Source organism: Clupea harengus, chromosome 13 (assembly GCF_900700415.2).
Source record: "Clupea harengus chromosome 13, Ch_v2.0.2, whole genome shotgun sequence".
NCBI lineage: Eukaryota > Metazoa > Chordata > Actinopteri > Clupeiformes > Clupeidae > Clupea > Clupea harengus.
In genome coordinates, this window is record NC_045164.1 from 18,195,872 (window position 1) to 18,264,810 (window position 68,939).

Below are 68,939 nucleotides of genomic sequence, written 5' to 3' on the forward strand. Positions count from 1 at the left end.
TTTATTCAGGATAAAAAAAGATTATATTACTTTGTCTATGGGATATTTACACAGTCTTTACACTGGTGGATCAACATGCCCAAAGCATGAATATAGTCTACTCTATCTATTTTCAAGAAAAATAAACAAATGTTTGGTAACACTTTATTTGGATAGTCCGCCTACAGAGACTTTAAAGATGGCCTATTGAAATTCAAGTTCAGTCTCTCTAATTCTTTACTAAACATCACCTTAACCAAACTCAACCCCTAACCCTAACCATAAATTGCAGTTAACCGAGTTGCGACAGATAGATAGGGGACCATCCAAATAAAGTGTGACCGAAAGTTTCCCTAAGGAGCTGGTTAAAGCAGCTACAATTACAAGTGTATGTTCCATGTGCGTGTGTGCATATACTTAGAACTGTGTGTGCATTTACATGCTTGAACGCAAACCTGGTCATTAGTGATGAGACACTGGATTAGGTGACAGCACACCGAGGCCTCAGTGAGTTTGCATTAGGGATGTTGGTTCCACTAACAGCACCAACAGTCCAAGAGGAGAAGCTCCAAGTAACCCCCTTTCATGACTTACACACAGACTAATAATGATAAACTTTTACTACGAATGATGAGCCTGAACTTGCAATGGCTGGATAACTTTGGTTGCAACTTTGGAGCAAGGGCTTTGCTCAGCTTTAAATTCTGCTGCACAGGCACCCGAGTCATCTAATTAACGCACACACACACATACCCACACACACACATGCACACACACACACTCACACACACACACACACACACACACACACACACACACACACACACACCACACACACACACACACACACACACACACACACACACAGTAGGAAACTTGTGTCTGATAACCTTTGCTCTGGTTACTGCTTGCATACATGCCTGGTAGCACATGCGATGGGGCCCCTATACGTATAACTTTACACTCTCATCACACCTCATATCCCTGCAGATGCACGCACACACGCACACGCACACACACACACGCACACACAGACACACACACACACACACACACACACACACACACACACACACACAGACACACACACACACTGGCACACTTACCATACATGCACATAGACTCTTAGAGACACTCTACCCATATTCCTCAGCATGTGCACACACAAACAGACACACACACACACACACACACACACACACACACAACACACACACACACACACACACACACAGACAGACACACACACACACACACACACACACACACACACACACACACACACACACACACACACACACACACACACACAGACACACACACACACACCACCACACACACACACACACACCTAGCACACTCACACACATACATGCACATACTCTCAAGACACTCCTCCATGTTCCTGGCACACACACAACCCACACATACACACACACACAAACAACAAACACTCAAATGTCCAAACCAAAGAAAAACCTTAAGAGAGAGACAACACAGTGAGGCTGTCTTGGTAATGTGTGTCCTCTACAGACTGTGATTATTGCGACACACAAGAACACGTCACCCTGAGACAATCAGGTCTGGCACCTGTGTTTACACAGCATAGTCAGGAACCTATTTCAGTGGCAACACAGGGGATGAATTCAGACGTCCTATCTGAAGGCTTGGAGAAAAAAAACCTGCCTGCCCGCATTACATAACCGTCAATCACAAACCTAATCTTACTGTTGCATATTAACTGCTCAATAGAGATAAAAGATAAGAGATAAAAACTGACACAGAACAAGATAGACGTGTTTGTTGGAGGAAAGCCTGATGCTGTATGAATCTAGAGAGTGTAGCCATATAGCTATAGATCCTGGTCTGCATTCAGAATCATCTGTCCCCTGGGAGGCTTCTAAATTAGTATCTGCACACACACACACACACACACACACACACACACACACCACACACACACACACACACACACACTATACCTCATGCACACACACACTCACACACACACACACACACACACACACACACACACACACACACACTAAACCTCCTGCACACACACACACACACACACACACACAGACTAGAACACGCTGTGTCTAAATCTTTTCATGCAGCTTGGCCCTCACGTGGTGCCCCCCCCCCCCCGTTTCTTATTTCCTTTCCATAACTTACATCCTGCAAATTCTATAGGTGGGACCGCCGCAGCCTGTGGGATACTAAGTGCCTACAAGGGAAAGTCTGCAGTCTGAATAATACAGCTAATCATGGCAGCATGATTATCAGGCAACCTCAGCCAAGCGCAAATCAGAAATCTGTCCTGTATTCATGCTTCCTAGCATGGCTCTGAAGAATAGCACATTCTCCTGGAGGAGATTAGGGGTTACATCTATTCATTTGACAGGTGCTTTTATCTAAAGCAACTTACAACTGTACAGGTAATGTATACACTTTAGAAGTGGGTGTGCTCCCTATGCATTGAACTCATGACCTTTTGACTGTTAGCACTTTGCAGGACCACCTGTCCAGCTAAAGGAACATAGAGTTTTATTTCATTGTAGGGTTAAAAAAAAAAGAAAACCAGCAGCATATTAATATCTCTATACCATGCCAGTGGGCGTATGTTCATAATTTGCATGCAGCCGCAGGGATTGTGTATCATTATGATGTGGAAAAGAATGCGCTTCACGCGTGAGAGGTTACATAATGCTACCACACAGACACACACACACACACACACACACACACACACACACACACACACACACACACACACACACACACACACACACACACAACACACACACACACACAGGAATGCTGCCAGTTAACTTACCAACGCCCACACCTCTTCAGACGAATCAGTGCCTGTAGAAGTTCTTGGTAAAGATGGCCAATTGCCAGGCCACAAGCATCTCTATAGGGGTGGGGGTGAGGGTTTGTGATGGGGGAACAACACCCTCCTCACTAGGACCACGGGGAGCTGGTTAGGGTTAGGGACTAGAAAATACACTTTTAAAGTACTTGTGTGTGTGTGTATGCGTGTGTGTATCCTGCCCACACCTGTACATTAAGGAAGCCTAAAGCACCACTCCCAACTGCTACTTCTGGCTTATTTGTGTTGTACAAAGTCACAACCAGCACAGGTGAAGCATGATCTTCCTCAAGTCCAGTGACTATACGCAAGTACAGACAGTCACAAACTACAAAGACATTTGCATGAGTCTCTGTCGACTACTATGAACTTATCACTATGAACTATAATACTAATAATAATAATTCATTTAATTTATAGTGCACTCTATATTCGTCTGAATCTCAGAGTGCTACAGTAAAAAACATAGCTAAAAAAACATAGTTAAAACATCGTTAAAACAGCCTATAATAAAACATAGTTAAACGCATAATTAAGAACATCGTTAAAAAAACAACATAAAAACAACATAAAAAAACTGTATAAACTCTTCACTGTATTACGTGAAGGAATGTAGGAATACCCATAAGCTAACAGGCAACATGGGCATGGCAGTCTGCCAGTGGCGTCAGATCTTGCTGTTGAAAGGCAAAGGCAAAGACCACTTATGGAAAACAACTTCACTGATACTAACAGGTTCTGCTTGTAGTTCAAGTCCATTTGAACTTGATGGGCTTGATTGATGTATATTCTGAAGAGCACTGTATCATGACTTAAATTACATCCAGCCTGTTTTTGAACTGTTGATACTACCAGGTAGACTGAGCAGCCCCAAGAGAAGGCTGCAGGACTCGTTTCTGCATGAGACATTACCTACCACAGAAATCCTCATGGCTACCATAAAAACTAAAAGCCTTTTTATAAAAGTGCTATAAGGCATTCAAAATGATCAAACTGCATTTTTCCCCAAACAGACTGCCAAATCTCACAGGGACTCACACTGCCTGGCATCACAGGCCGCGACAGACTTGCAAACGCTACTTTGCAGAAAGTGCCCACAGGCACAGTGTCAGCAATGTTTAATTAATGAATATGTAATAAAAATCGTGTTGTGTACTTCAGACATGTGATTATAAGATGTGTTTAAGGTTATGGTTACAGACACTGGTACATGTGATTATAAGATTTGTTTAAGGTTATGGCGACAGACACTGGTACGTGTGATTATAAGATGTGTTTAGGGTTATGGTTACAGACACTGGTACATGTGATTATAAGACGTGTTTCAGGTTATGGTTACAGACATCGGTTGTCGGTTTAGGGTTAGTGTAATAACACAAGAGATGCACATGGTGCCATTGATTATTTTCTGAAGTACGTTGTAGCAGGGACATGTCACATAAAATGGGGTTGATAGGCCCACTGCATTTTAAGGAAGGTCAAGTCCCTTCCCAGTGCAAATGAGATATATTTTTAAAAACCTGAAACGCTAGCTCTGTTTGGCAGTCACAGATGTCGCAGGGCTAGGGAGCCTGGCAGCCACCAATGGCTCATATTTTTTAGGAGTCTGAGCCTGATAAAGGCCATCATTTTATGTCAGACGTTAAATTCTCCAATCCGACAATCTTCCATGTTTAGACTAAGTTTATTGGGGGAACTGAATGGTGTGAATTTGTTCAGCTTTTTGGCAAATCCCCCCGTTTGATCCAAAAGGATTAGCTAAATAATCTAAGCTAAAATAACTCCAATTAGTTTGTGTCACAGTATAACAAATACTACATGCTCCCCACACACACACACCACACACACACACACACACACACACACACACACACACACACACACAACACACCACACACACACACACACACACACACACACACACACACACACACAAATAAATAAAACACACACACACAGACACACACAGACACACAGACACACAGACACACACCCACACACACACCCACACCCACACCCACACACACACACACACACACACACACACAGTGTTGGGGAAGCTACTTTGAAAGCATAGCTTTGCAAGCTACCGATTACTTCACACTGGAAGAAGTTGAACTACAACAAAGCTACCCAAGTTTGTTAAAAATGGAATAATTGACAATGTTCGTATTCATAATTAAGACATTTTAACAATACAAAAAGTCACACGCCAACAAAAAATGCCATTCAGTACCCCACTATTCATGGGAAAGTCAGCTTGCATAGCCCACAAGTAGAAACGTAGGTTTTGGAGCTAGTCATTTGGGGTGAAGTGGTCATTCTTCCTCAGGCTGAGATGCGGGAGGTTTATCCATGATGACGCTGTCCCTTTGCGTGCACTGAGCAACGGCCGCCCTTCTGCACAAGCACTACACAAAGGTCAAGTGTGTGTGCGTGGCTGCCTTGCGAATATTTTCAATTTGCAATTGCTTCTCTACTGTAACTGAACCCCCTTTGGCATAAGGATGCTACCATAGACATAAGGGACGGGCTGTGCAGTTGTGCTGTTATGTAATCATTCAAATCGAGGGACGCAGAGAGGTCCAGTTACGCAACTGAGCAGATCACATACGGCTCAATTCCCAGATCAGAGGCCCACAGGTGGTCCAAACTCAGTCTGCATACAGCAGCTGTTCGTGTAACAGTCATGGCACAGCACCGAGGTGTGAATGAATGCTATGGGAAGTAGATTAGGGCCTAGGATTACAGGTAGAATTTGGACCAAAGGAGCCACCGTCATCTCCCAAACGGTACTGCCCTGTTGGGGAAAGGTTCAGTGATGCTTTGACTGTAATGATTCTGAGTAAACATAGGGGGTTTTAATGAGGTGATGGGGTACCCTCAGGCGCAGAGAATGGTGTGTTCAATGACACAAAATGAACCAAGAATGCAACTATGGAACTGTGGAGCACATAAGGTGTGGGAAAAGGATGCTCGGAGTACAAATGTATTCGTATAAACTTCATATCAAAATCATATACAGATACACTACTAGCCTACTACCGGTATAGAAAACACTAAGGCCAAGGGTAAGATTATCATAAGGCATCCATACTGATTCAAAAGTACCTGCCTTTCATTTGAGGTCAGTCAGGTGAAAAACGTCTTTGAAAAAAACAACCTGGCAGACATATTTCGTCGGGATAAGAGTTCTTGGGAGGAGCGAAAATGAAAATGTATTACCAAATAAAATAGCACACTTTGCAGCACAGCCTAACTTTTCAATTTCAGGGGGGAACTTTGAACACGGGTCTATGTAACTCAATTTCCTTGTTCCAATAGCGGTGCTAAAATGGCCGTTATATTTTCTTCGCCCCGCCACCCCCACCCCCCCTCCCTGAAGACCTCACACATTGCGCAGCACATTTCCAGGCCAATGGGGCTTGATCGATCGCACGAGCACTCTGGATCGCTCGACAGCGGCCGCTTGGACTATAAGAGCGTCAATTAAAAGAATGGCTGACGTCTCGTCTACGTGCAGAATGGGCGGAACGAGCCGACTCGGGCGAAAGTCACATCCCCCGCAGGAGGCTCATTCTCGCCCATCACGGCCGACCTCGTGAGATTAAGAGGATTAGTGTAATTATCCTCATCATTTCCCCAGCCAGTGCTGGCGGTGGAAGTCACAGTGAGAGCGGGGCTCGAGCAGGGCGTCGGAGAGACCCAGGGAGTATAAGTGTGTGTGGGTGTGTGTGTGAGTGTGGTCTGTATATGTGTGTGCATAAATATGGCCATATGTGAATGTGTCTGTCTGACTCTTATCTGGGTGCGCAATTATGTGTTTTTTTGGAGCGTTTGTGTTTGTTTGTGTGAGTGCGTGTATGCATGTGTGTGTGTGTGTGTGTTTGTGTGTGTGTGTGTATGCATGTGTGTGTTTGTGTGTGTGTGTGTGTGTCTGTCTGTGGGTTTGTGTGTGTGTGTATGTGTGTGTGTGTGTGTGTGTGTGTGTGTGTGTGTCTGTCTGTGAGTTTTTTTGTGTGTGTGATCCGATGGGTGGAGTGGGTGGGTTTTGCAGCCTCGGCCGCGTCGGACTGGTCCGCTGACGGATGGTTTACTCAGCCCGGCCGAGTCCGATCGATGCTCCCATAGCCCGGTGTGTGTGTGTGTGTGTGTGTGTGTGTGTGTGTGTGTGTGTGTGTGTGTGTGTGTGTGTGTGTGTATGCATGTGTGTGTTCGATGCTCCCATAGCCCGGTGCACTCCGGGTCAAGGCAAGGCACTAGAGTGGTGCTGAACTGTGCTGACTCTCAGAATGTTCTGGAAGACTGCACGAGCGCCCCTGCCACGCCCAAACCCTGCTGTCTCCGCTAACCACTCGTAAATTCACCTGCAGACAGTTCAGCAGCTATCACCCAGTCTAGGCGCTCTTATGACCTTTCACGTGCAAGGAAAGCTCATCCTTGAACATCTATATCCGCTAAATGGTTTGCACAGGTATACTATAGATAGACATTATTAAGCACACTGGGGTTAAATGAATGGGACACATAAAGGAAGCATAGGAGATGTTATAAGTGCTGTGGCCTTGTCGTTTATAGAGAGATGGAGGGAGACTGTGAGTGGGTTGCTTGAAAGCAACATGGCATTAAGACTGAGAGCGTCAGACATGCGAGTAAGTGAGTCACTGTGCAGTAATGGCTGTGATGACAGTGCATCGGTGAAACGACACGATGGATGAGTCGCCGTCGTCCTCCAGATCGGCTCTGGCAGTCTGAACTCTCAGGTGAAGGATCTTCAGCAGTTTAGCATTACAAATGGAGAGAGATGCTCTCTGTTTAGACACAGAATCACACACACACACACACACACACACACAATCATTCTCTCTCTCTCTCCCATTTATTCACACACACACACACACACACACACACACACACACAAACGTGCACACACACACTCTCTTTCTCTATCGGTCATACGCATACACAAACACCATACTTGCACACACACTACACACATTTGATGGATGAGATGGAGACACCTGAATGGCCTGTCCACTACAAAGAGAATCGAGAAACTAATCCTGCTGTTGAAGCTCCCGGAAAATACTGTTTCAGCTCAGTAAACTGACAGAGGGGGGGCAATACAAATGGCTGTCGGAGAGATGAAATGCGGCCTGGCATCCGTTGTACTGCTGAGACCACAAAGCCTGTCTATTTTATAGTGGATTTAGCACCACTGAATATCTCATCATACATCCAACCCCACAGAGGGCTAAAGGAGTCCCAAAGCAACTGACAACCGGAATGCTGGACAGTATTCTCATGAAGTGGTTACCAAGGAGATTATGTTTTCGGTTCAGTCTGTCTGTCTGTCAGCAGGATTACACAAAACCTACCAGGCCAATTTCATGAAACCTGATGGAGGGGTGTAGCATATGGGCCGTGGAAGAACACATACAATTTTGGAGCAGATCTGAATCACATGGCAGATCCACAAGTTATTTTTCAGTTTTGTTCACATATGCTCACACCAATGAAATGGATCTGCACTGGATCAGGTGCTGATGTGATTATTGCCAATAATGTGATTAGGATAATCTGGTTATATTGCTTCACGTGATTCTGTAGTATAGAAAGTCCTCATAATGATCCCACAGGATCGCTTTGAGGAGCGTTAGCGTTACTTGCTAACGCCTGCCAGTCTTAGTCACTGCAATAATCCACACCATTCTCCGTGTTCGGTGTGCAGTGGTGACTAGTGGTTAGGGGTGGCAGTCTCTTCAGAAGATGCCTGATTGGCTAATACTGGTATTTTGGTGACTGAATCATCTCAGCATCTATATTATGGTGAGCTGTCTGACTCTGAATGTAAAGACAGGCGGAGTACACCAGAAGAGTACAGAATACAGTGGCTTTAAGAGCATGTTATCATAGCAGTGTGATCAACCTCTGGTGTTTATTGGTCTCCTGACCTACTGGTATATTTGGTTACATTAAAATCACATTTGCCCTTAAACATGGCCAGTGTTTCCTGCCTTGACATAAAACAAACCTCGACTTGCTGGACGTGCAGAATAAAGTAGTCTGTCCTACACACTTTAAGTTGGCTGGTGTATTTGCTACCAGAGTGCATGTGTGCACCAGTGGTTAAATATGCCTATCAAAAACAACCTCCTCAGTGACTGAGAATGGCCTCCTCCATTAAATACACCCCCCCCCCCCCCCACCAAAGCGAGCGGATATTAGAGGCGATCAGTTCGGCCCCCGTTCTGTTTATGTAACAACCCTCTCTCTCTTTCTCTCACTCTCTCTCTCTCTCTCTCTCACTCTCTCTCTCTCACTCACTCCCTCCCTCTCTCTCTCTCTCTCCCACAGCCTATTTCAGTCTGTCCATCGCTCATGTGCCCTCCATATAGCTCAGAGAGAGACACACAGCAGGATGAGTAACAGGCAGAGATTCACGTCTTCATTGGAGAGATTGTCAGCACTGATTCCCACAGTGACTCTACCCTCTTCTAAACACACACCTCCTGTTTTGTAGGTCCACGTGGTCACTGCTGTGACTCCAAAATCTACCCAACACACACTTCCTGTTTCAGTCTCACTTCATTCTTGCTTTTCTTTCTTTATTTCTCCCTTGCTTTCCTTGTGTGGGCTAGGGCCACTCGAGATCAGTGAAACACTGAACGCACAGATGCCCTGTCTTGGTCTCCTCTCATTTCTCTTTTCATTTATTTTTATGATTGGGTTTTGGACGCTTGAATGTCAGATCAATGACGTCTTTCACTTCCTTCCTCCTTCCTTCCTTTCATTCCTTTCTTTCCTTCTTTCTCTTTATGTTTGGGTCCTAACAATGTGAATGTAGATTAGTGAATCACTGAATTCGCGGAGTTCCTCTCTTACTCTGTGAATTTTGTCTTCCTTTATCTACTGTATGTCTTTGGCTTTTGTAGATAAATCCTAAGTAGATGTGAAGACTGTTCCCAGTACATCCTGTCAGGCTTTCGTAACGGGCAGAGCTTTCTTCAGTTGACTACCACACTTGTAAATGGTGCTCCTTCACCCTGAAACTGCCATTTCTACTGAAAATGCATTAGAGGCCACCTACAATTGATTTTTTTTCTGAGGTTTACTTGATGAACTAAGGCAGCGTGGGATAAATCAATCCATTTGTTTGCATGTTCTTGGCAGCTAGAATGACAACTAGCTAATATGCTATGTCTGATTTAGATTGGCTGAGATAAAACAATGTCTGTGGGGAGCAGAGAAACAGATGCCTTTGAAATTTCTAGATCTAATCGTTGTTTCCAATAACATGGAGATGTTTAACGGTCCTGGGGCAAATGATGCCTGAAGATGGAGAGAAAACACATGGGAATGTTTGGAATATTTGGGATGAGGTGCAGTCAGAGATCATTGGGGTCATCTGGCAATCTCTAACAAACACAAGCAGAGGTTTAGGTTTAGTACAGCTGAAAATGAAGCTTAAAATGTAACAATATTTCAGTTATATACAACATATTTCTCATAGTTGGATGGGGAAAGAATTCTGAACCCTTGAGCCATTTCATATATTTCATAAACAGAACATTGGAAAAGCAAAAGTCATCAAATGTCATCAAATGAGCCTATTATCCAAACCCAATCATTGGGGTCATCTGGCAATCTCTAACAAACACAAGCAGAGGTTTAGGTTTAGTACAGCTGAAAATGAAGCTTTAAAATGAAACAATATTTCAGTTATATACAACATATTTCTCATAGTTGGATGGGGAAAGAATTCTGAAACCCTTGAGCCATTTCATATATTTCATAAACAGAACATTGGAAAAGCAAAAGTCATCAAATGAGCCTATTATACAATTCCTTTATCTGTACCCCCCCCCCCCCCCCCAATGAGGTTCTGTTTTCGTTGCTGTTTGTTTGTTTGTCTGTGTGTCAGCAAGATTACGCAAAACTATCAGGCCGATTTCCATGAAACTTGGTAGAGGGGTGGAGCATGAACCAAGGAAGAACCAATTTCATTCTGGACCCGATCCGAATCAAGGGGCAGATCGAGGACTTTTTTTTTTCACTTTCTTTAACATTTCGAGATTTCGAGGGCATTTGGCTTTGGCAGAGGTCTGCTCTCTCTGATTTCCTAGTAGTTTTCTAGTTACATTCCTCCTTCTTCAGGTTACCTGACTTTCCTGTCTTTCTCTCATTCTGCCCACCGCCATGTTCTCCATGGTACTCCATCTCACCTCTTACCTACATACTCTTCCCCCTCACCCTCACCGTCTATCTCTCGTTCTCAGCTGGCAAAGGTCAACCTTGTGTCTGATTTCTGCCTATGAGTTCCTGTGTGTGTGTGTCTGTATGTGTATGTGTGTGTGTGTGAGTGTGTGTGTACCTCTGTGTGTGTGTTTGTGTGTGCTCCCCTCTTCCGCAGCTAAGCCCTTTCCCAGCCACTGTGTGTGTGTGGTGTGTGTGTGTGTGTGTGTGTGTGGTGTGTGTGTGTATCTTTTCCGCCACTCCACGTGTCAGGAGGACCCTATCGTATTCCTGGTCAGACACCGGAGAGCCTGGGAAAAAGCTGCCGCACTGGCCTGACTGACGGCTGGGAGCAGCCATGGGAATCTGGGACTAAGATTACACCACCTGACCCATCTGGGAACGCCGCCTCAGCCAGTCGCTCAGCAAACCCACACCATGTGCAGGCACGGCATTCCTTCCTGTGGATGCGTGCATGTATGGATATATGTGTGTCTGCATGCGCACGAACATGTTTGTACCTACTCAATCCGGCTATCTATCACTATCTGTGTCTGATCCACCTATTGGTATCTATATCTGTTTGTAGATATATAATTCCTTTTAGTGAATGTGCGTATGTATGTATGTGCATATGTATTTATGTATGTACTGTAAGTGTAGGCACACGTATCTATGTCTCAATGTGTGAATGAATCTATCTATCTATCTATCTATTTAGCTATATATCTAGCTATCTGTCTGTCTGTCTGTCTGTCTGTCTGTCTGTCTGTCTGTCTGTCTGTCTGTCTGTCTGTCTGTCTGTCTGTCTGTCTGTCTACTTATCTGTCTGTCTATCTGTCAGTATATCTGTCTGATGGTGCTCTGAGGTGTTTTGAGACCACAGTTTGAACAGGGTGGGAATCCTGCATATTTTAGTGCATGTTGGAGCGCAGCCGTACCTGTTTCTACCCAATTACAGCTTGAAGGAATCCCCACTGTTGTCCCCTGTCCAGCTTTTCAGTCTGATAATTCATTTAATTTTGACCTCAGATAACCAAACTGTTTAGGACCCGCTGTTATCTCTCATCAGTAAAGACTATGCATGAGGGGGAATTTGTATTTGATCCTTACATCAATACATCATTAGACATTCATTTGGCATGTCGCTGCCACAAGTCGCAGATCTTGCGAGGGTTTGCTGTGATCGATGCGGCCAGAAGTGACTGAATTTGCTGCTGGAATTATCAAAAATGCAGTGATTTTGAGTTAAATGGTCACAAATAATGCAGAAATTCCATGACTTTGCGTTTGCTGTATTGATTAGAAAAAACTGCAACCCGCAGTTGTGGTAAATCAATTGTGGGAAATCCTTTCATTTGTGTGAGTTTGTGAAAAAAAATTAAAAAGTGTAACTAAAGATCATAAAACAATTCAGGAAAGGTGAGACACTGCTGAGATCTGAGGACATATGAAAATAATGGATTTGGAGGCTGAAGTGAAGGATGCTGGAGTTTCTTCGACTGAAACAATAATTGCTGGGACACCTTGAAGTTATTTCCTGTTGCTATGGTTACCATTATCCAGGGCATTGGTTTAAAACAGTGATTAAACACTTCTATTTATATATGGTGTCTGGTTATTCAAAAATATTGCAGTCTGTATTTTCCCTGGTCATGTCATAAATAACAATAATGATCCACATCATAATTCATTCATAATTGCAACTGATTTGCAACTAGCTCCAGGGCTCCATTCTCTCAGGATGTATGACTATAATGATGACACTGTAAACCAGTGATTCCCTAGCTGTGGGGTGGGGTGGGGTGGACTCTGCTGCTTTGACTGTTAGTTTGACAGCTCTAATCCTTCTCCCTCTAATTCTGCCGTCAAACAGCAACACCACTGCATACCTGCCACTCCTGATCCTCAAACCTGACTAGCCTAAACACCCTGCAACCCACACATACACATACACACACACACACACACACACACATAGATATGTATACACGCTTGCTTGCAATTACATGCACGCATGGATACATACATACAATTGAATGTCACACATACACTTGGACATTTACATACACTTGGACATTTACTTACAGCATATGTATGTATGTGTCCACATATACACATTTACTGATGAATACATGGACACGCATACACACACATACACGTACACACATTTTTCCACAGATTACGCCATGAAGGTGAGTGTGAAAACTGACATGAGGTATTTTCTGTTCAGTCTTGTTACACTTGAACAAAAGACAAGGCTGAGAGAATAACGAAGAGAGAAAGGACGGAAAGACAGAGAGAGAGAAGGAGTGAGAGAGAGAGAGAGGAGGGGGGAGAGCATCTGAAAAGAAAAAGTGAGTAGGAGGAGGACAGAAAAAGGACAACAGGGATTTAGACAGAAGGAAGTTGGACTGGGGAAAAGGTTATGAATGGACAACATAAAGATAACCAGCTCTGCGCCGGCTCTTTGGGAAGCTCTTTGTGTGACGGGTCTGAAGTGTGCCTTGTGTTGTGTGTGTGTGTGCGTGTGTGTGCGTGCATGCATGCCTGTGCGTGCGTGTGTGTGTGTGTGTGTGTGTGTGTGTGTGTGTGTGTGTGTGTGTGTGTGTGTGTGTGTGTGTATGAGAGAGAGGATGCTTGTTTCAAGACTGCAATGTATTACACTTCAGGTTTTTTGATCTAAGCAAACCTAATTTAACACCAGCTTCAACATTGTCCAGACACCAATCCCGTCTTTCAAGAAGAGCTGCCAGACCCAAGTCCAGATTGATATGATGTGTAAATCACAGCCCATGCCACAATATGGCTGACAGCATCCAATAAAATGGGGAAGCACCATAATATGAAATGTAAACATCATATACTGTAGTATTTCAGTCTCGGGACTGGTGCCTGGAGCCTGTTTGTTTATATGTAAATACAAACTTGTCACAGCCGAAATGTAAACGCAGCTCTTTGCGCTGATAACATTATTTTAGAACAATGTATTTCTATTCACTTCACATTTTATGATTCCAAATCAATAATCCTCTTTTCACTGCACCCACACAATCTGAATCATTAGAATTATTCTCGCTCGCTCTCTGTTTCTCTCTCTTTCTCTGTCCCTCTTTCTCCCTTTCTCCCTCATTATCCGCCCCTCCCTCCCTCCGTCCTAGCTGTCTTGCAGGAGAACCCTCTTGTTGCCATGGCTACGATCATTAATACATCTAGCATGGCTATCGCTAACCAGTGATTGTGTACAAGCAGCACAAACACACACGCACGTACACACTCTCACATGCATGTACAGTCATTACCAAAGGCAAACCCCCCAAAATCAGTAAGCATGTGGATCCATTCTTGTGGTTGTAAATCAAGCCTTTCTTCCTGTGCCTCGCATCGGGCTTCAGGCATGGAGGGAAAACAAACCATGACAACAGACAGCAGACATGGCAGCCGGATTTCACAGACACAAAGACTCCAGGCATGAATGGAGCAGAGTGATTCAGCAGGACACAGAAATCACATCACAGCCACCACAGAAGACTATACCGGGGAAACGCTTAGTGAAAAATGCTAAGGAAGAATCCCCCATGCAGCCCCACTTCAGCACCAGTTCCCACCTCGCTCGGGAGAGGCAGACGGACATTTTGTGCGCCTCTGATGTGTTTGTGAGTGACAGCATGGTGGCAGAGTGATGTGTGTGTGTGTGTGTGTGAGAGTGAGAGTGTGTGTGAGAGTGTGTGTGTGTGTGTGTGTGTGACGGCATGGGGAGTGAGCTGCCTCTTCTGTGTTTACTGAACTCCGCTTGAACACTTATCTGACAGCCTCAGACTAGAGCGACAGAAAGAGACGGGGGGGGGGGGGAGAAGAGGAGAGAGAAGAAAGGAGGGATAAAGAGAGAGAGATGAAGGGGGGAGGTGAAGGAAGAGAGAGGGAGAGATAAAGGAGATAGAGGGAGAACACAGCCAGGAGGAGAGGCAGGGAAGGAAGGAAGGATGACAGGGAGGGGAAACGGGCAAAGAGAAAGAACGAGAGAGATATAAAGAAAGAATGAGAAATAGATGAAGGGAGAGAGAGGAAAAGAGAAATGGGGGAAAGAGAGATAGAGTGATGGGGGAAAGAGAGATAGAAAGATGGGGAAAGAGAGATAGACTAATGGGGGAAAGAGAGATAAAGTGGTGGGGGAAAGAGAGATAGAAAGATGGGGAAAGAGAGATAGAGTGATGGGGGAAAGAGAGATAGAGTAATGGGGGAAAGAGAGATAAAGTGATGGGGGAAAGAGAGATAGAGTGAGAAAGACAGATAGGGAGGGGAGCAAGCGTGATGGTGAGGGGAAAGGCAGAGAGAGAGAGCAAAAGAAAAAGAATAGGAAAACAGAAGGATAGATAGAGAGAGTGAAGTAGTCAGGGAGGGAAGGAGGATGGATAGAGAGAATGAAGTACTCAGGGAGGGGGGGAAGCAAATAGAGAGAGGGGGAGATTAAGAGACCTAGATGAGAACACACACCCACACATAGACACACATACACACACACACACACACACACACACACACACCTTTTCCTGTCAAGGGAAGAAAATCTGCTCCCTGCCCGACATGATGGGGTGACTAACATTGACCTTGTCGTCTGAGCGGATGCAAGATCTCCCATCCCATCAGGATGATATACCTCCATCATCAGGACGCCACCTCACCGCCCAAGGCTATGAGCATATACACACACACACACACACACACACACACACACACATACACACACACACACACACACACACACACACACACACACACACACACACACACACACACACACACACACACACACACACACACACACACACATACACACATACACACACACCTGTGGGCTTCAGACCGTCTTGACCACAGGTGCCCTAAGCTGCCTACAATCACATTATGTGATCTTGATGACAAACGTATGGGTCTAACCCTGTGATGATTCCTGTTATTCTGCCTTTTTAAATCACACGTTTGCAGTCTTATGATAAAGCACACAGAAGACACCACATAACCTGGAGATCAGACCTGACCCAGTCTGCTCCCTGGATGACAACCATGACAACCCTCACTACTCCCTACTAACTCTCACAGATTGCAGCTTACACTAGATTTAGAGTCAGCGTGTCTAACACATCAATATAACAAACGCAGTCACAATTCAGAGTGTTTGACATGCCTCTGCCCAATGAGGCTGCCCCCTCAGATTTCCATGACAACACGATCATATCACTGTGGTTGCGCTGCTCCCTCTGTGCATGTACAGCCTACAGCCTTTAGGCTGTTTCTCCATAAACTGCTACTCAGGAGCTGACACAATGTGCTTGCTAAATTAAACGCGATATTAATTTGGAAACATTCTGTTAGGGAAACATGACGGGTGGACCTGGGCAGGAATTGCATGGATTGGCTGTTTTGTGTGTCTGTGTGTGTGTGTGTGTGTGTGTGTCTCTCTCTCTCTCTCTGTGTGTGTGTGTGTGTGTGTGTGTGTGTGTGTGTGTGTGTGTGTGATCAATCTTCATCAGAAATATCCAGACGCATTACAAGGAAATGGTAAGGTGCCCTACAGGATTTACTGATGTGAATTTTTAACCAATAGCAATGCCTCCACAGTGTAACCAGTTGCCATGGAAATGGAGATGCAGAGTGGGGGGATGGGAGGAAAAGGGTGTGGTCTCCACATCTGACCTCTCAGCCTTGAACTTTGCAGCAACATTCTGTGTCCCCTTCCCATAATTCCTAGTGCTGAGCACTGTCTCATTTTCACCTGTGTTGTTTGGGCTCATCCTGGCCCTCATCGTGGCCCTGTTCCACTGCCCTACTGTGTTAGACTGGGTGTGCTCTGCTATCCCGAGCTGTGTGCTCTTACCCTATGAGGAGGAACACCATCAAACACACACTTACAGTACCACCTAAACACGTCTCTGCACAGCCTATGAACAAGCGAACGCACATGTATAGACCCAACACCCCCCCCCCACACACACACACACACAACCCCCACAACACACACACACACACACACAAAGTCACACATTCATTTGCATGTTTGAGCAAAAACACTCACCTGCGTTCACACACGCACACACACACACACACACGCCTTTGATGAGTCAGTCCCAGTAGTTTTTAAAAGCCTTTAATTACGAAAGAAAAGCTCTTTCCCCGCAGGACAAGATTGGGATAAGATCTGTCTAAAAAGCCTAAGAAAAACCGCCTAGACAGCTTCTGATAGACCAACAAATGACTCACAAACACACACGCACATGGACACACACACACTCACACATATACATACATACACAACAGGGCATTTCAAAAGGGCATTTCTACATGTAATTGCCATTTAGCCAGATGTGTACAAAAATTACAAGCACACACCTCAAATCAACCAAGACACTCTGTACTTACGTAACCTTACACACGTTTGCACGCACTCAAACAAAATACCAAAATAATGTGCAGATATGCACAGGGTAATGATGATGGTTATATTTAAACAATAAAGAAAAACGGCACACGATAGGCAATCAAAACACTTCGTTTTAAAGCCTTAGTTTCATAAGGTTAAAATTATTCTGTTCACAAATAGAATGACTTTACTTTGAAAGAACATTTCCTGTTTGGTAAGAATGTCAATACAAATAGCAATGTTCGCTGCCCTCTCATTTGTCAAGAACAAAACCAAACTCCAGATTGCCACTCTACACAGAACACTCAGGTAACCTTTTAAACTCTAACCCAAAAGAACCTTTCATTTTCGTCAAAAAACCAAAACAAAGAAAGGACAGACAACACAAACACCCATTTATGGGCAGTAAACTTAAAACTGTCTTCTCGTAGAACAACAGTAGGCAACCACTTAATAACACCTACCACCAGCCCATGCCCACTTCCACTCCAAACTATCTGGAGACCGAACCAGTGAATAAGCCAAGGCAGACTGAAAGAGATCAGTCAAGAGGAAGAATATTCCTGCTTTTTCTTACCTTCTTTCCCTTCTTTTTCTTGTGAGTTGTTTTCCCAGTGCCTTTCTCCTTCACTTCTTCACTCATGTTGGAAGTCCAGGCTGTGCTGTGCTGTGTTCTTCAGCGATCCCGTCATTCCAACATGAAGGTCCACCATGGAGAGTTCCCAAGGAATCAACAGGAAGAATTAGAAAATAAAAAAAAAAAAATCCAGAATATTCCTGATAAGAGAAAAACACAGATGATCTGTTGTCTGAGTGTTTGTGTGTATGTGTGTATGTGTGTGTTTGCGTGAGAAAGAGAGAGAAAGAAATTGACTGATGCTTCTGTGCGCGCACTCTCAGTCTCACTCACACACTCTCCTTCTACAGCGCTCGAAGAGACTCACCATCTCACTCAAAACACGGGGCGTGGAGAGAGTGTGTGTGAGAGAGAGAGAGAGAGAGAGAGTGAAAGGGTGGGAGAGAGAGAGACACACAAAGAGAGAGAGAGAGAAGAGAGGAAGAACCTGAGAATAGGGATGATGAAATGGTGGTGGAATTAAATACAAAATAATAATTTTTTTAAACAGAAAAGGATTAACAAAGTGATTAAAGTGATTAACAAAAATAAAGAGACAGAATGATTCCTTGATGAATAGTGTTTTCTTCCTACCTGCTACCTTAATAAAGACCCCTTAACTCCTATTCAAAGGATGGAGAGGAGGAGAAAGAGAGAGATAGAGAAATACAGAGGGAGAGAAAAAAACACATGAAGACAGAGAAAAGGATTTTAGAGAGCCAGAGGAAGAGAAAATGAGTGACGGCTCACTGCCAGTCAGTCTTCTTAATGCGAGTGCGCATGGAACATGTTTGCATGTGTGTGTGTGTGTGTGTGTGTGTGTGTGTGTGTGAGTGTGTGTGAGTGTGTGTGTGTGTCTGTGTGTGCATGCTTGTTGTGCTGGCTAGTTTTGCGCGTGGCGTTATATTAAATGTGACACCCGGTGCTTCAGACGCCCTGAGGGGACAAGAGCGGGAGCAGGGTGCCTCAGGTCCTTCCAGAAAAGGAATTCTCCCCGGGCACTCTGTCAACAGATCAGCTTACTGGTGGACAGACAGATAGAGAGAGAGAGATAGAGAGAGAGAGAGAGAGAGAGAGAGAGAGAGAGGGAGAGGGAGAGGGAGAGGGAGAGGAAGAGAGAGAGAGAGAGAGAGAGAGAGAAGAGGGGAGAGTAGGGGGGGGCAGAGAGAGAGAGAGAGAGACAGCATGTGAGACAGAGAGAGGGAGTGAAAGAGTGAGAGGGGGAGAGAGAGAGACAGCATGTGAGAGAGAGAGAGGGAAAGAGAGGATAGAGGACCACGCCCTCTCTTGCCGACATATACTCAACTCACTCGCACAAGGCAGGATCACACAGAACCAAAAGTGAAAAACTGAGATGAAATAGAGTGAGGTCAGTGTCCGATTCTGAGACTAAATTGAGTGTCACCCAGAGAGGAATGCTCAATAAAGAAAAATAACACACTGAGACCGCCTGAGGCACAGCAAGGTGCAACAAGACATTCCACAGACAGCCATCACAGACAGTAATCAGCTTGTGCTTGTGAGAATGCCCGTGTGTGTGTAACTGAGAAGGTGTAGCCCTGTTGCAGAGGACTTATCCACAGCGTGTTTCCGGTGCCAGATTTTTAGCACTCTTTCACCTGCCAGGTTAATATTTATGTGTCTAAATGCCCCAAGCCGGCCTCACCTCCCGATGGGATTAGCCACTAACTCGAGGCTCAGTGGAGTGACACAGATTTACCCACAGACCTAGTCGAGGGCTGAGTCGCTGCCATCTCCAGACTGGGGGGCTTATTACAGCTACACCTTACACAATCTAAGACAGGCTGCTGGCGAGACACTGCCTCATAAACGCACACACACACACACACACACACACACACACACACACACACACACACACACACACACACACACACACAAAGAAACAAGCATGGAAGACAGAGACATTGAGAAGGGTCTAGAGGCTGTGGTGTGCCAATCTAAATGTATGTCTGAAAAAAGAAAGAGCCAAATAGATTTAAGAAAAGAGGATATGTAATCTAGACAGACTAAAATGTCAGTGTGTGTGTGTGTGTGTGTGTGTGTGCAAAATGTACTCCCCCTCTCTGAACAGTGGTGTAATAATGGTCCTACACTCTCTCCTTTTATCTCTCCCTCTCCATCTATACTCTTCATCATTCTCCACCCATCTCTCTCCCCTGCCATTGGACTCGTGCAGGAGATGAGACACACCTACACATACGTGCACGTAGGGAATATAGCACGTCATAAGCACGTCAACGCTGCCATCTTCTGGCCCCATGAGGCATCGCTTCAAAACGGACGAATACAAAAGGGTATCGACTTTAGAATGAAACAAATCTAATTCTAGAAGCCAACCAAATGGAAACAATGAAACAAAACATTAAGAGGATCAAAAGAACCATTGATACTGTAGCCTTGGTTACAAGTCAACACCATGTTGCCATAACCCCCCATGCTAAATTGCTAATTGCTCCCATATAAATGTATACAACTGAACGTAACAATGACGATTTCCCTTAAGGCATGCATAACCATCTCAAATAGACAACAACTTGGCTGTAGAAACATTTCCCGACAGCACCGCGTTTTAAAAGCCAACTCCCGCCTTGCATCGCCTGCTGCATCATTGGCCCTTTTGAAAAACAGCTGGCTCACGCAATTGGTCAATTTTCAAACACGTCGAGCGCGGTTAGTTTGAAGGAAACAGCTTAGTAGAAAACCTACAGCAGCTGAGGGTAGGTCTTAGCCAACCATCGTATCCCGAAGAGAATAGTTTTGAAAAGCGGTGAGAATTTCTCTTTTACCTGTTAATGTTAGTTTAGCTAGACATTTTTGTAGCTAGTATTTAAAATGTATGAAATAAGTGTCCGATGTTAGCTAACTTGCATGTACCAGATGTTTTGATGCATATTAACTATCTGATTAGCTGTTGCTAGCTAACCAGCCAGCATTTACTGTCTGTCACGTTGCTAACGTTTGACTAAGTTATCCCACTGCAGTCCTGTCGTATGACTTCAACAATCGTAGTTATGATTACATTCCATTGGTATCGTGAAATCACTAATAGCAGAAGTGCTATGATTCTTCCCTAACGAGTGTTAAGTTGCATTTTAAGAAATGTATCAGTAGCTTAGGGTATCCAGGCACCGTTAACGTTAACCTGGTCGGAAACGTACGTTTTTATTGAGCTGAGTTGGAAATCACGTCTAACTTACTTGATTAGTAACATTAGTATCCCAGTAAAGCTAGTTAACAATCTGAAAGGTAAACTTTTGTCGTCATGGATCAAAATGACTCATCCTATCGATAAGTTACCAGCTAGAATGTTTCTCACTGTCCGAACAATTGGGCTAACGTTAACATTACACTTGAGCTTTCCATAATAGTTAGCATAGTTAAAACTTTGAATTACATGTTTGACAACATCTAATGTGTCAACTCCAGTAAGTTGTTTTAAGCCTCGATAAAAGTTGGTATCTAACAGTTAACTCTTCCACCCCTTCAGGAACCAGTCAAAATGGAGGACTACCTGAAGATTGAGAAAATCGGTGAAGGTAAAGTTACAGTTACATTAGCCAACATTGTACTGTGTTCTCACAGCAAGTATCCGCCAACTGTTAAACAACTGTTTTGTTCGTACATGACCTTGTAAGTGAGCCAAATCACTTTTGGCATTTGCCGAAATGGATCTGCTGAGAGAACGTATGGGAGAAGGGTCTTTGTTTGGCAAATTTCACTCTAATATGTTTTGGTAATCCAATATATTTACTAATGGTTTGAAAACGAATTAGAATCGTGGTACAGATTTATTCTGGAACTGTTTAAAAACCTGTCTAAACTGTAAAAACATAAACATCACCTCTTACACGATTCAGATGTAAAATCGACCACTTTAAGCTGAAGTTAACGGCCTTGTTGAAGAACACACTGCACTAGTTATCTAAAGAAAGTGTATTGAATGAGGCTGCACTAGCGTGTCTGTTTCTACATTTAATATGTGTTTGTGTATAAATACCTTGATAAAGGAGTGCTAATAAATATGTGCAATGATCTGTCTAGTTTAATGGGGAATGCTTAAAACTGATGGAGGAGAGAGCACCGCTCAGTTAAATATAACACCAATGGTGTATTTAATGGCTCTTCACGACCAACTTTAATGTGTGTAATGATGAACACAATGAGTTGGTTTGGAGTGGAATTCTCCAAAACATTCTACATGCGAATTAGCCTCACCTCCATATAGACAAAATACCTACATGGTTGTGTATGGACGTAACTCCATAAGACTTGTTGTCCCCAATCTCACCCCCTCAAATACAGTAACTGTAAAGTGACTACTTTTGGTCATGGATTTAGGGTGATAAGTCTGTCCATTTGCATAGTGCATTTTATGCGCTGCTTGATTGCTGTGTCATGTTCTGCGACCCTAGGTACGTATGGAGTGGTGTATAAAGGCAGACATAAGGCCACAGGCAAGGTGGTTGCCATGAAGAAGATCCGTCTGGAGAGTGAAGAGGAAGGTGTACCCAGCACTGCCGTCAGAGAAATCTCTCTGCTCAAAGAGCTGCAGCATCCTAATGTTGTACGGTAAGGGTTCACTTTGCCCAAGAGAGATTGGGCTTGACAGATCTATATTGCTAGATGTTGAGATGAAATCTGAAAAGCACTGGCACCTTTGTTTCGAGCTTCAAGGCAATCAGTTAGCACTGGCTTTAAATTGCAAGATGCCCAACTACCTGCTTTTGCTTTAGCTTTTTAAATGGAAGATTTGGATTCAATCGGCTTTCTACATTTTCTATCAACAAATCATACCCAGAGGTATTCTCGCTTCATATGTTAGGGATGCTTCTGGCCATGAGAAACTAGATCTCTTCTAATGTTGTATGACGAGAGAATGTCATTTTCAGAACTACAAGGCCTAAAGTATTAAGATTAAACAAACCCCCACCGTACATTATTGAGGGAGCCATAGCAACCATAAAAGTAATGTTTGACAGCTGGATTTGTCACCAGTGGACAGTTATAATCTTAATTTGCATAATGTAAAAGAAAAACAGCACAGGGATTGAGGAGTGGCTGGTGAAGTGCATTACTCGTATAGTGTAACCCTACCAACTGCTTAGTCATAGTGGCAGCGATTTTTACACTGCTCTGGTGGGCTGCCTGATTAAAACTGGGTGGGTTAAGATGTGTTAAGACCTTCAGCAGGATGTGCTAATAAACAAAGACGTATAAACCTCACTGTAGAGCTTTGGACATATTTCTGTCTTTAAACAAAACCTGGAAAGGTCACACACACACAAAAAACACACATTTCCTTCATGTTGACACACTGAGCGCACGTAAGACACATACACACACAAAACACAGTGACTCGTTAACATGGGAGACTAGATGGCAGGCATGGCATGCATGCCTTTCTCACACACACAGAGGAAGCTTGCATACATTTTTTTCCTTCGTTAGGTGCTTTCATCCAGTGTGACTCGCAAGTGAGTGACAATGCAAATAAAACGCCAGTCTAGGAGTAAACATCGAAAGCAAATTCTGTCTGGCTGTTTGAAGATTACTGCTTTTTTGCCAGTCAGTTCACATAACAATTATGATCAGGTATTATGCAAAATGTCTCAATCTAGAGTTAATGTGGGTGTGAAGCACTTGAGAGAAAAACTCATCTTTCTCTCTCTCTCTCTCACACACACACTCCCCCTCTCTCTCACACACACACACACACACACACACAAACACTCTCCCCACCCTCCTCCATGGGTACACAGGCTTCTAGATGTGCTGATGCAGGAGTCCAAACTCTACCTGGTGTTTGAGTTCCTCTCAATGGACCTAAAGAAGTACCTGGACTCGATACCCTCCGGCCAGTTCATGGAACCTATGCTAGTAAAAGTAAGTGGGGTTTTTAAGTACGGTATGCATTTAGAGATTTAAAACGATACAAAAACACACACACATCACCACAGTCGTCATCAGTTAAGTTTAGCTCCTAGTTATATGTAACGCAATGAAGTATGACTAGGAAACTCCAGTCAGTACTAGCCAGAGACCACCACCTTCAAATTTTCTTCTATATTTAGGCAAACTTTCGTTTATGGCTCAAATAAATAAAATAGCTAGTCTTTATTATAATTGTAAACCCTTCCAGAAAATCAATCGATTTTCATCAATATGGCTATTTTGGAATTGCTTGTATCAAGAGCCAACCTATGTACGTGAGCTGATTTCAGTGGATTGTTTCTTTTTGTTGTTGTCCGTCTGTCCCCCTTTCATCCCTACCGCTTTAGTTGAGTTAGAATTCAGAACATTCAGCAAGGTTATGTTCTAATCGCAGGCACATCGGATTTGTTTCTCAAATCAGTTATTTTGAGACGACAGTCCGCCCTGTTATTTGCATGTGGTCGGATCAGATTTATGCGTTCAGACATCACTAACCTGTCTGCATGGGTTGCTGTGGTAACGACGTAGGAGCAGCAGCATGGTGTCAGCATGAATTCCGGCACTTGGATCTGTCGTTGTGTGTCGCGTTACGAGTGACTCGAGATACTTTGAAATAGGATTTAAGCCTAACTACTGCTGAAATGTACGGTTGTCAATGTGTCACCTCTGAATACCTGTGCTGTCTCCCTGTGTCACCTCTGAATACCTGTGCTGTCTCCCTCAGAGCTACCTGTACCAGATCCTGGAGGGGATCCTGTTCTGTCACAGCCGACGGGTTCTGCACAGAGACCTGAAGCCCCAGAACCTGCTCATCGACAACAAGGGCGTCATCAAACTGGCCGACTTTGGGCTGGCTCGGGCCTTCGGGGTCCCAGTGAGGGTCTACACACATGAGGTATAGCACAACGGCGCCAACTGTCTGTAATTGTTCAGCGATCATAATGACCTGTGTGAATTTCGTATGAAGTTGAGGAATGCACGTTGATAAACCGTGTTAGTGTTTCTGAGAACACACTCATTATGGCCTATGCAGCTTGTGAGAGTCCAGAAAGGATGCAAAAGGTTTATGGACCAAAGGTACCTCATGGTATTGTTCACTCAGCTTCTTTATGTCTGTGTACAGTAGCACTAAAGTGTATGTGTGTGTGTGTGCGCGCTCGTGTAGGTGGTGACGCTGTGGTACAGAGCGCCAGAGGTGCTCCTGGGCGCCTCTCGTTACTCTACACCCGTAGACGTCTGGAGTATTGGCACCATCTTTGCCGAGCTCGCCACCAAGAAACCCCTCTTCCATGGTGACTCTGAGATTGACCAACTCTTCAGGATCTTCAGGTACGTCGTCCTCACTGAGATTAAAGGTGTAGTCCACAATTTTAATCAAATCCCATGTATACAAGGCAAGGTGTGTTTTCAGCATGAAGTGTTTGAAACTTGGTATATTCCACTTCACCCGTCAATTTTCTAATCAAACCTGAAGGTAGTTGGTTCAAGGTAGGCTAATAATTGGGAGCAGTGAGTGGGAACATCTATAGTTATAGCTATAGTTTGTGTACATCAGAGAAACCAGCGAGAGAACGGATGTTCTCAATGAGAGTGAACCTGTTCAAAACCCCAGACTCAAAACTATTCAGACATACCGCCCGTCAAGAGGCTGTTAAAAGCACTCGAGCTACATTGAACACTTGCTAGACGTAGGCAAAAAAAGAAGCAAAGATGTTTTGTCAGAAACAAAAAAAAAACCCCTGATGTACGATAGTGGATAACTCTTATTGTACTGCCAGCATTGAACATTTTGTTTTGTCAGGTTTCAGTGATGCACATATGAGAGCAATTTAGACCCAACGTGATTCCCAGACTAAAAATCGTTCTCCGCACTAGGGATGGGCATTCGATTAAATTGTCTTAATCGATCGTCGGGAGAATTAACGATCAATTTTCGATTAATCATTAATATTTTTATATTAAAATTCACTATTTATAGGCTATATTAAAATGCAGTGAAAATAGAAAAAAACACAGCGTGTTTCCTCATTGAGATCTTTATTACAAGATGAACAACTCTTGTGGCAGTTAAACTTACAAGATGGACAACTCTTGTGGCAGTTAAACGGGATCCGTTCAATGGTTACACTTGAAAATATGCGCTGCTGTACTCTTAAGCAGCGGAGCCGACAGCTAGAAGCCGGTGCTCATAAACACAACTGACCCTCGTTTTTTTCTCTCTCTCTAACTAATTAATCTCACATTTTGAAATTCATTCATCTAGATTCATCGTGATTACTCGTTAATTTATAAGATTTAATCACTTCAGACAGCGTGTATTTTAGACACTTGTTTAATTGTATTTTTTTCGTGCTCTCTCGCCGTCATACAAGGAATGTACGCGAGACACAATGTTGCCCCTCGGCGGTAAATCGTAAGAATTGTCCCCTGAAGCAATTCGAATCACCTCAGTCAGCCCACCGTTTTCAACTATGTTGATGGGCGACAGTCACCGGCAACCCAAACTGCTACAGCGTTGGTAACCTTTTCACGGACTGGTCTAGTTATTTTCCTAGAGAAGTCGTGGAGTGTGGGTTGGCGACCATCTAACCTGGGACTGCTTTCTGTCGGGTGCTTTGCATTAAGGTGATAACTTAAAGACGAGCTGCTTCTGTGATAGCTACATTCAGCTTGACAAATGCTACATACAACTTTAGTTTTGTCGATTGTTCTGTCATTTTGCCTCTTAAACAGAAACGTTCCGCCCAACAATCCCTCAGCTCTCTCCATCTTCAACTACCGTCGGTCTCTTCTATCTAACTGACTGCAGACACGCTGCGGTTTCGTGCCATGGGTCAACGCACACCGGAAGTAAACAAAGTTGCGTTAACTGCGTTAAAATATTTTATTGCATTAATCTCGGCCACAATAATCTCATAGAATAACGCGTTAACTTTGACAGCCCTAAAATAAATAAATTACACGCACACTACGCAACAGAACATGCATTAGTTTTATCGATGAAAAAATAATTTCATCGAGGAAATTCTTAATGATCAATTAATCGATCGTCGATTAATTATGCCCATCCCTACTCCGCACAGTACTTTTTTCTCCCCAATCTGTCTTGTCTATGTTTCCATTTGCCTTCTCCAACAAAACACCCCAAATCTTGATTTAAATAAAGTTGTGTCCGGCTAGTTTTGCCCTAAAGCAACTGCTGTTGCAATATAGTAGTGTGAGCAAACTAGGCCTACTAGCATACTCTAGATTTCACATCTTAGTAAATCAGGGCTTCAGTGTCTGAAGTGGTGTGAGGCCTGTGCAAAGCAGAATCTGGATTCGCCAAGGTCATTTTAGACTTGAGTGCTGTGAGGTTAAAATTGTCGTGTTTGGCCATAATTATCACCAAGGGGTGCAAAAAAAGGAGCCGCATTTGATGCAAATTCTGTGTGCATTGTCATGAAGTGCAACTATTTACAGTGATAATAGAATGAGTGTAAGAATAGCCATATCAGTTGTACATTAAAACTAAGGAAAGTGTGGTTGAAATTGAGCTGTTCTGTCTGCTTTGTATTTGTTACGTTTATGTAAATATGTATGTGTTTCATGTGATTCTACCGTATAAATATTTCTGTCTTGCGTCCTCTATGGATTTAGTTTTATTGTCTGTCTTTTCTCTCCTCCATGTAAGTGTATATTTCAACCACAACTGACTTTCTTTAGGACCCTGGGAACACCAAATAATGATGTTTGGCCAGAGGTGGAAACCCTGCCTGACTACAAGAACACTTTCCCCAAGTGGAAGGGGGGAAACCTGTCCACCACAGTAAAGAATCTCAACAAGAGTGCCATTGATCTGCTTGGGGTGAGTCACGGACTAAAGTCTTCAAAGCAAGAAATGGATCAGAAAGGCATCGAGAGAAAATAAGCAGCGACGCCTTGGCTGTGTAAAGCAAATTAAAGCAGCAGTATGCCTTAATTAGTGTGTGTGTGTGTGTATATATATATATATAATATATATATATATATATATATATATATTAGTTTAAATAGGTAACTATTTTTGGTATCATCTTCAAATTCATGATAGTATATGGTCATGTGAAGGACAGATGAACACGCCTGTTCTAGCTAGTCGCGCGGGCTATGCAGTAGTATTCTGGTTCGGGAGCCGTGAAAATTCAAGAAAAGCTTTCACAGCATGACCTCACCAGTTATGTTGCCAATGTTACCATGGTAGCTTTTCTTAGTACCAGCTAGGTTGTTGATGGTATGTGCAAGGTTTTTGCATGCCTTTCAGGTAGTTGTCTCACTAGTTTTAGACTAGACCTCTATACTGTTACTTTAAAAACTGTGGGGAGAACCCCAGTAAGATGCTTAAAAAAAAACTTCACCGATTGGCCTGTTTTGAGACCTGTAATAAGCCGAATTTAAAGCAATGTGTTTTTCTTTTGCAGAAAATGCTGATCTACGACCCACCGAAGCGTATCTCCGCTCGGCAGGCCATGAACCATCCTTACTTTGATGACCTCAACAAAAGCACCCTCCCTGCCAGCAACACGAGGATTTAACCTAGCAACCGGCTGTCATGGAGATGGTGCCCATGGCAAACCATGCAATTATGGAGCAATACTCACCTCGGAATTTGTTTGTTGATGTTTATGTTAATTGTTGCGTTTGTCTTCTTTAAATGTTTGTATGCCTTCGCTTGTGTAATAGAAGGCATTTGTGTACATACATTATTGTGCTTTTTTGGAGTGAAATGGCAGTTTGTATATGTTTCCAGTAAAGTGCACTTTTCACATCAAACATCATTGTGCTTTTTGTTTTTGTACTTTTTCTAGAGAGAAGCCGTAAAGGTGTGGGGTGTGTTTTTCATTTTTGACAAACCTTTTCCTGAAAGGCCTTTTAATTTGAAAATATATAATTGACATGGCAAAATAAAGACCGTGTTTACCATTATTCCTGATTCTTATTTTACTGTTCTGTCTATTTTTTTTAATTAAATATTTTTCTGATGGAGACTTTGAGTGACACAGGCGGTCCCCCCCACACGTTTTTGGGATGTGGTGACTGGATTTGGTGGTGAAGTTAGGAAGAAGGGTGCAGGAGATGGTGGCTTTTCGATACAAAAATATTCTTTTATTTAAAGGGGAGTCCCAAAAATATGTGCCCACAAAATAAACAAACATAATCAAAAACAGACAGACGCTCTCAAAGTGCTACAAACACTAGGCAATCTGCTCATTTCACTAGCACACATTCTAACTAGGCTCAATTTCACTTAGGACAAAACAAGGCAAACCAGTGTTCACACATCTAAACATGGTTAAACCTTCATGCGTCTCCCATCACCTCATGAAATGAGCCACCCTTTAAATTGGTCCAATTAACTCCAACCATTGTATAGGGGGGAGACCAAATCTCTTGCAGGGCAACATCTCTTTTTCTTACCACGGTGAGACGGTTGTACAGAATCTGCAGAAATAACAAGAAACACTGATTGGCACATCTTAATTATTATTTTTTTGACACTTTATTTTTATAGTTTTATCACACAGATACAGAAAAGTAAACAAATGGACAAAATCAGTCATTGACCTTTCAATAAAGTCCACTTCACCCATTCATCTTCACATTGTTCTGCCTGTACTCTTAATCTATGTGTTAGCTGTTCCATCACGAACATCTCACTCACAATTTTCAGCCATTCATCTCGAGTTTGGATATCTTAATTTTTTTAACAGCAGAAACGCTGCACTGTGCCTTTTCAGAATCAGAACCAAGTCAGTTTACGCCTACCAGGAATTTGCTTTGGCATATTGGTGCAGACAATAAACATAAAAAACATAAGTACTACAGAATATAAGAAAAACTAAATATAAAAAGTAAAACATATTTACAGAATACGAAATGGAGGAGCTGTGCAGTTTATGCAGGGAGTAAGTACTCATGTAAAATAGGCCAACTAACAAGGTACCAGGTCAAATAGTAATTATAAATCATCAGTTATACATCTGTGTGTTAAAGGTGCAGTCTACTATTGTGATCCCATACACCTTTGGCAAATTCAGAGAATGGTTCCTCACGGTCTTCTGGCTGTGCGTTCAGTGTTTGCTCTCAAAAACAACTCTGGTGTTGGAACACAGCTATGGCTCTATAAATGGGGAAACAAACCGGCTTGAACCGAGCCATAAACAATCCTAGCCAATCAACAGCATGGAAGGGAGAGGTGTAATTTGTCTGTTCATTTTAAATATCAAAAACCTTTCACAAAACCAAATGGCAAACTACCACATTTATCACCTTGTCATGGCACCTTTACTAATCATTTTCAGTTTTTTTCCCCTTACATATTTGGCATTGCATTTGTTCTTTGGAGGGATCTATTCAGGGACAGCAGTGGTCTTTGTGTTCGTGTTCGTCCTCATCTTCATGGACTCTCTCTCTCTGTAGCGCCCTGCGCAGAGCTGACAGCAAGGTGTCGCGGTTGTTCAGGACGTTGTAGCAAGTGAGGTCCATCAGCTTCTGGAAGTCCTCGGGCTGGTAGGCCATGTTCCTAGTACGATATGGCGAGTCTTTAGAGCTGACATCCAAGTCTCCTTGTTTCAGTTCATCTTTCCCCTCTCGTTTGACCCCTTAAAATAACAAGCAGGAAAACAAAGTTATCATCTGATGAAACTTTTTCACAAACTAGAACACCAAAGCAAGCCAGTGGTTGTGTGTGTGTGTGTGTGTGTGCGTGTGAGCCAGTGGTTGAGCGCTCACAGACTGGGGTTGTGAATAAACCTGAACTATCGCTGATATATGTGAAATCCTGTCAAGGTGTATTTTGAGGTGTATCTCTTGCTGTCTCTGGTAGTCATGAGGATGGGGGGGGGGGGGGGGGGGTCTGAGATGCCAGGCACCACTGTTGAGTATTCTGGTGGTGTGATGGGCCTTATTCAACGAAACACTGATGAAGGAAGGTGCCCAGTGAAATGCTTGTGAAGGCAACGTTGTTGTTGTTGTTGTTGTTGTCCTGCTGGTCAGGTTCTATGGTTGAGTAGTCATGTTGTTGTGTTTAGCAGTTATGGGCTACAGATGTTAGTTGTTGTGAAGGATACTTTACGGATCTCTGGGCGTGCAGCGCATGTTGTGGCTGTTACAAGCCAGTTATGCATTATTATTGTATCCTGCTGTTCAGGATCTACGGTTGGGCAGTTGTTATTATATTGGTTAGGTTAGGCTGGAGTACTTGCATGTGACAGTGAGAAGATTGGCTGCTGTGGGAAGTCCACAACCAATAGTACAAGGTATTTAACATCTTTCTCTGTGTTACTAAAAAAGGGGTGTAGAGAGATGAGCTTCTAGCTATGTCCATGCGTCCAACTACAACGTTCAAATAATCTGTTATAAATTGGGTTTGTGTCCACTAACCTGGGGATTTGAACTCTCTGAAGGTGAGGTTGGCCAGAGGGAAGTGAACCACAATGGGAGCTTTGGGGTTCTTCTCGTCCTCAAACACGTACACCTCCTTCATGGCCTCTTTCCCCACACGGCTGAAATCGATGTCAGGGAACGGGATCCTGTGATCAGTGCAGTGCTGCTGGGTTTGCTTCAACACCTGAGAAACAGTTAAACGCAGTTAAACAGGGCTGGTCTCTGAGAGAAAAAGATAATCAGTCTTTGTTTAACACCTGACATATTGACAGGTAAACACCTGAACACCTGAGAAAAAGTAAAAAAAACTGTTAAAAAGGGCTGGGCTCTGAGAAAAAAGAATAGTCTCCTTTAATTTCCCCTTAATCTGTTTCCTCCTAATCTGTTTTCCCTTACTCTGTTTAATCTGAGTTGGTGAAGGTGATTATCTTCAATGAATTCAGACACTTGTGATAAAAGATTCTAGAGCTCTGCGCTCTAGAATATTTCTGTTAACTTAGTGCCAGGACTGTGAGTATGAGTCTAAATGTAATTTCCAATTTAACATTTCAAAATGATACCTGGAAATATCCAGAATCCAAAATCTGGATAACTGCAAGTCTAGAATGTCACCTGTCCTTATTATCGTGGCTATGATTAGCAGGCCAGCATACTTTAGTCTGAAGGCATATGTTTGATTGGTCCTGTGTTGCACGTGCGGTAGTCTTGGCTGTCTAATTTATATACCATAAACTGGTCTGAATCCCAGGAGCAGTTGAGGGACAGGATGAGGTCCATACGTCTGTGGGGTCGCAGCAAAGGGGGGAACCCCAAGTTACAGGCCAACCCCGAGTCCACCAGATCCAGGATGGGGTCCCCTGGCGTCAGCTGGTTCGGAAAGGCATCAGGATGCGTGTCTAAACAAAGAAACCAAAAAATGAAAGGAGAGAAAGTCAAGAGAGGATCCTTAAGTTAAAGGATGATGTAGATACATCTTTCGCACTAAAAGTTATGAATGTTTTCATCGCTGCAACTTAAATTTCATCGCCGCTGTATTAAATGATGGACATTCATTTATTGATGAATGCAATACCTTTTGACAAAGCAGCAGGTTAATTCTAAATCTATCAAAACCTTGGGCTAATTCAAAAGTTATTCATACAGTAAAATATCTATAATATCCATAAACTAATGGCCTTGAAAATGCCCCAGGGAAACCCCTCCGAAGTACACACACACACAGCCACACACAGCCACACACAGCCACACACACACACACACACACACACGCACGCACGCACGCACGCACGCACCTTTCTCGTCTGTGAAACTGCTCTTCTTGTTGTAGTCCCAGTGGAGACTGAGGCCATGCATGAAGTTGTACACCTGGCTGACGATTGGCCGGCTGCTGAAGAATTCTGTGATCACCTTTGAAGTCATAGTGGCTGGTTTGATCAGGAGCGTGTCCAGTGTGGACGGGTCGGTGTCTGTCTCTGTGGAGGACAAGCTTCAGAGACTTAGTAGGTACATAGCTGGTGCACCAGGGTCAAAGGTCTCTGTCTTATGCCCTGATAGGTCTTTCACAACTTTTCAGTAGCCAATAGTAAAGTGCCGGTCACAGACATTTCATTCTATGACTGTCATTGACGAGGTCTTGTGGTTTGCAGTCACTGACTGCAACTGGGGATTTCTGTTGGGGCAGTTGTGGAAATTTCACATATCATGTAGAGAACCACAATGGAGGGTATCATACAGGGCTTCCACAAAACCCTGCTGAAGGGGTCTTCATACATTTTTCATTCAGCAAATGCTTTTATATCCAATGGGACTAGTTCTCCATGCAAACATAAAAGTTTCAGGTGTTGCATAGCAACCCAATACTTGCTGGCTTCAACTTACAATTCATTTCCATTACATTAGGTGAACGAACTACTTGCGGAATGATATAAAAGATGTGAATTAGAAGCACAAAACCCATTGCCAATGGCAGCGGTCAATATTTGTTTGAAGCGGTCTGTGAAAAGGTGAAGTCCCTCCCCCTTCTCACTGTGGTCCATGAGGGAAGAAGGACTGGACTCCCCTACATAAATGGTTGGGTCCGGATTCCCCCACCCCTGTGGAGGGGTCCAATTACCTTTTAATTGGACTACGGTGGCCTTACTTAAAGTGCACCTCATTGTTTCATGAGAGAGAAGGACAGACTGAACATGCTGGATGGAGCTTGGACAAGGTACTAGACAAAACCTGAATAGTCAGAGGTGTACCTTGTCTAGTATAGGCTTTAGTGTGTTCAGTTTGTGTTTGTATGTTTTTTTTTTTTTTTTAAACCCTGTTGTAAATAAATCTAGCTATTTTTATGGAAGCCACTCTCTCCTGCGTCGTGTGTTCGTGCCTGCAACCCCATTCTACCAGGCTACATCCCACGTGGTGAGATGGTCTGCTCGAGCGGTTTCTCACACGGTCATTATAAAGAAATACCAGACCTCCAAACATTGGGGTGGCTCATTCAAATCAATGGAACTTTTTGCAACATTCGGAGGAGCCGTAAAATAAAATGAAATAAAGGGACAGTCACATTACCTATGTCAGTTATGGTTTCACGAATGGGGTTCCATGATGGGGTATGTCCTGTGACAAAGCTCCACAACTGGGTGAAGCTAACAGAGAATGCACTACTCCAGATACCTACAAAACACACAGCCACACACACACACACACACACACACACACACACACACACACACACACACACACACACACAAGCTTGTTCATGTCAATATGCAATGATATACACACACTTATGTCTGCACCTGACTATACACACACACACACACACACACACACACACACTTTCTTTCACTCTCCCTCCATCTCTTACCAATCAGGAAGGACAATCGAGTCTCCGGAAGTTTCTTGATCTGTTTACCCTGGAAGTACTCACTACCAAAGTCCTCAGTGGGTACAAATGCACCGTACTTCAGAAGACCAACTTCATACGGCGTAAATTCACACCACTCTGCAACAGTGAGAGAGAGAGAGAGAGAGAACAGCAGTATATATTCAATAGGTGTCACTGTCTGTAAAGTTTGATTTAATATCTAGTACATTTTATGGTTTTGGTAGTAGTTTAATGTACCTACATGTATTGCCATATCAATAATATAATATATAATATGTTCAGTTGTGTCTAAAGGCTATTAATGCACATTATAAAGAAAACATCAGTCTCCACGCTACTTGCAATGGTCGCAGTGATAGAAAATGGACTTAAATGCTGATGTCTGACCCCCTGAAACCCTACCAGTCTCTTTGAGGCCGCCTTTCAGGCAGGTCTTCATGTTCACTGCTGTGTAGATGGGCAGAGGATTCTGTCCCTCTGACACCGCCCTCTTCTGGTCAGAGAGGGTACTGTCACATTTCTGTGCAAAAACAATCACAAAGAAATCTCACGAGGATGCCATTTAAAATTGAGACGTTTGAAGGTAGATCAAACTGTGTGTATGTGTGTTTGAGAGAGAAGGAGAGACAGTGTGTGTGAGAGACCAATATTTACAGACATTATATTTTAGCAGCCAAGCACTTGTTTTGTGCAGTCAATTGTAGCACAGCGTAGATCTATATTTTTATCAGTATGCATCTGCCCTGGAAGTGAACCCATAATTATCATTATGACCATACAGTTGTTAGTATCCTACAGTACCAGTTGACCTACAATAACACAGACTGTGTGTGTGTGTGTATTTGGATTTATTGTATGTCTTTCTTTAATGCTAATGTTCATCATCTCTGTCTTTGCGCAGGTATTTGTCACCCTTACATGTGAGTGTGAGCATATGTATGTCTGTGTGTGTGTGTGTGTGTGTGTGTGTGTGTGTGTGTATGTGCATATTTTAGGTCTTGCTCTACCTTCCCATAGATAAGGTGTTCGATGAACAGACCCCACAGGTCAATGAGGGACACCGGCAGGCCGTCTGCCTCCCTTTGCTCCATCTCTTGTTTGTAGTAATAGTGCTGTTCATTAGAGAAAATGCTCTGGTACCTCCCAAACATCTCCTTCTTTATTGGTTCAGTGACTACGGCCAAGTCCTTTTGAGACCAATCAGGCTTCTCATACAAGGTGGACATCGCCCTTTGAAGAAGAAGAGTTTCTGTTCAGTCAAATCATCTTGTTTCAGTCAATACCTGACATAACATGTTCACACACACACACAAAAATTAGCAAATCTGCACTCAGGTAAGGAGTGTAGCTGACACGCAGGTAGGCCTGAGGTCGCGGTGAATTTATTTTCTGCTTTTTCCCATCCTGGACCGTCCTTCCTCAAGGGCCCGGGAGATAGCCCACCTGAGCACTGTGCACTCTGGGGAGGACCTGCCATGTGGGAATCGAACCCATGACCTTCTTGCTGTGAGGCGGCAGTGCAAGCAACTGAGCCACCGTGCCACATTATGTGTTACTTATGAGGGGACTCACCATGTGGCCCCAGATACGCCAGTGATGTAGCTGACGGTGTGCTATACATTAACCCTTCCTTATGAGGGGACTCACCATGTGGCCCCTGAGACCCCAGTGATGTAGCTGACGGCATCCAGGATTCCCAGAGTCTGGAGACCCTTCAGACTCCCAAAAGCGCCAGTCATCGCCCTGGTCCCGCCCCCTGAGCAAACCACACCCACCAGGGGGACCTACAATACAACCAGTTAATTTTTTGTGTTTTTTTTCTTGTTGTTGTTCTTTTAAGAATTTTTTTTTTTTCAATCAGGCTCCAGTAATCTGAGTATCTGAACGGGGAAACACAGCGTACCTTATCTGTCTGTAGAGGGGAATTGAGCTCCAGAAGTTTGTGCAAAGCCTGTCCCACCACCACCTTCCTCTTCTCCATGAAGTCCTTCTCCGCTGACGGGATGTCAAAGTCCAGACGCACTGCCAGCTCCTGCTCAGGCCTGCAGGGTCACAGGTTTCATAATATTCTTGTGATTGTGACAGAAAACTTTAAAGTGAAATTTTAAGGTGACATTATTCACCATTTTTAGGCTTATTTTTGTATGTAAGTAGATTTCACAACATCAATATATTCATTTTGATGGTTTATGGATACGTGAAGGAGAGACAAACGCATCTCTCATTCCCACTAGCTGCCCAGGCTAGGTCAAAAAACAAAAGTGTTACAACAATCTTTACAAATCTTTTCAAAACTACATAATTTGATCTACTTTTAATCTGTGTCAACGGTGCAGTTGGTGATAGACAGGCAAACCCGTTGACTATTTGGTAGTGCATTGGCTCCTTGAACTTCACCAGTGGTGGACATATGGCTAAGTGTACAAAAGTGTAAAACATGACAGTGTAGTCTACACACTGTTTCATTCGTCAGAAAGGGTCAGATGTGCTAATCCTAAAGTCCCCAAACTGAACAATATTTACAACTTAATCTACCTTTGTCTGTTATTCTAAGGTGAGATCATAGATATAATTATTTATACATTTTTAAATTAAATATTTACCGTTCCGCAGTCTTCAGGTCCAGGTCAACAGAGTCCTGTTAAAAGTTCGGCATTATTATTACTGGCTATTCTGGTCATATATTTAAAACATTCTGTTGTATATTAGTTAAAAAAACAAAACAATGGTTGCTTCAGTCTGGAAACAGATTAAGGGCAAATGATGAAATGACGAAATGATGAAATGAGCAGATGTGTCTTTTGCATAAATATGTTCTTCCTCTCTGACAGACCTGTTTGGCTCTGGGTGGGATCAGAAAAGCTGATAAATGGCTGATATGCTGAATTGGGTTGTCACCCAGATGACAGAAGATGAACACAAAAAGCAGCCTGTGACCAATCCTTCTGAGTCACTTTCCCATCGAGTTCTTTTTGCATACAACTGATTTTATATTAACTATTAGCTAGTTCAATTTGGGGTTTTAGATAATTTCTGTCTCTGCAGTTTATGTAATCACTGTGATGGTGATGGATAAACCTGTTGTCTGATAGGTTGCTATGAGATGATTGTCTTGAGCGCGGAATCCAGTGTTTGTTACCTGCACAGAGAGTTCTGTCTCCAGGTCTCTGTAGTGCGAGGAGTCCACCAGACCTGAGGTGAGAAAATGTTCCTCTTTTTACATTGAAATTGGCATGGGTAACACGTGCACAGACTCACACACCCTTATCCTGTCACCTTCAATAAAAAATAATGTTTACATGCAAGCGTTGGATACACAAATGCACGCATACACACACACACCAAACCAGGTGACGCTTAAACGTATCCAGTGGAACCATGCCAGGCCAGGGCTTCATCTGGCCCAGATTTGGTCATGTGTCAGCCACCATCTTGGACACTCATAATTTTATCGTCAGTACAAAAAAACACTAGGTCTAAACACACATGCATCTTCATAGTCAGGTTCTGGGTCATTGTCAGTCCAATACGCATGATTTCAACTTCTGTTCCTGTCAACTCTGTAGTTTCATGTGACCATGTGTTCTTAACTTACCTGCACCTAAACGGTTACTATTCACCTTCAGGACAGAGAATGGTGTTGCCTGAACGGAAAAAGTACAGAATGTTGTTTGTCCCATTTATTATGACATCTGTCCAATTTGTAATGGGCACATATCACAAATAAGGGACCTATATTTCTCCCCGAAAATGTACCATTATTTTTCTCAATTTTCTTAATTTGTCCCAGTAGTAACTGACAAATATTATATATTTATAAATTAATACAAATGTACGTATTATATATATATATATATATATATATATGCATATACGTATACATATATGTATATTTCAAAAATATGTTTTTTCTTCACCAAAACAACTATGTCATGGGTGAATAACGTGTGTGAAAACACCGTGATTTGTATTTAGAAATAAACCCATTGCAAACCCCATCTTTTGCAAATACTTACCACCAGTATGCCATTTGACAAGCACACCCCTGAGCTCTGAGGACTGGAGAACAGAAAGACAAGGACTATAAGCAGATAAGTATATCATTCCCTCATTTCTTTACACTCTTCTGAACTCAAGAGAACTTTCCCTCTATTTAAAGCTGTAAGGAAATACACTGTATCCTGTCCAAGACTATGAGAAACATGACAATGCAGCCACTGTGACCAAACATGTGGGCACTATAATCTCCTAAATGGTCATCTTTGAGATGCTTGTTGTTCAGACCTACACCACTGACTAGAGTATGCTCTGTGTGTGTCTTAAATAATATATTGTTTTGCACTCTTACCTCACTTCCAGCTCAAATTCAACCCACAATTTATCGTGGGTCTGAATATGAAAACAGAGAAACATAATTATGCTATATTAAATATTTTCATTTGCATAAAACATGTCAAGGTGTAAGTGTGACAACTTTACCTCAGAATTTGTTGTGAACATTTTAATTTCCTTCTGGCCCAGCCTCAGCTGGCTAATGTCAAACATAATGACAGATAATAGATCATCTCGAGCGGCCGTGTCATCGTCATAAAACCGCATTTCCAGAACATTCTGAAAGTCAGCAGTGGACATGTCAAAACTAATCTTTGTGCAACTTCTATCTTACAATCATGTAAGACCGTTAATACCTTTGAACGGCTTTAATGTATAGATGAACTCAATTCATATTCAGTTCTAAAATATCTATTTCTATCTTTCTTCTCAAATATCTCATTCTGAATATATCACATCATCTCCATAGATAAATAAATAAAACGTGTGAGTACACAGCCAGTATATACTGACATATGTAACTATACTATTACTTCTGAAGGCAACAATTAAAATATTTTTGCCATCACACAGAACCTCTGTGAAGTTAAGTTGGGTCTGACCTTGACGTGGCTGTGGATGCGAAAGTGAAACGTCTCGTTCCACTCGGGGTTGTTGCTGTTGGGCACTGTCTGGGTGCGGTGAGAGCGAGCAGAGGACGTGGGGAGCCTCAGAATCACGTAGCAGTCCGACTCCGAAACTGAGGAGAATCATTGAGAAGGAGTTAGATAAAGTATACTATCAGTCTTTTTCTCTCATCCTTTATCTCATTCTCTCTCTGTCTGTACATTTGTCTATTATTCTACCTGAAAGCATCCTGATTCCAACTCTAAACAGAATGATGATGGGGTAGCTATATATCCTATCCTATTTAATGTGTAAACTGTAATGTAAATGAAATTACTAACAGTAGTCATGTGACCATTTCAGTTTTGCATGCAGGACAGTAACCGACAGGTTCCAGTAGGGTACAGCTTTGCCCTAAAAGGTGGGGTATAAAGAAAATATTTGACACGATAAAGCAAACCAATGACATGTCCGGCAGGCCATTTTTCCTCCTGGCTAACTGCATTGAATTTTATAAATAAAAATAAGTGGCAAAGCTGAAAATAAATAAATAAATAAATAAATACTAGTACTAATACTTCTAACAATAATAACAGGTGAGTTTTCAAATTGAATTGCTTACCTTCGACATGGCGTCTTTGCTCAATATGCTCTTTGGTATAAATGTGAATCTAGAAGACAGGTGCTATATAAATAGTTCTTAAAAGGGTGCGTAGAAGGGGTGGTGCATTTCAGTAAACTGGCATGGGAAGTGAGCTCAAGTTCTAACAGGCCTTCAGTGTCTGAAATTCACTATTGCGCAATGTTGCCAAACACTTACCAGTTCAGGTGCAGCTGCATATGTGTAAGATCTACAAAAATTCACTCTCAAGTTATCTCAGGACTCGGAGTTGTAGATCAGTATATTAATTCCATAACAATTGCAATCGAGCTCACTGACAGCACAAGGATGAAAGTGAAGGAATTTTACTTACATTGCACAGGGTTTATATACTTAAGATTGATCTACTCCTGACGCCATACATGTTTAACATCTCAGTCATAATAGCCACTCTTGATTAAGATCTCTAACTGAGCTTCCTGTCTGCCAAAGGATGTCAGTTCTACACAAGGTCGAAAAAGGCACAGTTAGACCCTCCCTATCACCACTGAGCTCACCCAAACATAGACAAGAGGTTCCTTCACTTACGCATGTAGATCTTACACATATGCAGACTAATAAGAAAGAGACCGGGCAAAAATGGCATCCATGGGAGATTTGCCAAGCAAAAACCAACCTATTTTGAACAGGTTGTGAGTTGTCACCAAAAGTGTTTTTCAGGAGAAATTGCTGAGGGGAACATACGAATTTGCATCTCCTGAAAACACTTGTGGTACTAGTTTGATACTACTGTAAACCACTGACAAACCTTTTGTTAGATTTTTTTTCAGGTCAAGTCATATTTGCAGCTGACTAAACTGAGCTTCCTGTCTTCCAAAGGATGTCAGTTCTACACAAGGTAGAAAAAGGCACAGTTCGACCCTCCCTATCATCACTGAGCTCACCCAAACATAGACAAGAGGTTCCTTCACTTACGCAGATCTTACACATATGCAGACTAATAAGAAAGAGACTGGGCAAAAATGGCATCCATGGGAGATTTGCCAAGCAAAAACCAACCCATTTTGAACAGGTTGTGAGTTGTCACCAAACGTGTTTTTCAGGAGAAATTGCTGAGGGGAACATACGAATTTGCATCTCCTGAAAACACTTGTGTTAACCCAATAAATCATTCTGTCCTCCTCCACACTTCTAATGAATTTAGTCTTTATTGGAATAAAAAAGGTCGAAAAAGGCACAGTTAGACCCTGCCTATCACCACTGAGCTCACCCAAACATAGACAAGAGGTTCCTTCACTTACGCATGTAGATCTTACACATATGCAGACTAATAAGAAAGAGACCGGGCAAAAATGGCATCCATGGGAGATTTGCCAAGCAAAAACCAACCTATTTTGAACAGGTTGTGAGTTGTCACCAAAAGTGTTTTTCAGGAGAAATTGCTGAGGGGAACATACGAATTTGCATCTCCTGAAAACACTTGTGGTACTAGTTTGATACTACTGTAAACCACTGACAAACCTTTTGTTAGATTTTTTTTCAGGTCAAGTCATATTTGCAGCTGACTAAACTGAGCTTCCTGTCTTCCAAAGGATGTCAGTTCTACACAAGGTAGAAAAAGGCACAGTTCGACCCTCCCTATCATCACTGAGCTCACCCAAACATAGACAAGAGGTTCCTTCACTTACGCAGATCTTACACATATGCAGACTAATAAGAAAGAGACTGGGCAAAAATGGCATCCATGGGAGATTTGCCAAGCAAAAACCAACCCATTTTGAACAGGTTGTGAGTTGTCACCAAACGTGTTTTTCAGGAGAAATTGCTGAGGGGAACATACGAATTTGCATCTCCTGAAAACACTTGTGTTAACCCAATAAATCATTCTGTCCTCCTCCACACTTCTAATGAATTTAGTCTTTATTGGAATAAAAAAGGTAGAAAAAGGCACAGTTCGACCCTCCCTATCACCACTGAGCTCACCCAAACATAGACAAGAGGTTCCTTCCCTTTCCTGTTACTTTGATTATTACGCATGTAGATCTTACACATATGCAGACTAAGTGGCGCCAGTACCTAATATTCAAAGTTACACATATACACAGGGACACAGAAAAGCCATGTCCCTGCTTACATAAGCACATGATTAATATATTCTTAAGTCATTAACAGTGTTCGGAAATTATCTCCATCAGTGTACCTTGAGAGCATGGCTGTTATATATTCAGGTGCATGACTATGGAGTGATTTATAGACTAGTAAGAGAGTCTTGAAAGTTCTGAAACTAAAAGGTAACCAGTGCAATGATTTTATTTTAATGAATACATTTTAATGGCCAGACTCTGTCTCTCCATCCATCCTGAAGCACTGTGCTGATCAGCTGTCTCCGGTGTTCAGACATTTTGAACTCCTCACTGAAGTCATGCCACGTACCAGCCTGCTTCAAAACCTCGACCATCATCCCCGTCCCCAAAAAACAAAGATTACAGGACTTAATGACTACAGACCCATTGCCCTGACCCCTGTGTTTATGATGAAGTAATTTGAGTGCCTTGTGCTGCCTCATCTCAAAGCCATCACTGACCGTCTACTGGACCCCCTGCAGTTTGCCTACAGAGCTAACAGGCCAGTTAGATAGGTCCTAAACCAGTTTAGGACTGGACCAGCGAGGCCAACCCAATTTTCAAGTCTATCAATAGGGATATCATGATCGACAGTGTCAAAGGCTGCGCTCAGATCCAGAAGGGCCTAGACAGATATTTTTTTGGAGTTAGCTTTAATCATGAGGTCATTTACAATCTTGATTAATGCCGTTTCTGTGCTATGATTGGAACACAAATCAGATTGGAAAGTGTCAAAGCGCACAGTTAGCATCTAAGACATTATTTAATTGTTTAAAGACAACACTTGTGGTAACCCAATAAATCATTCTGTCCTCCTCCACACTTCTAATGAATTTAGACTTTATTGGAATAAAAAAAATGGTTATGAACCACAGAAACCACCAACACAAGGCAAAGGAGAAATATGCAATTACTTAGGGGAATTTTACTTATTTTTCACATATATATGCTTGTAACCAATTACTTTAATATATACTTGTACTTGTACTCACTTATCTATCATGCAAATATGCTAATTAGAATATTACATGGCCAAAACATGTATCAGGCACCAGTATTCCTGGTCTAGGAGTAAACAAAGGAGTAATGGTCATTTTAAGGACCTGACGGCCGCCATTTTGAAAATAGGGCCTTTCTTGGAGTCAAACATTGGTAAACTTTTAGTATGTTTTTAAGTACATCTGATACTACTGTAAACCACTGACAAACCTTTTGTTAGATTTTTTTTCAGGTCAAGTCATATTTGCAGCTGACTAAACTGAGCTTCCTGTCTTCCAAAGGATGTCAGTTCTACACAAGGTAGAAAAAGGCACAGTTCGACCCTCCCTATCATCACTGAGCTCACCCAAACATAGACAAGAGGTTCCTTCACTTACGCAGATCTTACACATATGCAGACTAATAGGAAAGAGGCTGGGCAAAAATGGCATCCATGGGAGATTTGCCAAGCAAAAACCAACCCATTTTGAACAGGTTGTGAGTTGTCACCAAAAGTGTTTTTCAGGAGAAATTGCTGAGGGGAACATACGAATTTGCATCTCCTGAAAACACTGACAAACCTTTTGTTAGATTTTTTTTCAGGTCAAGTCCAAACATAGACAAGAGGTTCCTTCACTTACGCAGATCTTACACATATGCAGACTAATAAGAAAGAGGCTGGGCAAAAATGGCATCCATGGGAGATTTGCCAAGCAAAAACCAACCCATTTTGAACAGGTTGTGAGTTGTCACCAAAAGTGTTTTTCAGGAGAAATTGCTGAGGGGAACATACGAATTTGCATCTCCTGAAAACACTGACAAACCTTTTGTTAGATTTTTTTTCAGGTCAAGTCATATTTGCAGCTGACTAAACTGAGCTTCCTGTCTTCCAAAGGATGTCAGTTCTACACAAGGTAGAAAAAGGCACAGTTCGACCCTCCCTATCATCACTGAGCTCACCCAAACATAGACAAGAGGTTCCTTCACTTACGCAGATCTTACACATATGCAGACTAATAAGAAAGAGGCTGGGCAAAAATGGCATCCATGGGAGATTTGCCAAGCAAAAACCAACCCATTTTGAACAGGTTGTGAGTTGTCACCAAAAGTGTTTTTCAGGAGAAATTGCTGAGGGGAACATACGAATTTGCATCTCCTGAAAACACTTGTGTTAACCCAATAAATCATTCTGTCCTCCTCCACACTTCTAATGAATTTAGTCTTTATTGGAATAAAAAAGGTAGAAAAAGGCACAGTTCGACCCTCCCTATCACCACTGAGCTCACCCATGGGAGATTTGCCAAGCAAAAACCAAACCATTTTGAACAGGTTGTGAGTTGTTACCACAAGTGTTTTTTAGGAAAAATTTCTGAGGGGAACATAAAAATGTGCATCTCCTGAAAACACTTGTGGTAACCCCTTAGAAATTTCTTCTGAAAAACAGATTGCAGTAACAACAATGAACCTGTTCAAAATGGTTTGGAAACCTAAAAGTCCATATGATGACCTGAGTTTAAAAAATGCTTTCTCTGGCTGGAAATATCGACACTATTTTGTCTTCAAAGCTGAAAGTGGGAGGGAACATAACAGTGCAGTGCACCTTATGCCTCCCCGCGGTGAAAATACTGTCGTTATCTAAGGACTCATTTAATGAAGCATTTACAGGTAACACCAACACTGCTAACGTGTACACAGACATCCAGTCAGTTAAGCGACTATCACTTAAACAACATTCAAACAGCATTTGTAAACTATACTACTAGGCTATACTACTCTGTAGATCCACCCTATAATTTATTCTTAAGACTTGGTTTCTTCATGTTCTTTTCTAAGGTTACATTGTGCTGTTACAAAATACGCTTAAGTAAATGCCATCTTATTGATGTCTCTTTTCTGTTGTCTTCATTTTCATTCAAATTTGGCATTGAGATCATCCAAAAGTAACGGAAAGTCATCAAATATTGTGATACTTGAATAAGATTACTGAATAACATTTTTAACAGGTAATTAGTAATTGTAACGGAATACATTTTTAAAGTAACCCTCCCAACCCTGTTCCTATCTGAATCCCCTCTGGACAGCGATACAGGGCCATCATGACCAAAACATCACGTCACCTCAACATTTTTTTCCCCCAAGCAATAGCCTTCCTAAATAGCTCTTACACACGAACTTTATGGCACTTTATTTAACTCTATTTAACATTACTATTGTTGCACTACCTCCATTCTTATTTATTATTTTGCTCATACTGGTACTATCTGTCCTTGTATTGTTGTTCTGTGTTGTCTTGTTGTTCTATTTGTGATGCTATAGCCTGCATGGAGAATATACATGGCGAAATAAAGTTGAATTGAATTGAATTGAATTGATAATTAGAGGGATCTATTCAGGGACAGCAGTGGTCTTTGTGTTCTCCATCATCTTCATGGACTCTCATTCTCTGTAGCGCCCTGCGCAGAGCTGACAGCAAGGTGTCGCGGTTGTTCAGGACGTTGTAGCAAGTGAGGTCCATCAGCCTCTGGAAGTCCTCGGGCTGGTAGGCCAGGTTCTCGGTGATGTATGGTGAGGCGCTGCTGCTCACGTCCAGCTCTCCCATCCTCAGTTCATCCTCCCCTTCTCTCCTGACACCTTCAAATAAATGGACTGCATTTATATAGTGCTTTTTTACTCATAGAGCAATCAAAGCGCTTTATATGTTAATGCATCTACAACATCTACCCATTCACACACCGACAGCGGAGGCTACAACGCATATTGTGTCCACTAACCTGGGGCTTTGAACTCTCTGAAGGTGAGGTTGGCAAGAGGGAAGTGAACCACAATGGGAGCTTTTGGGTTCTTCTCGTCCTCAAACACGTACACCTCCTTCATGGGCTCTTTCTCCACACGGCTGAAATCGATGTGAGGGAACGGGATCCTGTGATCAGTGCAGTGCTGCTGGGTTTGCTTCAACTCCTGAGAAACAGTTAAACGCAGTTAAACCGGGCTGGTCTCTGAGAGAAAAAGATAATCAGTCTTTATTAAACACCTGACATACCTACAGTTAAACACCTGCACCATCCAGTTTTTATTTGTTTCAAAACTCTTTTGGATAATAAATCCCTTTTGACTAAAAATGCTCTGTGTGGTTTTATGTTGTTTTCTGGTGCACAATACAATGTTGATGCAATATCTAGAGTTAGATTTTCTTTAATTTGTAGCAGGTGCTGATGTTGCTTTTTGTGACACATAACAATCGCTTATTAATTAGAATTAATGGATTATAGATTCAATTAGCCTAATGGAATATATATTAGCTAAAATAAGCGGGGTGTCTGTTGGGCCCCGACCTGTTACAAATACGAAAAATTGGGCCTCAGAGTCGAAAAGGTTGGGAACCCCTGCTGTAAGAGATACAGCACATGTGCACGGAAGGTCTAACTTTTGACAGGAGTGTTCCTTTTGGAAATTCACAGTTGTGATGAAACTCAACCGCAGGCACATATGGTTAAGTAGTCAATCTGGTGTTGAATTAGTTTCAGTGTGGTATCAGGATAGCTGCATATTACCTTTAAATTGTGTCAGGTCAGTTGTGATTACTATAGCAACATCTCACACATGAATGAAAGGAGCAACACATTTTAACAATGTTCAATTGAGAATTGAGAATGAGTTCCAAGCATGCATTTCTGAGACTAGGGGTAGCGGACGTTTACCAGAAACGGATCAGACTCCCAGGAGTAGTTGAGGGACAGGATGAGGTCCATACGTCTGTGGGGTCGCAGCACAGGGGGGAACCCCAAGTTACAGGCCAACCCTGAGTCCACCAGATTCAGGGTTGGGTCCGCTGGTGTCAACTGGTTCGGAAAGGCATCAGGGTGTGTGTCTGGACATGGACCACAAAGGATGGATATAAGTCATGCGGCTGTTAGACTGTCCAGCTAATGACATATTACATACACACACACACTTATACATATACTTATCTAAGTATTTATTTATATACCTAAATAAACACATTATATAACATATGTGATACGACATATGGCATATGTTATATTTACGATATGGTATAAAGAAATTACCTTGTCCTACGGTGAAACCAATCCTGGTGTTGTAGTCCCAGTGGAGATAGAGGCCTCGCATAAAGTTGTAAATCTGCGTGATGAAGGGTCGGTTGGTGAAGAACTTGGTGATCATCTGCACCATGTCGGTGGCTGGTTTGATCAGGAAGGTGTCCAGCGTGGACGGCTTGTTGTCCGTCTCTGTGGAGGACAAAGCTCAGAAATCTCCCTGGGCCAGACATGACTCCAGCACTACATGACAAGAGTGTCCGGTCTAGTCTGGAGACGGCTAGTTTAAACTGTTGTACTGAAAGTGTGTAAAAATTGACAATTCCACATGTCCCTTTTAGGCTTTCAATCCTCCTTTATGCTCCTGTCTTCTTCTCCGTTTTCTTCAGTTGTCTGTAGCACCGTTAAAGCTTCACCAACAAGCGTGGGGGATGTACTACAGCGGATTCAATCGGATTCGCCGGGTTCATGTGCACGCGATTTGAAAAGTGGATGTGTGAAAAATGAATCCGGGTTCAGGCAAACTAGACTTCATGTGCATGGGGCCTTAGAGGCCTTTGAGCTGCTTTACAGTATTCAGATGGTGTTTAACCTTTTATGTGCCTATGTCATAACCTGAAAAAGTGTTTGTGAAATGTGACTGGTTGTTTTAAAATTAGTAGATTGTAAGCACCAGTACCTGTGTGGGCGACATTACCACCTATCCAGAATGGAGCAAAGCCTGTGACAAGGTGCCACAGCTCTGTAAGGCTGATGGAGAAAACGCTGCACCATATTCCTACAGAACACATACACACACACACACACACACACACACACACACATCTAAAGAAATGAACAAAATGGCTCTCTTTCTTTCTCTCTCTCACACACACACACAGACTTTCTCTCTCTCACACATACACACCCTTCCTCCCTCCTTGCTTCATTCCATATCTCACCTATCATGAAAGGCAGACGAGTCTCTGGAAGTTTTTTGACTTGGTGACCCAGGAAGTACTCACTGCCAAAGTCCTCAGTGGGTACAAATGCACCGTACTTCGGAAAACCAACCTCATACGGGGTAAATTCACACCACTCTGCAACACAAAGACATGACACTCACACACAGACACACACACAAACACACACAGGTACTGAATCCAAAGAGGGATTAGAAGTAAAATAGATTGGCACGTGTTCCAGAGAATGCATTGATAAATGAGGAAATACATTGTCTGTATAATCTCCAAGCACATTTGGCTGGCTGTTTCAGAATGATCTTCTAGGAGGAAAGTGCACCACATGCATCAGTATCACATTCCAAGTTGAATCATTTGGCACAAAATCATGGGCTGTCTAGAATTGAGTTCCAGTAATGCCTACCGGCCTCTGTGATGCCTTTCAGGCTGGTCTTCATGTTCACAGCTGTGTAGATGGGCAGAGGATTCTGTCCCCCTGACACCGCCCTCTTCTGGTCAGAGAGGGTACTGTCCCATTTCTGCACTTGCAAAGACCAGACACTACACTTTAGGATTTGCATAATCTATTGATTGCTGGGAAAATAACTGTAGTTTGTGTATGTGTGTGTGTGTATGGGGGCTGTATAACAAAGGATAGAGTCATTTTGGTGTCTTTGTTTGTCCTGTATGTATCCTGCAGTACCTTCCCATAGATGAGGTGCTCGATGGCCAGACCCCACATGTCAATGGAGGACACTGGAAGTCCCTCCTTCTCCTTCTGCCCCATCTCCTCCCTGTAGTAACTGAGCCGCTCCGTGGACAGGATGTTCTGGTACCTCTTAATCATCTCAACCTTCATTGGCTCAGTGACCACACCCAGGTCCCCCTGCGACCAATCAGCATTCTCGTACAGGGTTGACATGGCCCTATAAGATGACACATTGTCATGTCATATAACATTGCAGGGAAATCATGCCGGTAAAAGCAGGTGACGTTATATGCTACAATCTTTTATTACAAGCCATCCCAACATTCGGAGGTCTGATATTCTAATGACCGCTGCAAGAAATGAATGACCTCTGCCATTGGCAACAGGTTTTGTGCTTCTAATTCACATCTTTCATATCATTTTGCAAGTAGTCCGTTCACTTTTGGCAAATAACTGTATAATAAGGGGATTCACCATGTGATGTAGCTGACGGTGTGCTATACATTAACTCTTACTTATGAGGGGACTCACCATGTGGCCCCTGAGACCCCAGTGATGTAGCTGACGGCATCCAGGATTCCCAGAGTCTGGAGACCCTTCAGACTCCCAAAAGCGCCAGTCATCGCCCTGGTCCCGCCCCCTGAGCAAACCACACCCACCAGGGGGACCTACAATACAATCAGTTAATAGTTTTGTTGTTGTTGTTCTTTTAAAAAAATTCAATGTTTTCAATCAGGCTCCAGTAATCTGAGTATCTGAACTGGGAAACACACCGTACCTTATCTGTCTGTAGAGGGGAATTGAGCTCCAGCAGCTTGTGCAAAGCCCGCCCCACCACCACCTTCCTCTTCTCCAGGAAGTCCTTCTCCGCTGACGGGATGTCAAAGTCCAGACGCAATGCCAGCTCCTGCGCTGGCCTACAGGGTCACCGTCACAAAACAGCAGTCAGGAAAGAAACGGTAACAGCCTATTTAATTCAGTTTCACTTTATTGACATGATATTGTTATTGGTAATTGAAACAGTGGCCATGCAAAAGAGCGATGATAAAATAATAAACACACACACAGTGTTGTATAGTAACGAAGTAGAAATACTTCGTTACTGTAATTAAGTCGTTTTTTTGGATATCTGTACTTTACTTTACTACTTATAGTTCTGTTTACTTCTACTTTTACATCGCTACATTTTGCAAAGAAAACTGATACTTTTACTCCGATACATTTCCCCTGAAACCTTCGTTACTCGTTACAAATTCTTTAGAAAAAAAAATGAATCATGAGAGTGATGAGAGTGAGACCAACGATGGGGACTGTGGTAGAACACAGACTGCAAGCAGATTTGGCGAATCAGTGGTCCTAGGGCACGTTAATGCGCTATTGACCGTTCGCAAAAGCCCCGCCCCCTTAGTTAGTGTTGCTACGTCTTTTGAACTCACTGGAATGCAGTGGAAGGATATATCCAAAACATTAAGATCAACAATGAAGGGGACACAACAATAATCGAAGCAAAAGCATACAGGTCTCAATCAAAAAATTAGAAACCCCACGACCTCTTCATTAAATGCCACCAGCACGACCTTGTAGACTAGTCATGTTATTTCACCGCTGGGTAAGATCTGTATATAATATTTCAAGCTAGCTACCTACAAAGATTATTATTATTCTTTATTCCATCTCTGGCGAGGTATCTAGCTAGCTAGCTAGGATGGTGACAATCTAAAGTACAGTACAGTAACGTAGCAGTGTGGATCAAGATAGCTGCTAGTAACGTTATTGTTCAAGGGATGTGTGTGCATGTTGCTGAAAGTATTTCACAGTCACTGTACTGATATGATCCTGCAATGGCTTTGTATCAGATCGCCAGGTTATTGCTCTCAGGTTGTGCCTTATGCATACCTTGCGATACTCAGGAGTAGGTTGCCCATTCACAAAATGTTACAATGTGCTGCTTTAGTATTGCCTTATGTGTTTAAATTGTGTTCAAATAAGGCCCAGTTTATAAGTATGCTCATTCTAGTCAGAATAAACTTCATAATTCTCAAAATTCTGTCCCTTTGCTTTTTTATTAACAGCATTTACTTGTACTTTTACTTTCAATACTTAAGTACATTTAATATCAGAAAATTACTTTTGATACTTAAGTACAGTAAAGATCAGATACTTTAAGACTTTTACTCAAGTAGTATTCTAAAAGGTTACTTTTACTTTTACTTGAGTCATTTTCCAGTAAGGTATCTTCACTTTTACTCAAGTATGGCTTTTGGGTACTTTATACACCACTGCACACACAGTCTCACACTCACACACAGTGAACATATTGGTCATTGAAAATCATAACAGATGGACTGTTGGATTTAGGTAAATGGTCATGGTGGAGTATGTACCGGTGACCAAAACCTGGAATCTACTGTGACAGAGTTGCTTTTCCAGTTGTGATTTAATCGGGTGGTAATTTAATATGCTGTATAAGTGATTTACGTTCTCTTCTCTATATGCAATGAAACATACCGACAACTCCAACGAGAAGTTTATCTACCTCTATCTGTGCAGAGGCTAAAGAATATTGTAGGCTTTAGATAGGAAGGGAAGATTTTACCGTTCCTCACTCTTCAGTTCCAGGTCAACAACATCCTGTAAAAACACTTTGTGTTACTTTGACTGGTTTTCTTGGCAAGATTGTTTGAGATTTTTTATTCCACTGTATGGGTGTCTCAGACTAACAAAATTAGCGATAGATGAATGTTCAGATAAGATAAGTGAATACGTGTACTACCATTCCAACAGGCACTTTCACTTCCTGTCTGGTATCTGGTGAAAGTTTGATTGGCTGAACTGTATCGTCACCCTAACAACAGAAGATGAATAAAGAAAATAATGATTTAGTTTTTTAATGAAATGGCAATGGCAAGACCTTTTATAGCATATAGAATTTACAATAGATACAGTATATTAATCATGTTATATTTAGTTAATATGACACAGTGTAGAATTGCCAGTAGATATATTAGTCATATGCTACATTTAGTTAATATGACAGTGTAGAATTTACAAAAGATATATTAATTATATGTTATATTTAACTAATCAATGACAATTCATAACTTTTGATATTTTTCTGTGTGATGATTGTCTTTATTTGATGAAGATCGGCGTCCAGTCTTTGTTACCTGGACAGAGAGCTCTGTGTGTGTGTGTGTGTGTGTGTGTGTGTGTGTGTGTGTGTGTGTACCTGGACACAGAGCTCTGTCTCCAGGTCTCTGTTGATGTAGTAGCGTACCACCAGGCCAGAAGTGAGAACATGCTCCTCTTTATAAGCTCCTTTCAACTTCAGTAATAGGCTCTGGAGTGCTGCAACAGGACACATAAATGTTGTACACACACACACACACACACACACACACACACACACACACAGAGAGAGAGATAGAGAGAGAGAGAGAGAGAGAGACTTATTTTACAGCTGAGCTGAGAGTTTCCCACAGAGTGTTGCTCTTACAAGTTGACACCTGTACTAGAATTCATTTGTTTTTTATCCTTGAACACGCTCTGCTGCTCACCAGTTCCAAGAAGATTTGCCGTGATGTTTAGAGTGGAGAATGGTGCCGCCTAGAAGCAGAAGAATAAGGAGGAATGTCAACTATTACAGTTAAAATGAGTCAAGAAAACCCTATCATGTATTACTCTTCTCTACTCAAACTTATGTCACTGACATATTACATGCTTTGTCAGAGCTCTTTTAAGTCCTGAAATGAGAGAGAAATGTCCTTTTTGTTTTTAAATGGATTCTAGGATTTTGGAAAATAACATTTTGAATATTTTAATTAAACTTTTTCACAGAAAACTTTTATTTTTGTCAAAAGATGCAGATCTGTATGGCAGTTGCATTTTGTATCGTCAATGCTCAATAAACATACTTTTAAGTGAATATTGCATACAACTGCATAGCAGACATTTGAACCGAAAGCATGGATGGACATGGAATGATGGAAAGGCCACATCAACACACTTTTTTACATACCATATATCAATAGAATTCATAGAATACAACCTACCACTAAATGTCATTGAGAGGAGTGTCAAAACACAATACACACACTAACCCTCAACTGAGGTTTCAAGAGAAGAGTTTTTCCAATGGCAAAACTGAATGGAAAACTTTATATTCCTAAATGGATAAATAATGAAGACCACATACCAGCATGCAACTTTTCAGATGCACACCAGCCTTTAAAGGCACAGTCCACAATTCTAATCCAACCCACTTCTTTTAAATTCAGCAAATTGCTTCTCTCAGTCCTCTAGCTGTCTGTTCTGTGTGTGCGCTTGGAAAAACTGGTGTACCTACACAGTCTTTGTGTGAGCGTGACTCAGAACGAGCCATACACTATCCCAGCCAATCAACACTTTGCTTCGAGAGCACGGAAGGGAGGGGGGTAATTTCAATGGCTGTTGAGCTCGAGTATCACCAAACTTTCAGCAGAATCATGGACCATGGACCATGGCTTTAAGTTGAATTCACACAGAAGCGCTTACCACCAGGACTCCATTGGACAGGTACGTCCCTGGATCCTCAGCACTGAAAACCAGAAGGACAAGTCTCTTCTTCAGCAACGCATGAGAATGATTTATTACATGCTAACGATGGCTAACGACAGTCTATAGAGCTTAGGGTATAAAGAAATAAGATTTAGTTTATATGACAAACAATTCAGGGTAGCAATTAGTGGAACTTTTTATTTATTGAAGTGTCTGTTTTCTTACCTCTCTGCCATCTCAAATTCAACCCACAGCTTATCATTTGTCTGAGCACAGAAAGAACAGCACGTCAGATCTGAAGACATATTTAGTATTTTAGGGGGTAAAATGTCACATTGCCTCAATCTATGCTTCAATTCGAGGGCTTTACCTTTTCATTTATTATGAAGATTTTGGTCTGCTGGCCCAGGGTGAGATTGCTGATATCAAACAAGACGACAGAGCAAAGATCTTGCGTGAAGTAGTCTTCATCGTACACGTGCATTTCTAGAACATTCTGGAAGAGAAGGGTAGATATATCAGAATCAATATCTTTCTGCAGTTTTCATCGAGTGGGAACTAAAGAAGAAAGGTTTAGCATTTAGTGGCAATTAAAGCAACGGAACTATAATGAGCATGGAGGTACAAAGACAGGGAAACAGGACTTGTGTAACAGAAATGTGTAACATCTGACTGAGAAACTGTACTGATCAATATAATGCTTTCCTGTTGAGTAAAGTGAAAACTACTGTATGTAGGTTATGATGCCTTTTGCTTGCTGGTAAGTGAGGTGAAAACTCTTTCAGCTTTAGACTGGTATGTGGTCATGTGTTGGCCAATGAAAGGGGTCTGTCATTGATTAGGTGCCTCTAATTTATTCAGTACAGTAAATGCAGTTTTCTCAGCTGCTGTGGGACATTTACTGACTAATTCTTGATATTTTTAAAACAATAAGTGTATTTCTCATATAGCAAAACACCATGGATTGCCTCCAAAAGCCTGTGGCTCATTCAAAATGCATTTTCAATTAAGACCGTTTCAAGCATTTATTTTAATTCTTGCAAGTATGCACAAAACTGTTACATAGTGATAAGCTCTTTTTTCCTTATGGAGGCACCTTGCAACCTCCGCACCATCTTCTCACCCATGCAAATCATGACATGTCCTGCTCTCTCTCGTGCTCACACAAAATGACTGCTGTTGGGTCTGACCTTGACGTGGCTGTGGATGCGAAAGTGAAACGTCTCGTTCCACTCGGGGTTGTTGCTGTTGGGCACTGTCTGGGTGCGGTGAGAGCGAGCAGAGGACGTGGGGAGCCTTAGAATCACGTAGCAGTCCGACTCCGAAACTGAGGAGAAGCATTGAGAAGAAGCTAAATACAGTATACTATCAGTCCATCACTCTGGTTCTCTCTCCCTCTATCTCTCTCTCTCTCTGTCTATCTGTGTCTGTCCATCTCCACATCTGCCAACTTATCCATCTCAGATCTGTTTGGCACCAACCATAAGATGAAGTCTGAGCAATCTGAATCTCAAATTGTTGTTGTGGTATCTTGTCAACATGCCTGACTTCTGCAGACATTGAAATGACTGCTGCCTCAAAACTTGCTGTCTCGTTTTGGCTCTCTGACATTTATTATCATGTCAGACAGCTGATAAAGAAGGCAATGGGGTCTTATATGTAGACACAACATGCAGTGGGTAATGGTGACAGAGAGGCTAATGCACAAGGAAACTAGTCAGGGGCACTAACATTAACACAGGCTATGAACACAAGCACATTAGAAAACTGACCATTGACAGGCAATGCACACTGCATTATCGTGTGCACTATAGTGTTTACGCACAAAAATATGCATGAGAGCACACAACCCCCAGCATGCTAGAGTGCATTTCCATGAGATTTTAAATAAAATGTGTTTTACACACTTGTTTTTAATTCTTGCATGAACTCGTTCTTCAAGGGATCATTTTAATTCTAATCACATAATTGCTACCCAACAACAGTTAGAGCACGGTCATTCAAGACATCCAGACAACTGGCATACAAGGTTATCTACTGCGTTAGTCAAAACAAACAGCTGAATAGAAACTGCAACTTTAAAACAATGAAGACAGACAGACAGATTGATTGACAGGACTCACAGTAGTCATGCGAGTGATGGAGCTCTGCTCGCAGGACAGTAACCGAGAGACTCCAGTAGGGCACAACCTCGAGCTGGTGGCACTGAGGGTAAAACAAATACTTCAGTCACGCTTCAGTATTTCTTGTCATTATCGTCACATATTTAACTACTGCGTATCACGGTAGATAGTAGCATTGTTCCCGTCCTTGCGCACGGTGGCGCGCGCCAAAAATAACGCTATTGGCGCTTGGTGATCTTTGGTGTCATTTCAGCTGGTCGCGCACGTCACATATTTTATAACCTGCCGTGCGGCTGGAACGTAAAAAAAATGAACGAGCAGGAGACAAAAGTCACAGCTCCTACTACCTACGACCAAATGTCATTGAGAAAAGTGTCAAAACACAATACACACACTAGCCCTCAAGTGAAATCCTATGCACTGAAGAGTTATTTCACTGGTTGGCAACATTTATATTCCTAAACGCATAAATAATGACCACATACCAACATTCAACTTTTCAGACACACACCAGCATTTAGAGATATGGTCCATAATTCTAATCCAATTTGTTTTATTCAGCGAATTGCTTTTCCCAGTCGTCCTAGTCCAGAACGAGCAATACACTATCCCAGCCAATCAACACTTTGCTTCGGGAGCTCGGAAGGAAGGGATGTCAATTGATTGGCTGTTTAGCTCGACTAACTTTCAGAAGTACCATGGACTGTAGCTTTAAGACGAATAAACACGGTAGTGCCTACCACCAGGTACCTCCCTGGATCGTCAGCACTTAAAACCAGAAAGACAAGTCTCTTCTTCCGCAACGCGTGAGATTTATTTATTTAATGCACGCAATAATGGCTAACGACGGTCTTTTAACTTAAAACATGTAGTTTATATGACAAACAATTCAGGGCAGCAATTAGTGACATTTCTTGTCATTATCTTCAAATGTTTAGCTACTTTGCATGTCACAGCTAGATAGAAGCACAATTCAGAGATTACCTTAGTTTGAGCTGCAAGATGTCCCGCTAGGGTAAAACACGAAATACAATTCCCTGTCTTATTCTTCGGTAATGGGTCTATAACATAACATGTTAATACGCATCAGACAAAACATAAGTGGAATACATCTAGTGGACATACAGGACAGCTGGTCTACACTTCAAATATCAGAGCACTTCGCATTAAGTTAAACTAAACTATACTCCTACTTAGTTAAACTAAGATCCTTCTTAGAAATCAATACCAGTGGTTTCGAACATATGATTTCCTGCTAAGCCAAATGCATTTGGCAAGCTCTCTGTTCATATTTTAGTTGCGAAGACTTCATAGTCTGCTTACCTTGGACATGGTCGTCTATCTCAGCGAGACCATCGATGTCAAATTGAGGGTAAGTCAAAAGCAAACAAACAGAGAATGTATACCTGCAGTTCCCGTCCTTGCGCAGGGTGGCTCCTTGGATTTCTTGGAAATGTAGGCCTATACGTGAATTTATATTTCGTTGTAATATTTTCATTTACATTGGCTTTTAGCCTTGTCTCTCTTGAAAAAAAGTTTGTTGTTAACTATAATTCACGAGTTAAAAAAATGAAGACTTTTACATAATCCTACTAGAAAAGTGATGTAAAAACTTCCTTCAACTAAAATAAGTAAATTGAAACTACTGATGAGGACAAGTGAATATGTAGGTTTCTGTTCCCAGCGGTGTCCAGCTGTGCAGCCCATAGATGGTGCAGGTCACGCACGATGCTTGGGGACACAGTGAGGTCAACCAATCCTGTGTTCCCAGTGTTCCATGGGCTGCACATAGGGTTCACGTGCACAGAAGGTGATGAGACTGTTAACAGTTACCCCAGAACAGTTTCACAGCTCCCCCAGATCCCACTGATAATCAATGTCCTATCAGAATACCCCCTTCACCTGTCAATCACATCGTCCCATTACCACTACATAAGCCTGACTCAGCTCCGTTCAATGTTGGTCAGAAGAAGTTGGAGTAGAGTCATCAGCATTAGCAGTTTGGTGGACAATTTGCAGACTGGAACATTTGCCTGTTCATTCTTGCTGTGAGTCCATAAGAGAGTGTGTCCTGCTATTATTTGTGTAAATCAGCAAGTTTGTTTAGTATCAATCTTACCTGTACAGTGCTGTGAAAAAGTATTTGTCCCCTTCCCGATTTCTTCTATTTTTTCATATTTGTCGCGCTTAAATGTTTCAGATCATCAAAGTAATTTTAATATTAGACAAAAATAACCCAGAGTAAACACAAAATGCCGTTTTAAAATGATGATTTCATTTATTAAAGGAAAAAAGCTATCCAACCCTACCTGACCCTATGTGAAAAAGTAGTTGCCCCGCTAGTTACTAATTTAATTGACAATTGGGTTCAATATTGTGTCTTGGCAGTCAAGCAAAACTGTAGTAGAAATCATGTAGATTTGAGTTAAAGTTCAGGACAAATAATGTAGTTTGACTCTAATTTGGGGCATTTTCTACATCATCGAAAAGGACACAACCCCAGTGAAACACACACACACACACACCTACATTAAATCCACTCTGTAGCAAACACACTCTACAACCTGGCTCTCTGCATTGCTAGAGGACTTCCACAGTGCCTAACAGGCAAACATCCCAGCAATCAATCCCGACCACAGACGTACCTAGTCAGGATCTCCTGAGACTCCCACAAACACTCCACAGTAACTTTGCTTCAGGGAGTAAGAACATGTGTCCAACAACCCCAACAGATATCAGTCAAAAAGTCATCAGCCCTAACTGTGGATGTAAGTGCATCATGAGAACAATGTTTTGCTTCCTCCATTTTGTGATGAACATCAACTGCTCATTTGGTGCAGTTTATGGACGTGTGGTTTGTTTGGTCAAAAACATTTTGAGCGGAAATTGAATAAAAGTACAGCTTTTATCAGAGATGTCAATGTGGTTCCTGAAAGTGCTGGAGACATAGAATTGGCCAACGGCTATACACAAGGCAAGGCAAGTTTATTATATGGCACAATTCATACACATTGGTAATTCAAAATGCTGTACAAATGATAAGAGAGCATAATAATAATAAAAATGTATTTTTAAAATAAAAAAAAGAAAGTGCATGAAATCAATTGGAAGATTAATTTTCTGATAATAAGATTAACATTAGGTAGAATTAGTTAAATCTGACTGATTAACTAATCTTCCAATTGAATTCACGCACTTTCTTTTTTTATTTTAAAAATACATTTTTATTATTATTATGCTCTCTTATCATTTGTAAAGCATAATGCATAAAAGGCATCAAAACACAGCTGTGTCACCTTTGGAAATTACCAGTATATTTTGGTTTGTGACCTGATAAAGCTACCAGCAGGAGTGAAGCATGACTCCTCTATAAGCGGTCCAAGACGCTAGCTCCTGTTTGCACCACGATAATTAGGTGTTTAATATAATATTGACAGTTTCATTGTCCAAATCATGTCATCTCTTAAATGTGTCATGTGCTAAGCACAATGAAAAGTAAACACAGCTAGAAACAGCTAGAAAGCAGGTGTGGCAAATGTCATTTCTATTTGTGTGTGTGTGTGTGAGTCTGTGTGTTTTATCTCTTTTGGTAATACAAATAACACACTTTCTAATTAGTCAGCTGACTTACTGCAGTGTCTGTTAGACGTGGAACAGCAGGTGACCTCTGAAGGTGCTGTGATGGTATATGTTATCATATATCCTATACTTAGGAGGCAGGAGAACCTTCACCACATCTCCCACCTCCAACAGCACACTAACACCGTTAGATGCGTTTATCCTGCCATGGTCAAGTCTGGTGTACGCCACCACCAGGTGCTGCCCATTCCTATAGAGCTCCCAAGTCAATAGAGCCGCCATCCCCATAGACGGAAAAACTGAAGTCATACACTCTCTTCACCGGAGCTGTAAAGAACCCTGAGTGAAAGAAGAACAGCAGGTCACACACACACACACACACACACACACACACACACACACACACACACTACTGATGAAAAGCTTTATGCATCTGATGTGTTAAAATTACATGGACATTCACCTGTGTTGGAGTTGTACGTTGTAATGTTGGTAATAATGTGTTTGTAGACCAGGGTTGTCCAAGTATTGAAGGGTCCTGTGATAGGTGAAAATTCACCCTAGTTACCTCAGGACTCCTCAGGAGCTGCATATAAGTATATTTTATTAGATAAACAACAATTGCAATCGGGCTCACTCCCAGCACAAGGCTGAAAGTGAAGCAATATTAAACACATCGCACAAGGTTTATATAGACAGAAGTTTAGCGTTCAGCAGGGATAACCACGTGGTGGATTTCTGACCACCGAGGCAAGGATGGAAGTTTTGCACAAGGTCGGAAGAAGCACAGTTCGTCCCTTCTTATCACTTCTGGTCTAAACATGCTCTTGTACATATGCAGACTAAGTGGCACCTAATAATCTAAGTTACACATACGCAGAAACACGGAAGCCATGTTCCTGCTTACATAAGTACATGATTCATACAAGGAATATATTAATACAATGCACTTGATTCATATATTCTTAAGTCATTAACAGTGTTTGGAAATTATCTCCATCATCCTGTGTATCTCCCTGTGTTTGTTTCCAGTGAGACTGAAAAAGATACTTTTCTCTCTGGGGACTAAATAAGTTCTTCATGGGCTACGAACAGCAATACATTTAAAACACAGATGCATAGATTCATTTACGGCGTCCCAGTTTGGTCTCAATGTGTATGAAACCAGTTAATTGCCTTGTGCGTGCAGAGTGCATAAAATAGCAAAGATAAGAGCTGATTTTGCCAAGTTCAGGTAAGGTCAGGGTTTCAAAGTTCTCTCTCATTACCCAGTATCAAAGGCAAGTCTGCTAAAAGTAACAGGTAAAGTAATAGTTAACATAACCATTGACGCAATTTACAATGTATACTAGACACATTTGCATGAACTGACATGCACCCAAAGCCTCAGTCTCATAGTTAGTCTGTTACTGGTCTAAATAGAGTAGATTAATTGACAGAAGTGCAGGATCAAATGACATGTAGATGTTTTAGCATGCACAGTAACAGGCTAATCGTCAGTGTCAATACAAATTTGTAACAGCAAATTGACTACCTAAATGTCTACCTATTATTTTCAATCACACACATATATAATTGTCTACCTGCCTTCTCTGTCTGCATATTGTTAATTTGATCCTCACTGGCTCTCAGTCTGGCCTCCATTTGTGTTTTAGTGTATCTGGCCTCCCCGTTCTGCTCCTCTAGTCTGAGGGAGCTGGGAGTATGGGGAGGATACAATTATTTACCTTCATTCCTTTTCTGCAGATTCATTATTTCATCCTCACTGGCTCTCAGTCTGGTCTCCATGGTATTCTCACTTGCAGCCAGTCTCTCAGTCAGTCTGGTCTCCATGGCCTCCATTTATGACTTAGTGTATCTGAGCTCCACTCTCTGCTTCGCCATCAGTCCGCTCATCTCTCTCAGCACAGTGTGGATGTCAGGCTGGCAGGTTTGTTGGGTGGAGGCTATGGCAGCAGCTTCAGTTCTCTGTGCTGCACCCATAACCGCATTCTCTCTGGTCTCTGCTTCACCATAGTGACCCTGGTGAGTGATGTCATTTTCACTGATGGTCTCTCCTCTGAGCTGCGTCTCAGCTAAACAGCAGCACAGGAGCACCAGTAGAGCTCTAGAAGTCTTCATGCTGAAACTGGACGATTCTTCTCTCTTATCATCTGCTGCTTGTTCTTACAGTCAAATATATACTCTGTGACCTTGCTACATATTACCAAGCCATGTCTTAAGGTCATGTTTCATCACATAAACAGAACCATAAATCATTCCTGATCTGTTCGTGTGGATGCTTTGTGATATGACCAGGAAATCAGAGGGCCAGCTGACAAAGGGGGATTCCCAAAGCCAGCTCAGGTTATTGTTCAAGGTGATGTTTTGGCAAGGCAAGGCAAGTTTATTTGTATAGCACATTTCATACACCGTGGTAATACAATGTGCTTCACATAAATACACAGTGGCAATGCAATGGCCATACAATGTGCTTCACATAAATAAAAGCAAAAGGTCAGTACATGATCATAACAGTATATATTAGGAAATAAAAGCATGAGAACATTAAGACATAAAAACAGTAAAAGATAGGAAATAAAAGCATACAAAAGAATAATAAAAATCATTAGTCTACTACAGTAAGCAATAATGCTTCAAGGAACTGTTCATAGCCAGTTAGCAGAAGGCATCTGAGATAGGTTTGGTCTTTAGTCTAGATTTAAAACTGGGAATAATTGGAGCGTTTTTAATGTCTTTTGGAAGTTTCTTCCAGGGGTGAACCGCATAGTGGCTGAGTGCTGCCTCACCCTGTTTAGTTTGGACAGTGGGTTTTACTAATAGATATTTCTGCTGTGATCTGAGAGATCTGAGTGGTATGTACTGCTGAAACATGTCAGATAGATACTTCGGCCCTATCCCATTAAGTGACTTGAAAACAAGCAAGTCAATCCTGTAACTTACTGGGAGCCAGTGCAGGTATTTCAGTATAGGGGTTATGTGGTCAGTTCGTTTTGTTTTGGTAAGAACTCGGGCTGCTACATTTTGTATCATTTGAAGCTGTTTAAGGTTTTTTTAAGGCATGAATTCGTTTTTCCAAGTCATCTTTTGACATAAACCCCCCTAAGTTTGGCAATGTTTTTGAGATGGTAGAATGCAGATTTAGTAATTGCTTTCATGTGGCTGTTAACATTTAGATCACTGTCTATGAGGACACCAAGATTTCTGACAGTATCCTTTGCTTTAAGTCCTTTTTTGTTAAGAAGGGTGACAATCCTACATCTTTCCTCCTTTTTACCAAAAATTATTACTTCAGTGTTGTCTTTGTTAAGCTGGAGAAAGTTCTGAGACCTCCAGTGGTTAATTTGCTCAATATAATGACAGATATTCAAGGGGGCCATAGTCATTAGGTGTCAAAGCTAAGTAAATTTGGGTGTCATCAGCATAGTTATGATAGGAGATCAAATTATTATTCAAGATTTGTCCAAGTGGGAGCATATAAAGGTTGAATAGAAGTGGACCCAAAATTGAGCCCTGAGGGACTCCAGAGGTCAGGGACGTAGGCAGTGCCGCCGCTCCCATAACGCGCACTACGCGCTGTGCGTAGGGCACCAACTCCTGTGGGGGCACCAAAAAATAGGCAACTGAAAAATCATCATAGTTATAATAATTATAATGCCGATATTATTTCATATAGAAATATTAGGCACCGTTTAGGCATGTATATCACAAAACAGGCTGAACAAGAGATATATTTAATTGCCTCAAAAAAAGTTACGCTGGTGCCCCCCCCCCCCAAAAAAAAAATACACACTCAACTTCCCAAGCTGTGGGTGCCATAGACATGGTGCCCTTTCCTATCTCAGTGGCCTGACGAACTTTGACAGTAGGCTAGGTCAACTTTTCGAAAATGGCCTCAAAAAGACAACAGGAGTCAGGGGCAGACAAAAGAAAGAGAAAGAAACTGCGAGATGATGCCCGTGCATCACTTCCAGGTAAGTACATGTGTAATTATTGTTAAATACGGGAAATGTGCTGCTAATTTAATGGTTAGCCTATGCATACACCTCGAACTAGCTGACGTTATTGCTAATGTTAGCACACTCAAATATGGTATAACTTAGGTGCAAGTAGGGTTGCCAACCGTCCCGAATTGTCCGGGACATCCCGAAATATTATGGGTGATTTTGATTTGTCCCGTCAGGGACAGCTCCAGTCCCGTATTCCAATCACAGCCTTTTTATTTGTATCCGTGAAAAGAGAAAAATATAACAGTTAAGTGTAATCTGTGCCCTGGAGACAAGCGCCTCTCAACTGCACTTGACTCCACAAGCATTTGTAACGCCAACACGAACAGGTGAAACTTGTAGCGAGAGATCATCATGCCTCGACTGAAGGACAGACTTCCCCAACTCAAATAGAGTATCTTAAATCACGATTATATTGGAAACTTGCACATTGACTACTGGTTGTTTTCATATTTCATATCAGCATTCTTTACACATAATGAACTGGTGTTAATTTGTGTGAATATGAACTCATGAATATGAACTCGTTCATACGAAGTGTCACAGGCACCAATTATAATTGTATAAGTTAAATCGAGGAGACTATAACATTAGCTAGATAACTAGCTATCATTTCATGCAAACGGAAATCTTCCATTTAAATCGTTTGTTATTAAAAGTTTCCTTAGCTAGCTAACCATAGCCTTAGCTAGATAACCATAGCAACCAGGAATGACACAACTTTAGCTGCAAAGTTATGGATCTGACAAGAGGTAATTAGCGCCCCCCCTTGACCCATCTAAAACAATGTTAAAACTGTGGCCAGGCAGTGAACTGCAACCAGTCTGAGTTACATAGGATGTTGAGGCCCTGTTCGAAATGGGTTAAAATGCTACGAATGATGTTCTGACTCTGATTCTGATCGGAGCGCGGGCCAAAAAAAATCGAGCATGGGCCCCAAATTGGGCAGCCTTGGTCTAATGGTATTTCAAGAAAACAACATGAAATTTGAGAGAAACTTGTAATAATTGTCATGACTATTACTATGAACAATACATCCAAGCAAGTACAGTAGTGGTTTGCCAAAATTACACTGAAATGAATAGGTTTATGGTATGTCTAATGAAACCTTGCGATTTCCATTATTGTTGGTCAGCTGTTGGCGTGCACGCACACCTGGAAGAAATGTTTTTTTCTCGGGCGGGGGGGGGGGGGGGGGGGGGGGCATCATATAGGAGTTATGCTTAGGGCACCAAAATGGCTAGCAGCGGCACTGGACGTAGGTGTTGAGGTGCAGTTGCCAACTGCAACAAAAAAGATCCTGTCTTGTAAGTATGATTTCAGCCACTTGATAACAACACCTGAGACGCCAACCCAGTGTTCTAGTCGGTGAAGTAATATGTTGTGATCAACAGTGTCAAAGGCTGCACTAAGGTCCAGCAATATTAGGACTGATGCTTTACCTGCATCTGTATTTAGGCGTATGTCATTAATAACTTTAACAAGAGCTGTTTCAGTGCTGTGATTAGCACGAACACCTGACGGAAAGTCTTCAAGGCAGTTATTCAGTGTCAAAAATGTGGTTTGCTGTTTAAAGACAATTTGTTCAATAATTTTGCCTACGAATGGAAAATTGGATATGGGCCTGTAGTTGTTTTAATGTGGAGGCATCCAGGTTATTCTTTTTCAGTAGGGGTTTTACAAAAGCTGTTTTCAAAGAGTTAGGAAATGTGCCATTCTGTAATGATGTATTTATGATTTCAAGCAGATGAGGTGAATGACAGATTTAAAAATGCTGGTAGGTAGAATATCCAATTCACATGTGGAAGAGTTGAGGTTTTGTACTGTTTTTACAAGAATTTCAATGTCAATCAAGCTAAATTCAGACATCAAGTTAAGTGCTCCTCTTTTTGTTGCTGGTGGTTCGAGGTTTTGAGTGATTTGCATTTGAGATAATATGTTCAGTCTGATTTTATCAATTTTACCTTTGAAAAAAGATGCAAACTCATTGCACTTATTTATGGAGACAAGCCCGGGTCGTAATTGTGAAGGGGGATTATTTAACTTTTCAACTGTTGAAAAAAATAACTCGACCATTGTTCATATTCTTGCTGATGATGTTAAAGAAGGAAGACTGTCTTGCTTTGCATGTTTCAGAGTTATATTTGCGTAGCATCTCTTTGTGTATTTGATAATGGATGAGAAGTTTGGATTTGCGCCATTTTCTCTTTAGGAGTTTGACCGTTGGATTTTGTTTCCATGGTGCTTTCCGCTTTTCAGTGACTCTTTTGAGTTTAAATGGGGCAATATCATCCATAATGTTAACCATTTTGGAGTTAAAATTATCCATTAAATCGTCTACTGAGTCTGATGGTTGACTCAAGATTTTTGAAAGTGCCTGTTCAAAGAGAACACCAGTGTGATCATTTATGATTCTCTTTCCTACCATCACACAACTGTTCTGAATTTGTGGGGACACAAATACATCAAAGAAGATGCAGAAATGATCAGACAATGCCAAATCCTTGACAACTATAGTGATGTTAAGACCCTTTGTAATGACAAGATCAAGGGTATGGCCATGAGAGTGTGTTGGCCCCTGTATATCAGAATCAGAATCAGAATGGGATTTATTGCCAAGTAGGTTTACACCTACTTGGAATTTTTTCTGGTGTGAAGGTGCATACAGTAAACATAAAACATAAAAACATAGAAACACAATAAGTACTACACATAACATAAAATCACAAATAAGTACTACACATAAGAAAAGTACTACACACAAGAACCAAAAAACACAATATATACGATACAAATATATAAACAATGAATATAAAAAAAGTGGAAAGTAGAGTGCAAAAAGCAAAACAGGAGTGCAATGTGGATGAGCAATGTGCAATGTAATGTGTGTTAATGTAACACAGACTTAGGGTGTGGGGGTGGGATAAGAGTCCAGGTCAGGTGGGGGTCCCGGGCCTTGTTAATAAGGCCAACTGCAGCCGGGAAGAAGCTGGTTTTGTGGCGTGAGGTTTTGGTCCTGATGGACCGCATCCTCCTGCCGGAGGGAAGAACCTCAAAGAGTTTGTGACCCGGGTGGGAGGGATCGGCCACAATCTTACCTGCCCGCCTCAGGGTCCTAGAGGCGAACAGGTCCTGAAGAGATGGAAGATTGCAGCCAATCACCTTCTCGGCAGAACGGATGATACGCTGCAGTCTGCCTTTGTCATTGGCAGTGGCAGCAGCGTACCAGACGGTGATGGAGGAGGTGAGGATGGACTCGATGATGCAGGTGTAGAAGTGCACCATCATTGCCTTTGGCAGGTTGAACTTCTTCAGCTGCCGCAGGAAGTACATCCTCTGTTGAGCTCTTTTGGTGAGGGAGCTGATGTTCAGCTCCCACTTGAGGTCCTGGGAGATGATGGTGCCCAGAAAGCGGAAGGACTCCGCAGTGTCGACTGGGGAGTCTCTCAGGGTGATGGGGGTGGGTGGGGCTGGGTTCTTTCTAAAGTCTACAACCATCTCCACTGTTTTCAGAGCATTTAGCTCCAGGTTGTTCTGGCCACACCAGGTCACCAGATGGTCATATGTTGTGTTAAGTTGAAAGTGTCAATTAGTGTGAGTAGTTCGTTGGCATAGTTGTTTTCTGAATTATCTACATGCAAATTGAGAATCCCCTGATATAATGAGACAGTCAAATAAATATTATAAATATAAAAAATATATATATTATTATATATGAATAAATAAAGTCAGCATAAATCATATCTCACTGCCAGACAAACATCTTCATCCCCTTGAGGAAGAGGATGAGCTGCAGTTTATGTTGCTCATTGATATGCCGCTCTGGTGATGGCCCCACTGGTGACTAAAATGTGTGGATGTGTCATCAAATCCCAGATTTACCTGCATCTCCAGAGACTGGAATGACACAGTCAGCTGTCAGCTGTGCTTGTTATGTGCCTAATATTATGTGTTTTATGAAGATTTCCTGATCTGGTAGTCCAGTGTGCTTGTGCGGTAGTTTTAGGTCTCACTCTACAGCAGGGGTTGGCAAGTAACTTGGGCCACGGGCCAGTATTTTTCCTCGCCACTAGTCGGACCGCACATAGTCGGACTAACACCCCTGGATAACTCGATCCGATCCAGTTGATAGTTCGACTATTGCGGCATGTAACGGTGAATTGGATAAGGAACTGGACTTTGCGTCTTTGCGCATGCTTGAGATCCCGCCGCCCTCCTCCCTCCCTCCCTGCCAGGTCGTGACCCGGAAGACGAAAGAGACGATACGTTGTCTCAACTGTTCATACTAATGACACGTTTATTTATGAATATCCTGCAGACTGTCTCACAAGCTTATTCTTGTTGACTATGAACAAACATAACAGAAGAGGTCCGAAGATATAAGTACCTTTACAACCCCTCCTTAAAAACGTATAAGGACGTTCAAATTACAATACTTATGTGGTGCCAGTGTTGACAAAAACGTTGACTGCGACTGTTTGGACAGAACGCGCTAATTCACCGAACAAATACTTTCATATTAATTTCCCACCACTTGTTAGTCATGTCATCCATTCATATCGATGTGAATCAATCAATACTAATACATCTTTAACTGTGATGTGTTTTTGTTTCATTTCACAACGTATTTACTGTATAATCAACGATAGCAGGTGCCCGCTTGTAAACAGTCCACATTTTATTTGCTTAAAACACACAGCAGTACTGTCAAATCAGAAAGCAAATCAGCTGTCAAAGGGCTGTTACCTGACCAAATACCTTTCAAACTCGGTGATAGTATTCACAACTAATTTGTTCTTCATTCTATCAAATATGATGAAGTGTGGTCCGCGACGGCCACAAGTAAATTATTGCGACATTTCTAACATACAACTCAGAACGAAGAGAACACAGCCAGTAGTAGCCTAATCTAATAAAGAGTTGCCTAATCTATTAACAAGGTCATGGATTGGTGGCTTAAGACAGGAACTATGAAAAGAAAATTAAATGAGAAAGCCTGTTACGACCGGCTCGTGGGTCGCAACATAAATACGCAGACACAGACAAACGGTGTATCTTGTAACAAAACGGCTATTTATTAACAACAAAATGATTGATCGAACTGAAAAGTCTAGGGGTTCTCAAAGATGCGTGGATGCGTGTCGTGGGTATGTAGGTGAGTAGGAGCGTTGACAAAAAGTGTGTGTGAGTAGCGGAAGCTGAGAAGGGGCCTCCCATCAGGCGTAGCAGTGCTTTTATATCCACTCCTGGCGCCAGGTGTGGATAATCACCGCTCGTTATGCTCCATTTCAGGTCCACAGCCTGCTGCCTCCATATGGCCAGTATAGGGACTGCAGGCAGGGTTGTGCAGGGCACAGGGGGTCGTAACACCTCCCTCCCCAAGAAGGTTCCTCCCAGGAAACCTGAAAGAAAAAAGAAAAGAGCCCCGTGACCCCATCCCATCTCCTGAAGAACATGTCACAGAACCACTATTATTCAAGCCGCACCTCTCTTTTTACAGTGTGGCATACTAATTACAACAGTCGTGATCCAAACAACACTTCCCCATAGTGTAGGGATCAGCAAAACTAGTTAGAAAAGGACTGATGGGCAGCAAGGATAGCACCTGATCCCCTTTCTCAAAACTCTGTGCGTTAAGACCGAAAGAGCGCTGCATCTTACATGTTGATTTCGCTAGCGCTTTCCTTGCAGCAGCACGGGTTTGATAGAGGTGCCTAGAGCCACCGATATAGCCCTGCACATTAGCAGGAGGCTGCTTAGTGCTACAATCAGTGTCTGACTCCCTATAGTCAGAGACACTATGACCATTCCCAGGTCCGGTGTGGATCAACTCCACTGGGCCAGATTCAGTCCCCACAACTGAACGGCCATTGACACAGTTAAATTTCCCTCTTGTGCGAGTCTGGTTGTTGACTGGAGAAGCACCCCTCTTACCTTCAACAGTTTTACCGATCACCTCAGAAAGACAACTTAACCGCCCCTGTTC

At 42.2% G+C, this 68,939-nt stretch overlaps 3 protein-coding genes across 5 annotated transcripts; 1 reads left to right on the top strand and 2 right to left on the bottom strand.

Moving 5' to 3' along the window:
• The first annotated feature begins 20,751 nt into the window (after positions 1 to 20,751).
• On the top strand, positions 20,752 to 29,025 carry cdk1 (cyclin-dependent kinase 1). The gene is made up of 8 exons (XM_012839308.3): positions 20,752 to 20,917; positions 21,638 to 21,686; positions 22,563 to 22,719; positions 23,910 to 24,033; positions 24,806 to 24,976; positions 25,247 to 25,410; positions 27,787 to 27,928; positions 28,521 to 29,025. Exons 2-8 carry the CDS (start codon positions 21,650 to 21,652, stop codon positions 28,632 to 28,634), a joined length of 909 nt encoding a protein of 302 aa, XP_012694762.1. The 5' UTR covers positions 20,752 to 20,917; positions 21,638 to 21,649; the 3' UTR covers positions 28,635 to 29,025.
• Positions 28,935 to 41,009, bottom strand: LOC105910564 (cytosolic phospholipase A2 zeta-like). Its single transcript, XM_042709593.1, has 18 exons — positions 39,643 to 41,009; positions 39,298 to 39,434; positions 38,843 to 38,974; positions 38,712 to 38,752; positions 38,380 to 38,422; positions 37,959 to 38,007; positions 37,503 to 37,555; positions 36,967 to 37,001; positions 36,267 to 36,405; positions 36,011 to 36,147; positions 35,371 to 35,593; positions 34,766 to 34,883; positions 34,343 to 34,480; positions 34,045 to 34,149; positions 32,778 to 32,957; positions 32,212 to 32,381; positions 31,483 to 31,669; positions 28,935 to 30,701 (listed from the first exon to the last, which is right to left on the bottom strand). Exons 3-18 carry the CDS (start codon positions 38,960 to 38,962, stop codon positions 30,454 to 30,456), a joined length of 1,986 nt encoding a protein of 661 aa, XP_042565527.1. The 5' UTR covers positions 38,963 to 38,974; positions 39,298 to 39,434; positions 39,643 to 41,009; the 3' UTR covers positions 28,935 to 30,453.
• A 1,826-nt stretch (positions 41,010 to 42,835) lies between these two features.
• On the bottom strand, positions 42,836 to 56,772 carry LOC105910565 (cytosolic phospholipase A2 epsilon-like). 3 transcript variants are annotated; one of them, XM_031578860.2, is made up of 20 exons: positions 56,691 to 56,772; positions 55,368 to 55,449; positions 54,435 to 54,571; positions 53,615 to 53,740; positions 53,470 to 53,510; positions 53,242 to 53,284; positions 52,266 to 52,314; positions 51,986 to 52,056; positions 51,482 to 51,553; positions 51,305 to 51,339; positions 49,487 to 49,625; positions 49,240 to 49,376; positions 48,703 to 48,925; positions 48,424 to 48,538; positions 48,000 to 48,137; positions 47,738 to 47,836; positions 47,071 to 47,250; positions 46,702 to 46,871; positions 45,775 to 45,961; positions 42,836 to 45,634 (listed from the first exon to the last, which is right to left on the bottom strand). In XM_031578860.2, the coding sequence occupies exons 1-20, from the start codon at positions 56,697 to 56,699 to the stop codon at positions 45,393 to 45,395; spliced, it is 2,295 nt and encodes a 764-aa protein (XP_031434720.1). In that variant the 5' UTR covers positions 56,700 to 56,772; the 3' UTR covers positions 42,836 to 45,392. The 3 variants fall into 3 exon arrangements, with proteins under 3 accessions (XP_031434720.1, XP_031434719.1, XP_031434721.1); XM_031578859.2 differs by having other exon boundaries at positions 51,938 to 52,056; XM_031578861.2 differs by lacking the exon at positions 47,738 to 47,836 and having other exon boundaries at positions 51,938 to 52,056.
• Positions 56,773 to 68,939: the final 12,167 nt, after the last annotated feature.

Excerpts from the sequence above, each read along its gene's own strand:
- cdk1 (XM_012839308.3), top strand. The coding sequence starts at position 21,650 with ATGGAGGACTACCTGAAGATTGAGAAAATCGGTGAAG. Across the intron at positions 24,034-24,805 it reads TGGAACCTATGCTAGTAAAA|AGCTACCTGTACCAGATCCT; the intron begins GTAAGTGGGGTT and ends TGTCTCCCTCAG. Across the intron at positions 27,929-28,520 it reads GTGCCATTGATCTGCTTGGG|AAAATGCTGATCTACGACCC; the intron begins GTGAGTCACGGA and ends TTTCTTTTGCAG.
- LOC105910564 (XM_042709593.1), bottom strand. The coding sequence starts at position 38,962 with ATGCGGTTTTATGACGATGACACGGCCGCTCGAGATGATCTATTATCT. Across the intron at positions 37,556-37,958 it reads TAGTAACCGTTTAGGTGCAG|GTCTGGTGGACTCCTCGCAC; the intron begins GTAAGTTAAGAA and ends TTCTCACCTCAG. Across the intron at positions 34,150-34,342 it reads TCGATTGTCCTTCCTGATTG|GTATCTGGAGTAGTGCATTC; the intron begins GTAAGAGATGGA and ends TGTGTTTTGTAG.
- LOC105910565 (XM_031578859.2), bottom strand. Across the intron at positions 52,315-53,241 it reads TGTCCAATGGAGTCCTGGTG|GCGGCACCATTCTCCACTCT; the intron begins GTAAGCGCTTCT and ends TTCTGCTTCTAG. Across the intron at positions 48,926-49,239 it reads GGGGTCTCAGGGGCCACATG|GGCCATGTCAACCCTGTACG; the intron begins GTGAGTCCCCTC and ends GTCATCTTATAG.